Source organism: Coffea arabica, chromosome 2c (assembly GCF_036785885.1).
Source record: "Coffea arabica cultivar ET-39 chromosome 2c, Coffea Arabica ET-39 HiFi, whole genome shotgun sequence".
Classification (NCBI taxonomy): domain Eukaryota; kingdom Viridiplantae; phylum Streptophyta; class Magnoliopsida; order Gentianales; family Rubiaceae; genus Coffea; species Coffea arabica.
In genome coordinates, this window is record NC_092312.1 from 42,940,985 (window position 1) to 43,013,073 (window position 72,089).

The 72,089-nt window shown below is 36.2% G+C and overlaps 1 protein-coding gene and 1 long non-coding RNA gene across 2 annotated transcripts; one reads left to right on the forward strand and one right to left on the reverse strand.

The window, feature by feature from the left end:
* The first annotated feature begins 23,481 nt into the window (after positions 1 to 23,481).
* On the forward strand, positions 23,482 to 52,354 carry LOC113727321 (uncharacterized). Its single transcript, XM_027251420.2, has 18 exons — positions 23,482 to 23,656; positions 23,779 to 23,945; positions 24,407 to 24,646; positions 27,539 to 27,685; positions 30,690 to 30,768; positions 36,273 to 36,456; positions 40,310 to 40,375; positions 42,381 to 42,626; positions 44,049 to 44,255; positions 44,360 to 44,663; positions 45,877 to 46,036; positions 46,131 to 46,239; positions 48,747 to 48,882; positions 48,972 to 49,027; positions 49,099 to 49,398; positions 49,483 to 49,605; positions 49,787 to 50,476; positions 52,045 to 52,354. Exons 2-18 carry the CDS (start codon positions 23,816 to 23,818, stop codon positions 52,210 to 52,212), a joined length of 3,345 nt encoding a protein of 1,114 aa, XP_027107221.1. The 5' UTR covers positions 23,482 to 23,656; positions 23,779 to 23,815; the 3' UTR covers positions 52,213 to 52,354.
* A 4,676-nt stretch (positions 52,355 to 57,030) lies between these two features.
* Positions 57,031 to 57,708, reverse strand: LOC140035950 (uncharacterized). The gene is made up of 2 exons (XR_011839845.1): positions 57,439 to 57,708; positions 57,031 to 57,338 (listed from the first exon to the last, which is right to left on the reverse strand). It is a non-coding gene; the product is annotated as an uncharacterized lncRNA (long non-coding RNA).
* Positions 57,709 to 72,089: the final 14,381 nt, after the last annotated feature.

Below are 72,089 nucleotides of genomic sequence, written 5' to 3' on the forward strand. Positions count from 1 at the left end.
TTCTATTCTTTATTCTAAACATTGGGGATGTAAATGAGTAGTATAGCTATTATAAGGGAATAAATGCCAAATAAAAAGGAATTTTAAGAAAATATGAGGGATTTTACAATTCTATAGATTAAAATTAGGGTTTCGATTCAAAATGAGAGATTTAAGAAAATCGATTAGTCACAAGTAAACTAGGATTTTTTATTAGATTTTAGGGTTTTTAGAATTTAGGATTTCTCATTTTTTTTAAACAAAACAATGTCTTAAATAAAGAAATCGTAATATCCTTTTTGAGACTAAACAACAATAGTATCCTAAAAGTTGGGGTATCACATTCCATGCCGTAGTCCCTCACGACCCTGAAAAATCTTGCCATGTCCCTAATGGTAGTCATTTCTTCTGATGCCACTTGCACTCCGCAGCATGTCGAGCAATCTTCTAGAAAACGGGCGTGTTACGTAATGAAGGCTGAAAGTCTTCGATTTTAGTTACATTTGTGCAACTCTTCTTTTGCCACGTGTTGCGAGTCTCGCCAATCAAATTGGGGACATGTGTCAGCAATCGTGACCAAGGCGAGATAGTTTCCAATTTAAATTTTGAATTTTGAATTTGAATTCAAAATTCAACAGTAGTCGCCTCTACTTGATTCTTTTTCTACCTTGTTCATCCATGAAGGGGCCACCTTTCAAAAGCAGCCTGTGGCCTTCAGCCATGTGGCAAAAGAGTACGGCGGTCCATGGGAGGATGGGAGCTAGCTCCACGGGTCAAGGAAATTTCTTTTAATTTCCAATTTTAATTTTCCCTCCTCATCAGATTCAATTTGGATCGTCTATCTTTCGGATGGACAACACGTGAAGGCCTTCCGACCATCCATATGTCTATCCCGAGCGTCTTTATAATATTATAAGACACTCGGAAAAGGGGTCTTAAAAGGGTTCATTATACAATCACTCCCAATCTACCACGTGTACTCAATCCAATCTACTTAATAGATAGATACTTTGGAATGGGTTGGGTGACGTAATTAGGTTGAGTTGGGTGATGTTATCTAGGTAGAGCTCCTCACTATGTCTCATCGATATCACTTCACTGAATCTTCAAGATTTCACCAAAAAACACAAAACACTTCCTTCCCAATCATCTCATCTTCATCAAGAGTAGGGACATGGGAGTAGTTCAATGAAAATACCAACTTTCTCCACTCCCTACTTCAATTTGCAGGTAAGTTAGGGGAATTATGGTCCGAAAGTCTTCGACCCCGTTCATACTCTCTGTAATGGAGTTTCGATCATAATCTGCAAATGCGAAGTAAATTGTCCATCCTCATAGATCATACCTTATGAGAGGATGATTATCTGAAAAATGGAAGCTTCTAACTATTCGACCGGAGCAGATTCTCATCTCACAGATCAGAGGAGCTGTGTACCGTTGCACTTGTCGGGGAGAATCGAATTAGGGTTATCAATGTGTGGGCCACTTATACTCAGACTTAACATATTCCTAATTTCTTGATTAGATGGGCCAATCAAATGGTAACTAGGTCTCGCAGCAGGTCCAATCCATCCACGACGAAAATGTTCTCAACTTCTTGATCCACTGAGCCAATTAAATTGTAATTGGGTCTCGCACTAGGCCCAATCCATTTCTCGTTGAAAATGTTATCAATTTCTTCATCTAATGGGTCAATTAAATGACAACTGAGCCAATTAGTGCACACTAGACCCAATCCATTCTCGTTAAAAATATTCTCAACTTATTGATCCAATGAACCACTTAAAATGTACATGGGTTTTGCACTGGGTCCATTATCATAATAACAGAAGACCTAACTACATTGGTTCTCAATTCTAAATATCCTTAATTTCCATAATCGTACTCTGCAATCCTTGTGCCAATTGCTCCTACCATGACTACTTAAGCGAATTGGATCGTAATGATCTCCTTACCTGGACCAAGCAGAATGCTACATTCTGCTTCATCGAAGAATCCTCTGTTTGCCCCCAGAATTCAAGATTAGGCGGCACCTGTCCAAGAGGAAGAGGCAAACCAGGAGAATTAGGTTCGCATATGGTTGTTGCCTGCTTCACCGCAATGAATGCAATAAGGGATATCGTGTTCTGAGCATTGATGCAACAAAGAAGTTTTTCTTGGAACTTCCAGAAAGATCCCCTCCATTTTACCACATTCCAGACCACTCCAACTACTTGGTCCGTGTTAATTCGGATAAATTATAACCTCCGCGGGAGGCTCTACCTCACCAGGATATGGGCACGGCTCCTGATCAGGACTCCTTGGTCCTTGAAAGACGTGAATCCCAGTAGGATTAATAATAGAATCAGGGCTCTTGTGTGAGGACTCGCAAATTTCTTATATTTTTTTTTCAAAAATACCCTTTTATTTGGAAATTATTATTAATCAAAGCCCTACTACCCAATTATTCCACACTAAGTGTAAATAAACCTAGAAAGTAGGGTTTCACGCTTCGATTTCAAGTTTGGAGCAAAATTAGGGTTTTCGCGATTTTTCGCCGGATGAATTTTCGGTACAGAGTAAGGATTAAATTTGGAGATTAAAAGTGACTTTTAAGTGAGAAATAATATGTGATTAGGAGCAATGATATAAGGTTGTGAATGGGAAGTAAAAACCCTAGTACGTGTGTTTTTAAGAAAAACGGCGCGAACCGACAGGTCCCACGCACTACCGATTGAACACACCACTTGAGTACCACTTTCTTACCATACAAGCTTATTGAAACTTGAGCAAAATATCCTCTCATGTTCAGCTAGGTTTGACCGAATTCTAAGGCTAGAAATGCAAGGAAAAGAAAGAGAAAAATGAAAGGTGGTGGTGGCGACAAGTGTCGCCACCCTAGAGTTTCTTGACCAAGACAAGAACTTTCTATTTAACTCCAAAATTGTGCACTTTCTGTGGCGACCCCACTTCCCCCTAAGGCGAACCAAAGGGTTGGCGGGCCGTCTGCCCAACTCTCGCCAGGACTCACGCAAGCATTCTAACCCAAAACCTTCCGAAGAATAACCTAATCTACTACAAAACAATTCCTCCGAAGAAGACCGTCACTAAAACCACATTAACTTCAGAGATAGCGGTGATTTAAAATAGCCAAACGACGGCTCCTACACATGTCACGCGTTGTGAACTGCGGAATAGAATCGTACCGTCCCAACTAAGAAGAAAATTCATACAACAAAATATAACAATCAAGCCAAGCATCCAAAATTAAGTTTTACACATTTTCCAGCTTCAAGTGGCAATCCAAAATAAAAGTACATTATCCAACTTTAACACACTACAGCCCACACAAATAGTCATAGTATACAAATACATCCCAAAACGAAACATGGATAAGTTTCAAAACTTTCAATTTCCAGAACCTGTCAAGGAAAACAAATAAACGTGGGGTGAGCCAAAGCTCAGTGGTGCCCCAAAGCATGCAGTCACATAAATCAACAGCGAGTAATAACTTAACCAAATTGAATAGTTAGAAAAGCGTATAACAGCACAAGGTAGGATACAGGGGCTCTCAGGAGCCATTTTCCTCGCTTGATCACCATTCATCGTAGTTGACCCTCCGTCAACTCTCACTACTTATAGTCCATGTAGATCCACTCATTTTAATCCTAACCCGTCACCATTCATACCCCTGTCCCGGGCCCGCTCACCGACTAAGGACGCAGTATACTCGAGATATACCCGTAGATGATTGGTCGAGGGATTCACCCAACGACATTATTGTAATTAGATTTACGCGTCGAGGGATTCACCCAACGACGTAACTACATTTAGATTTATGGTAGTTAGATTCACGCGTCGAGGGATTCACCCAACGACGTAACTACATTTAGATTTATGGTAGTTAGATTCACGCGTCGAGGGATTCACTCAACGACGTAACTACATTTAGATTTATGGATTCACGAGAAAATGATTCACGCAAGTCACCACTCGAATGGCTAGTGCGATAAAGTATACACAGCTCACTTCGATGGATCAAAAACTAGTTTTGCAAATTATCACATATTGAGTCAAGAAAGCACTTTAACGAGGTAAGCATAGAACAGGCAGGGACACTCACCAAGAGTGGAGTTCAGATATCAAGTTGGAAATCGAATTCCGCGTCCTCGCAATATCCTAAAAACCAAATTTTGAAACTATAAGTTTCTATTCAGTTTTTAAGCTTATACACATCGAGATATACCTAATATACTACTAGTTAACTTCCCTTAGAAAATTAAGAATCCACTTAGGTTGAAACTTGACAAAAGTAGAAGAAATGTTTATTATAGTTTTCCTTAAGATACTTTTCCTTATAAAAGGATAACTAATATTATTTTCTTGAAATAAGTCGACAAACCTCTTAAAATCCACGTTAGGAAGTTACTTTGAACATTTCTTTAAAACTATGGTTCTTGCAAAAATTATTACTAAAACTATTTTACCTAAAAATAAGGTTTCTTGCCGAGCAAGTTTCTATGCTTTTAACTAAAATTATTAAAACTCGTATTTTGGAACTTTTCCTATAGTTAACTAGCCAAGAACCATTCTTATAGGAAAGAAAAGGAGTAAAACAAGGCTAGAGTTTTAGAAACTAGGGAAATCATTTTCCAAAGGTAATAAGGCTAGTTTAAACTTAAAGGAAGAAATATCGAGTTGGCAAGGTTGAGAAAATCCCCGCATGACGTTTTTAACTTTAACCTACGGTGCTAGATTTTTATCGTACTCTACTAGAGTGAAAATATATGTAAATAGATTGTTTTAGAGCTTTTCTCAAGTTCACAGGACTAAAACGGATTTCCTACGATTCCGATTTATAAGCACGTAATATTTCAGATCCATCAATATAACAAACCAACATTTCCAATAGAAATCTCACTAGGGTTTCGTCAATCATTAACCCTAGGTTTCAATAGGTTCATATCAAACCAAGAATAAAATAAATGGCCAAGGCTTCATCAATCATTAGCACTTGGTTTTAGCCAGCTCAACTCAACTAAATAAAAATGAAAGTAAGGCCTCCAAGAAATTCCAGCAATTAAATTTCATCACCCAGTAATACTTATAAAATCATTCAAATGGCCAAGGGCTTCATCAATCATTAGCCCTTGACAACATCAATCACTTCCAACCACAATTCAATCAAGAATTTAAACCACAAGTAAGCTAAAAGCTCGATCCAAATCTAAATTCAATTTCACAAGAAACAGGACATTCATACAAAACAGTCTACTTTGAGGATTCACAGACAGCAGTACACATGGAGGAAAAATATGAAATTTCTACAGAACAAAGGCCTATGATTCTAGTTTCAAATGCCACTGACGGCGCCTTAAACGGATTTTCCTACTCCAAGATATAAACATTTCACTGAGACTGGTCAGGGACATCCGAAAATCTGAAATTTCATTTTTCACTTGTGAAAACTCCTTTTTCTCTTTTAACACCAAAATGTTTTTATTCAACCATCCATACATTTCTTATAGAACTCCAAGACAACATATTCTAGGCATTTCCATCCATCATGTTTCAAGGAAAAAAAATTTAAAAACCAAGCTGAGATTCCAACTCAACCTTTGACTATCACATAAGAAATTCCAGCAACTAATATACTTTAGATCAAATTTTCCCTTGGTTTAAACATGGTGTTAGGTACTCAAATTCAGCATTTAAACACTTAGCTAGTTATTAAAGATTTCCACTTCATAACCAGATTCACACAACAACTAAAATCATCCAGAAAAATCCAGAAATTTGTCCATCAGCCACGGATGAACATGCATGAAGAGACGTTCTTTTTTCATTTTATTTTCTGGGTTAAAACATGCTTTTAAACTCTCAACTCCCTCATGCAATTACTTAGCTAGAAAATAAACATTTCCAGTTCAGAAATCGAGTTCAAACAACAACCATTAACATCAAAATTTTCTAAAAATTTTCCTGCTTGGCTCGGATGAACATGCATGGGCAGATTTGCACTTTGATTTTATTTTTCTGGTTTAAACTAACTAATTAGCTGCATGCAGAGCCTAATTAACTTGTTATTAACTATCTAATTATGGTTATAAGCTCAAACTACAACATTAAACCAAATCAGGCTGCAAAAATCAAGCTAAGCTCTCGGCAGTTTCCATACTAGCACATAACAGAAATTCTTTTCTTAAAAATCTCATCCGTATGCCTAACCCCCACATGCAAGTTCTTAGATGACTTAACCTTATTGTTATTAGTTGGTTAAACACTTAATTGAGCTCAGATTATCGCAGGAAGTCAGAAATAAAACTACAATCCCAAGCCAGCTCCTCGGCAGAAACTTTTAACCAAAACAGAAATTTTTCTAATGGTTTGATTTCATCATCCGACTGCACAATCCATACATGCAAACCCTGATATAGCTTCCTCTACTAATAATCCACCTAATAAGTCCAGAATTTACCTCAGATACCAGCTAATCTCACACACGAAATTTCCAGAATTTTCTCTCCTTGCTCTCGGCTTCAAGTGCAGGTCGGTTGTCTTGGTTCCTGAGTTGCGGCTGAGAATTGGTTGCAGCTGGTGGATTTGAGTTCGGTTGGTTGGAGTTGGTGGAGATGGAGGCGCAGAATGGTGAAGCTTCACTGAAAATTTCTCTTTGGTTTTACTCCAGTTCACGGCAGAATCCAGAAAATTTTTACAGCTCACGTTCCCTCCTCCCTTGCTCTCGGATGCAGCTCACCAGGTAACCCTCTCTCTCTCTCGTATACTCTCGGTCTAGGCAGAGGAAGAGGTGAGGTGTGGTTGTAGAGAGGAAGTGCAGTGGTTGCGGTGGAGTTGTGCAGAGGAGATGGACTTGGTGAAGAGGCGGTATCTGGTATTAAGAAGGAAGGAAATGGTTTGCGGTAAGTGATATGAGAAAGGATTGAGTGATATTAAGAGTATTGTGGTGCCGTGGTTTAAGATGTGAAATGGAGGTAATGGTATAAGGTGCCTCGGTTTTAGGAGCAGAGGTTTCGTGTATTAGAATCGATTGCGTATAGAATTGGTGATTGTTGCGGTAATTGAACTTGCGGTCAGAGGATTGGTTTGGTTTGCATGGAATGGTAAGGGCATTTTAGTTTTTTCACTTTGCTCCCTAACCTCAACTTAATTTCTCAATTCTAACTTAATTCTAAAAATTATCCCCAAGCGTGATTTAAACGCCTAATTATACCATAATATACCTAAACCATTTTTATCGAATACTTATCGATTAAACTTTAATATTAAGGTTCCTAGTAGTTCCTACATTATTTAGCGATTAAATTAGCTATTAGAATTTCCAATTATTATTTCTCAAGAATTAGAGTTAGTCTAACTCGAAATTTATCGATTTAGTATAATAAATCAAGTGAAATAATAATTTAATACAAGTGTGTCAGTTTGCACATAAAAATTATTTTTACTCACTTATTGTGAAAACAAAGAAGGATAAGACTATAATTATCGTAACTTCATGCCTTGAGTAAGTTTCGCATATTTGTATAATATTTATCTAAAATTCATTGATTTCGTCTTACCGTGAAAATTTCCTTTTTAACCTATAATGCTAGCAACTAATTGGAATTAATCATTGAGTTTCGAGTAATTTATTTTAAAGTAATAATATTAATCGGCTCAAGTATCATTAATTTTGCATAAAGGAATTTAAGTATTCTAACATTTTATGTTAAGGCGAAAGATTTAATCTAACTCCAAAGATATTAATTTAATCTAGCAAAACCAAGAAATTTCATAACTTAGGAAAATTATATTATTTTTCACATAAACCTATTTTTACGTATTTAATTGCAAACAAGTAAAAGTAATGCTAGAAATTATTAAGGAATAAAAGAAATGCAAATGAAATATGCACTGGCTTATATATCTATTTTCAGGGTTCTCACACTTTCCTCTTCATTTCTGCACTCCTTGGTCGAGAGGAAGAAGGGAAAAACACCAAGGGAAGATCTCTCCATTTCTTCTTGAATCAAACCACAAAGTGAGAAAACAAAAGAAATAAACCGATTAAACTCACCTTTGAGTGTTTAGTTAGTGAATTATTGGTGAGATTTTGGAAAGGGAAAGCTAGGGATACACTTGGTGGACACTAATCAAGGTAAGGAAGATGATCTCTCTAATTCTTACTTTCAATCTTGTTTAAATTAAGCTTAGTAACTCAATTTTGTGGTGAATCATGGATGCTATCATGTTTTGGAGGTTTTCCCCTTTTGATATTATGAACTAGGGTTTGAGGACTTGCTGCCAACTTGATGTATGATGCATATATGTTGTAATTAAGGTTATATAAGGGGTTTTGGTAGTGTTGGAAGTAAGAAATCAAGGAAGGTTACACTGAAAACTGAAAATTCCAGATTTCTGGAAAAGTTTTCTTCCTTTCTGCCTGGTTTTGTTGCTGCATGTTAGAGGCCGAATTGGCCTTAGGTCAAAACATGAAAGTTGTAGAGAATGGTATTTTATAGGTTCCTACAAAATTTTAGCTCAATCGGAGCAACGTAGGTCATGAAAAGACCAAAATACCCTTACTGTTTTAAGATTTTTCCCAGCAGTCCGTTTGGTCAGTTTATCCAATTTATCACATTTATTCACTAGGATCCGTATTGATTTAGCTTTTTTCCAAAACATGAAAGTTTTATTATTCTGACTTAGCTTTTAAACTCCTCCAAGAACACCTTAATCGGATCTTTGTAACCTGAGATATGACCATTCCAGTGCAGTGTGGTTAAATAGCCGACGAGTAGGATTTTGGTTCTGTAATTTGAGGATTTGACTAAGTTGCATTAGAAACTGGACTAAGTGATCTTCATGAACATTGTAGCCCTGTGTCTTAGCTTCGAAACGGCATAAGTTGCGCCTCAATCCGATAAGCGTAGCCTCGGATGTGTTATTTCCGCAACCACACGTCGAATCTGTCTTTTGCTAGATTGTATTTCTGCACTTGTTATTATTGTGATTCTTATTCTTATGATATTATGTGTTTATCTCAATTCATATCTTTTGATGATTACAAAACAATTGGATGTTTCTAATACCTTTTGTAGAGATCCTTTTCAGAAATGAACCAAACAGGTCTGTGGATTTAAAGCAAAAAAAGAAGATCAAAAAGAATGAAATCTGCTGAGGATGATGTCGGACGCACAAAAGGGGAGTATCGGACGTCCGACATTTTTTGAGTTTCTTCGGACGAGTAAAGAACTCAGACTCGGACGTCCGAAGAAGACAAGCCAGGAGTTACTCGATTACTGATCAGGATTCGGACGCTCAACACCTGTGTATCGGACGTCCGACAAGTGTTGCTGCTCTTCGGACGCAACATTCTGGACGCATCGGCCGTCCGAAGGAAGTGAAGAAGAAATTTCCAAGTATTCATCCTACCCTCGGACGCATAAAAACCAAACATCGGATGTCCGACAGTACCAACGGCTAGTTGACTCTTCAGCTGCCTTCTACCCGTTGACAGCATTAATTGAGGAATTCTCTGGTCTCCTATAAAAGGAACAAAGTCAACCACCTCAAAATAACTTTGTACATCAAGCCTACATCAGATTGTGAGTGATTCGTGTGCTAGAATATTCAAAAGAAATATTTGTACTCCTTGCATGTGCAATCTTCGTGAAGTGTTTTCAAGTGTGACATAGCTTCTTCAATAGTGTAGCATAGTGAGGGTTTGCGAGTGTTTGTAAAACTTCCTTGCTTGACCAAGTGTGATTTGGGGCAAGAAGGAAGTGATCCCTTCCTTGTACACATAAGATTGGTTGCAAGTCTATTCAACTTGAAGTATCTTGGTATATAATAGTGGTGTTCAAACCTCAGTTGTGTTTGAAGCTTGGTTTGGTTCTTTACTCTTATTTACTGTTTTTCTATATAAACTGTTCTTCTCTCTATCTAACGAATACCTGTGCTCTTGTATTATCTTGTTCATTGGGAGGTATTTGAGAAAAGAAAGGCTGTCTGTTCAAAAAGGTAGAATATATATTAGCAGGTTTTTTTTTTTTGAAAGCCTAATTCACCCCCCCTCTTAGGTTGTCTTCGATCCTTACAATTGGTATCAGAGCTTGGTCTCCTAGAGATTAAGCTCAAGCGGCTTGGAGTAAGATGACAACCAGTCATGCTATGTTTGTTGAGGGGCAATCTGTTACTAGACCTCCCATGTTTACTGGTTCTAATTATGTTAGATGGAAAGAAAGAATGATTATCTTCTTGCAATCCATTGATATTGAGTTGTGATTTATTGTGAATGAAGGACCGCATGATGCTAACTTTCTTGATGCAGAAACAGGCTTGTTGCGGCAAAAAATGAGAGTTGAGATGAATGCTCAAGATAGAACCAATCTCACATTGAATGCCAAAGCCATGAATGTTCTCTACAGTGCCTTAGACTCAAATGAGTCAATTAGAGTAAAAGGGTGTAAATCTGCCAAAGAAATGTGGGATAAGTTAAGTGAAATTCATGAGGGTAGTGACAACGTAAGAGAACAGAAAAAGTCCATTCTGGTCACCAAGTATGAATCTTTTAAGATGGAGCCTCATGAGAACATCGACAAAATGTATTGTAGATTCAATGATCTGATCAAGGATTTAGAGGTGCTTGAGAAGGAGTACTCTCTAGGTGAAAAGAACAGAAAAATTCTGAATGCTCTATCAAAGGATTGGGAAAGTAAAGTGACTGCTATAGAGGAAGCCAAGGATTTAAATTCCTTATCCATTGAATCTCTGATTAACTCTCTAACCTCTTACGAACTGAAACTTAAATCTAAGTTGCAGGAAGAAGAAGACACAAAAGGAAGGAAGAGTATTGCTCTGAAAGCTTCACAAGATGAAGATGAAACAGCCTCACTGGATGAAAATGACTTGGAAGGTGATGATAGTGATATTGCACTCATCACAAGAGGCTTCAAAAGATTTCTCAATAAGAGAAGATTCAGGAAAGGCGGATCCAGCAATTCCTTCCAGAATCAGACTAATGACTTCAGGAATAGAGGGAAACTAGAATTTAACAAGCAGCAGAACGATAAATGTTTTGAATGTGGCCAACCTGGACACTATGCAAATGAGTGTCCAATGAAGAAAAAGAAGGAAAGTAAGATTGAACGAAAACCAAAGTTCAACAATTTCCAGATTACCTGGAATGATTGCAACTCAGAAGGTGAAGTTGAAGAAGAAGAGAAATCTGCTCAAGTGGCTTTCATGGCTATTGGAGATGAAGAGGTAACACAATGCAATTCTCAATCCAATAGTGATAGTAATCTGATGATGATGTTAATTCTTTTCTAGAAAAAATGCATAACAGCTTGAAAGAATCCTATGTTAAAAACAAAGAACTGAAGCAAAAAATCAGCTTTCTAATACAAGACAATGCAAGTCTTTTTTGACAAAACAAATGTCTAAAGCATGAAAATGATAACCTGAAAAGGACTGAAACTGATATGCTTGCTGAACTTTACAAGAAGAAAAATTACTGTGACCTACTCAAAAGTGACCAATGCAGATTAAGAAAAAGGATGGATGATTTATGTAAAGTGTTACATCATGTGAAACAAAATCAGCTTTAAAAGAATGACACTGTATCTTATGTTAATACTCATCAAATAAGACTGAACCAAATTACAAATGAGTTTGCTATCCACAGAAGAAGGCAAGTCAGATTCATTAAACCTGTTCATTTGATTGATCCAATGTCAATATGCAGCTTTTGTTGTCAATCTGGTCACATGTATAGCAACTGTCATGTTAAGAAAAACATGAGGAACGGCATGAGATGCATGTGGATAGTCAAACATAAGACTAACTCTCAAGGACCCAACATGTAAAGGTTACCAAGTATTATCTTGTGGGTTTGTGTGTAGGTGAACCAGGATTACATTGCTAAAGAATCAAAATGGTTCATTGATAGTGGATGTTCAAGACATATGACTGGTGATGCATCATAATTCATCAAACTCAAGCAGAAAGCAAGTGGAAAGGTAACATTTGGAGATGATAACAAAGCCAAGACTGTTGGTATTGGCGATATTGGTAAGAATGATCAAACTTTTATCCACAATGTTCTTCTTGTTGACAATTTGAGCTACAATCTGTTAAGTGTTAGCCAATTGTGTGATAGGAATTTGTTTGTATTGTTCAAAAAGCTTGAATGTCTCATAGTTGACTCAAAATTTAACATTGTTTTCAAAGGAAAAAGGGTTAATGATGTCTATGTAGTGTTTCTTGAAAAAATTGATTCCTCACATCTCAAATGTCTCAAAGTAGCAAATGAGGATCCATGGTTATGGCATAGAAGGTTGTGTCACTTCAATATGGATTTGCTGAAAGAAATTTCTAAAAAGGAACTTGTGAGAGGTCTTCCAAAAATTAAATTTGAAAAAGACAGAATCTGTGATGCTTGCCAATTTGGAAAACAAGTCAAGGTTTCTTTTAAACCTAAGAAATGTGTTTCTACTTCAAAACCACTTGAACTTCTGCACCTTGATCTGTTTGGTCCTACACAGAATGCAAGCCTTGGTGGTAAGAGATATTGTTTTGTGATTGTTGATGACTACTCTCGATATACTTGGGTAATATTCCTTGCTCATAAAGATGATGCCTTTAAGAATTTTACCTCATTATTTGCTAAAGTACAAAATTTGCTTGGCTTGAAAATTGTTAGAATTAGAAGTGATAATGGGACAGAATTTAAGTTCTGTGGTTTTCCAGAATTTTGTGATCATAATGGTATTACCCATGAATTCTCTATTGCTAGAGTTCCTCAACAAAATGGAGTTGTAGAAAAAAAAATAGAACTCTCCAAGAGGCTGCTGAACCATGCTTAGTGAATGCAATTTACCAAAATATTTTTGGACAGAAGCCATAAACACAGCCTGTTATACCATGAATAGAGTTCTTTTAAAACCAATTTTGAACAAAACTTCCTATGAGCTCATGTATGATAAAAAGCCTGTAGTCAGCTACTTCAAAGTATTTGGTTGTAAATGTTTCATTTTGAATATCAAGGAACATCTTGGAAAGTTTGACAAGAAATCTGATGAAAGAATATTCTTGGGTTATTGTGAAAACAAAAGAAGTTTCAGAGTTTATAATCGTAGAACATTGATTATAGAGGAGGCTATACACATTACTTTTGATGAATCTAATGGTGACATTTCTATGAGTTGTGGTGAAGATGATGACACAGGTGTTCAAGAAGGATTAAAGAAGCTAGTAATTAATGACCATGACTCTGCCTCACCAGAAACTGATTCAAAGGATAATGATGCTCAGGTCAGTCCAGTTGAAGAAGTGAATAATGGAGTTACCACTACTCCTAATGATCTTCCAAGAGCCTGGAAATTTGCTCATAATCATCCCAGGGAGCTTATAATTGGTGATCCTTCTGAAAAGGTCAGAACTCGCTCATCTAGACACTTGATAGATAATCTTGCTTTTGTATCACATATTGAACCTAAAAATGTTGTTGATGCTTTGAATGATGAGCACTGGATTTTAGCTATGAAAGAAGAGTTAATCCAATTTGAAAGAAACAAAGTTTGGACTCTGGTTGCCAGACCACAAGGCCATCCTATCATTGGCACAAAATGGATTTTTAGAAACAAATTGAATGATAAAGGGGAGATTGTTAGAAATAAGGCTAGACTGGTGGCTAAGGGATACACTCAAGAAGAGGGAATAGACTTTGATGAGTCTTTTGCACCAGTAGCCCGGCTGGAATCCATAAGAATGCTTTTAGCATTTGCATGTTTCAAGAACTTTAAATTATTTCAAATGGATGTTAAGAGTGCTTTTTTAAATGGATTTATAGACCAAGAGGTCTATGTTGACCAACCTCCTAGTTTTGAAAATGAATCCTATCCAGATCACATGTTTAAACTCTCAAAAGCTTTATATGGATTAAAGCAGGCTCCTAGAGCATGGTATGAACGTTTGAGTGGATTTCTGATTGAAAATGGTTTTAAAAGAGGCGTTGTAGACACTACACTTTTTACAAAACAAAGCTCACAAGATCTTTTGATTGTGCAAATATATGTCGATGATATCATATTTGGTGCTACTAACGAAAAATTGTGCAAGGACTTTTCCACCATCATGCAAAAAGAATTTGAAATGAGCATGATGGGACAACTGAATTTCTTCCTTGGACTCCAAGTGGTTCAAAACCAAGATGGAACGTTTATAAATCAAACAAAATACACCAAGGAGTTGCTAAAAAAATTCGGAATGGAGGATTCAAAGCCTGTTGGGACACCTATGTGCACCTCTACCAAACTAGACAAAGATGAGGAAGGTACAAAAGTTGAGGAGAAGAAGTACAGAGGTATGATTGGAAGTTTACTTTATTTAACTGCTAGTAGGCCTGACATCATGTTTGCTGTGTGTTTATGTGCTCGATTTCAATCCTGTCCAAAGGAATCACACTTGAATGCAGTAAAAAGAATCTTGAGATATCTTAAAGGAACCTTAAATTTTGGCTTGTGGTATCCAAAATGTTATGAACTTCCTTTGTGTGGATTCTCTGATGCTGATTTTGGAGGTTGTAAGATAGATAGAAAAAATACTACTGGTATATGCAACTTTTTTGGAAATTGCTTGGTCTCTTGGTTTAGTAAAAAACAAAATGCTATCTCACTGTCCACTACTGAAGCTGAATATGTTGCTGCTGGTGCTTGTTGTGCTCAATTGTTATGGATGAAAAACACATTAAATGATTTCGGGTTAGTATATGAATGTGTACCCATGTACTGTGACAACACCAGTGCAATTAATCTAACAAAAAATCCCATTCAACACTCTAGGACTAAGCACATTGATATTAAGCATCATTTCATTCGCGATCTTGTCTCAAAGGGGATAATCCGTGTTGAGTTTATTTGTTCTAAAGAACAGATCGCTGATATACTCACAAAAGCTCTTCCGCTAGATCAATTTGTGTCTTTGAGGACTAAATTGGGTGTTACAGAAAAAATGTTCTGAGTCTTATTTCTAGTCAATCCTTATCGGAAACGGACGTCCGACAGTGTTCTTCATCCAAGGTCCAAAAAATCCCTGGCTCGGACGGTTGTGTCGGACGCATCACTTCGTTCGGACGTCCGACACTCAAAAATGTGTCCTATAAGGCAGTTACTGACTCTTCTCAATTCATTTTCCTTCATCAGTCTCGGACGCGACCTTTCAGTTTCTCTAAAATTTGAAATTCAAATTCCTCTCTCCTCAAACCAAGTTTCGAGAAATTGACTCAACCAACTCTATTACACCTCTATTGCTCATTAACCACTCATAAAAAGCACTCCTAACACCCAACTGCCCCAAAATTCCCAATTTACATACGAAACCCTAACCTCATATAACCCTCTCCTTGCGGCATCATAGTGCACTCTTGTTAACTCTCACTGTTCTTTCCTTCTATACACAACACTCTGCATTAAAAATCACATCCACATTGCATCATGGTTAGGATGAGGGGAGAATCTACTAGTGCCGGACGGTCTTTTAAACTGAGGGATGAAAACATTGAAATTGTTGATCCACCTCCTGTGGCACCAAAAAGAAAGAAAGTGACTCGTAGGGGCATAGTGAAGGAGACTGCCCAAAGAAAATTAGTTACTTCATCTCCTGAATCATCTGATGAACAAATGGAAGGGCAGATCTCTGAAGGGAACATTGCTGGTGGAAATGAGGAACCAGAGCAGGCTACCCAAGGTGATAAAACTGTCACAAGGTCTTCCAGTAAAAGAAAAAGGACTGCAAAGGGGAAGAGAACTCCTCAATCCAAGAAAAAGCAATCTGCTGATCCCTCTGTTGATCAGCAGAATGAAGAAAACATCACTGAGATTCAACCAACACCTGAACCCTCCATCCGGAAGTCTCCAAGGACAAGGACTGAGACTCAAAATGCTGGTGCATCTGTCACTCAAACCTCTAAAGGGACACGTTCTGGGAAGAATCCAGTATCTCAGCCTGCATCTGAACCCATTCCTCTACCAAAGTTCATCGATGATGAAGCCAGAGACAGATTTGAGTTAGTCTCTCAAAAAGGGTTCATCACCCAAAGGCTCATCATTCCTTTTGAATTTCGTAAGCTTGATCTTGAACCTGTCATCAAACTCTTTGAATTCCAGAAATGGAATCATCTCTTGACCATTCCTAATGTTTTCTATCCTGACATGCTGTATCAATTTTTTACTAATCTTAGAAAGGGTACATCACACACTGAACGCATCTCTAGGGTCAACTCTGTAGACATCATATTAACTCCTGACATTGTGAATTCTATTCTAAAAACTAATATTGAACCTGGTTTTAAGGGAAAAATTGCAAATTTCTTTTCATATGAGGAATTCCCTTCTGCCTATCATCACTTTTACAATGCTAAACTCATGACTTATTTTCAAACCAATTTCAACACCCCTGCTGAGGCCAGATTGGATGATCTCAGTCCTCAGAATCTGATCATCTTTACTATCATCTCGAATCTGTTGGTGCCAACTGATGGCCACAGAACAGATGCAAATAAAATGGAACTCTATCTTTTCTACTGCTTTGTTGAAAAAATCCGAATTGACTTTGGATTTGTAATGTGCAAATTTCTGCTCAAAATCAGCACTGATAGTCGTAGGAAGCTTTCCTATGGCAGATTTCTGACCCCCATTTTTACTCATTTTGACATACCCTTTTCTGGCAAATCTTCAAAAGACAGTGCTTCTTCAGTTTTCTCCAAAGCTTATTTTGAAAGAAAGAACCTAAAATTTTTTGAGGGTCATTGGTGCTACAAGGAGACTGTGGCCGAGTCTAGAAGAAAAAATTTGCATGAAACCCCTGTCACTCCTAGAACTCCCCATGATCAGTCAGGGTATATGTCTCCTTTCACCATTCATCCTAGAAAGTCTGCCAGTAAGTCCTTCTCTTCCAACTCTGAGGTCATCTCCCTGCTTGAAGACCTCAAACAGCATGTTATATTTCTTGAAGATGGTCTCATGATGACCATGACCTCTGCCCAACAATCCTCTTTCCTTGAAAAAAGGAATCTTCTTATGCCCCCTATGCCTGAAACAAATGAGACTGCTCATCAGAAAGAACCAAGATCTGAGCCCACAAGGCCAACCACTGGTGATGAGACTACTCCAGCTTCCAGTTCTCAGCCCAAGGATAAAGGCAAGGCTCCAGTAACTGAGGAAGAAGTTGAAGATGATGATGAGGAAACTGAGGAAGAGGAGGACCCTGAACAGTATCGTCTGACCAGGAGGAGGCCTGGATCATCTAAAATCACTATCTAGGCACTACTAGGTCACTGCACCTAAACCTAGGACTATAGTTCATCTTCTGCATTGCACTTTTGTACTAAGTGCTGAACACCTGGATATTTTCTACTATTTATGAATGTTTTAACTAAGTGCTTGTTATGAATGATTTGAATGGATGTTATGATTAGTTTTTGAAATCTGCTCAATGAATGAATGTTTCTGTTTAACATCTGCTATATGATTGAGTTCAAACTGTGCTGTACATTGTAAATGAATACACTGATAATGTTTCTGATGGGACGTACTGCCAGTTCCAAAACTGATACTCAATTTTGTGATGACAAAAAGGGGAAGAATTGGAATTGGATTTGGTTTAACACTGATAGTATAAAGTAACTAGTTAGGGGGAGACAATCTCAGGGGGAGTTGAGATGGATCAGCAATGATGATGTGGATTGCGCCTCTTCTGATATACTACTTATGCACTTCGTTAGGGGGAGCAGTTAAATTCTGTGCTCTATCCAATTGTTTTGTCATCATCAAAAAGGGGGAGATTGTTTATCTCAATTCATATCTTTTGATGATTACAAAACAATTGGATGTTTCTAATACCTTTTGTAGAGATCCTTTTCAGAAATGAACCAAACAGGTCTGTGGATTTAAAGTAGAAAAAGAAGATAAAAAAGAATGAAGTCTGCTGAGGATGATGTCGGACGCACAAAAGGGGAGTATCGGACGTCCGACATTCTTTGAGTTTCTTCGGACGAGTAAAGAACTCAGACTCGGACGTCCGAAGAAGACAAGCCAGGAGTTACTCGATTACTGATCAGGATTCGGACGCTCAACACCTGTGTATCGGACGTCCGACAAGTGTTGCTGCTCTTCGGACACAACATTCTGGACGCATCGGCCGTCCGAAGGAAGTGAAGAAGAAATTTCCAAGTATTCATCCTACCCTCGGACACATAAAAACCAAACATCGGACGTCCGACAGCACCAACGGCTAGTTGACTCTTCAGCTGCCTTCTACCCGTTGACAGCATTAATTGAGGAATTCTCTGGTCTCCTATAAAAGAAACAAAGTCAACCACCTCAAAATAACTTTGTACATCAAGCCTACATCAGATTGTGAGTGATTCGTGTGCTAGAATACTCAAAAGAAATATTTGTACTCCTTGCATGTGCAATCTTCGTGAAGTGTTTTCAAGTGTGACATAGCTTCTTCAATAGTGTAGCATAGTGAGGGTTTGCAAGTGTTTGTAAAACTTCCTTGCTTGACCAAGTGTGATTTGGGGCAAGAAGGAAGTGGTCCCTTCCTTGTACACATAAGATTGGTTGCAAGTCTATTCAACTTAAAGTATCTTGGTATATAATAGTAGTGTTCAAATCTCAGTTGTGTTTGAAGCTTGATTTGGTTCTTTACTCTTATTTACTGTTTTTCTATATAAACTGTTCTTCTCTCTATCTCACGAATACCTGTGCTCTTGTATTATCTTGTTCATTGGGAGGTATTTGAGAAAAGAAAGGCTGTCTGTTCAAAAAGGTAGAATATATATTAGCAGGTTTTTTTTTTTGAAAGCCTAATTCACCCCCCTCTTAGGTTGTCTTCGATCCTTACATTATAAGCCTATGGAATGGCTTTTGACTTGAATTTCTGATGTGTGACTTTGGGATATGGCTGAGGAAAAATAATGAAGCCTAAATGGCTGGAAAACTAGGTAAACACAAAGGGCATGCTGTCCGAATTTACGCTCGAGGACTAGAAAACTATACTTGCAACGTGAGTAAGGGTTAAGTGATTATCACTTGAACTAGCGAGGACCTTTGCTACTTTGTTTATCGAGGGTTATATGTTAGGACTTGACCGAACTTGTACCATTGAGGAAAAGACATAATGGCCAATGTAAACTTGTATTTCCTTGTACTTTCAACTCAAGTGTTATTTCCAAGTATCTATGCTACAAAAACCTTACGATTTGAAAAGCGAGCAAGTGTTTCACGAGTGTCTTTCAAATGAATTTCAATTGGTCGATTCTTAATGAACGAAACGTTTAAGTTTCGAATCCTACTCGTGTTTCAAAGTTCTTAAACAAAATTTTTATCGCAGATCTGGACTCCAAACCTGGAGTATAATTGAACATGAATACTTGAAGCACTATATTTTGGTGAGTGCTTCCAAATATCCGATTGTACTTGATACATGTGTTCCTTACTTGAATTGTATGATTACATGAAAATGAATGATAGGGCAAGGGTATACTTTACCGCACTTGCCCTAATATGACTTGATCTTGCTATTGATTACACTTGACTTGCTCTACATGTACTTGAGATATGTTTTGTCTGGAATTCCAGAAACCCTGTGGCTAGTTAATCGAGTCGAGCCGGCAAGGGCCTGGTCGATTAGATAACGAACCCTGGGTCACTAGTAATGTCGAGTGGAGTGCTATCTCTTCGACTAAACGGTATACTCGAGTATTACCACCCATGTTTCGTGTGGCGTGCGGGCCCGGGAAAGGGGGTTGATTGGTGGACGGAGATTGGCGTGTAGTGGAGTTTTATTTTGGACTTGTGATGACTTGAAAGTTGGCGGAGTGTCAACTACTTCTTGACCAAGCTGGAATAGAGCCGTGATATGGGTTACTGTATCCTTACATGTGAATATGAACCTGATATTACTTGGCTAGCTGAAGTACTATTTTCCTGATTTGACTTGTTTGCTCGCTATTTCACTATTACTTTGTTATCACTTGATTTGTTAACCAATTTGATATTTGGGAACTTCGCTGAGTTTTGACTCACCCCGTTAGTTTGTTTTCCTTACAAGGGTACGAGCGAGGCGTGAGACGAGTAAAGGCTAGCGTAGTCTAGTTGCTCTTGGTTTTGTTTTGAATTTTGACTTGTACTCGCGCTATTTCTCGAATGGATTGTTTTGTACTTGGATTGTATACGCTTTGAACTAGTTTGAGTATATCGAGACTTTGTACCCTGTTTCCTATCCATGTATATTATAAACTTGAATCATGGATATTATTTATGGTTCATGGATGCGTATGTACGTGATTCGCGTGAATTAGTGAGTGAGTCCTGGCGAGAGTTGGGCAGGCGATCCCCCGAACCCTTTGGTACGCCTTAGGGGGAGATGGGGTCGTCACATCTTGTCATGAGCCAATTATGTAATTACGACATCATAAGTTCAATTAATCTAGAATTAAAGTGTAATTCCTTGTCACGTGTTTTGATTAACTGCACGGAAGCAGATTTCAAATTTGTATGCTTTTTATTTCAAGATGAAATAGATTGACGTATTTTTATTTCGATGTTGCATATTAATTACACGTGGCACTGCTGCATTAAATCCTTACCTATGTACAAATGCGTAATAACTATGCCATTGCACTACGTATTTCATATGTGTGTGGGGTCCATTTCTTCCACCGAAGCAAGGCCACATGTCAGCACCAAGTTCAACTGCTCCTAGAAGAGCACGAGTCCTCCGCATCATCCCTGACTCCATCAGGGTCCTCTTCATCTCCTCAACTGTCCTGAACAGCCGGTTCAATTCTGCAATGAATCGAATGCTCCCTATGCGAAGAGCAAAATACATCCCCAGGAACACGACGTGCTTCATGCCACAGTCCTTCACGACTCTGAAGAATCCTGCCATGTCCATAATAATTGCCATTTCTTCTGATGCCATACCCGTACTCCTACGAATTAACTTACAACCCTTCAAAACGAAGCGTATCGATCAATCTTCTAGAAAATAGACATGTTGCAAAAAGGAGGCTGAAAATCTCCGATTTCAGCTGCATTTATGTAATTTTTCTCGTGTTACATGTCGCGATCCTCGCCGATCAAACTGGGGACACGTGTTAGCAATCGCGACCAAGGGTGGATAATTTTCATTTTGAATCATTTTATTAGAAAATACATGAATTCTATAATGATAATATAAATGTTGGACCAGAAATCGAATACATAGGACAACAAAATAAAAATATTTCTTGCCTTTATCTATTTGGTTTAGTTGTTCTTCTAAGTTATCTAATCTATTTTCTAATTTTATATTCTTTTTTCTAAATATAATTTATTTTCATGGTGTTTATCTATTCTATTTATTATTTGTGGTATATTTATATTTTGATTTTGTAAACATATCTTACAAGTTTCTATAGAGCTTATTTTACATTTATATATTAATGCTAAGACTGGGTATTTGTTATAAAATTTACAATGATAATCATCAGATCCACTTCTATTCATCAATTGGTGTTCACAAGTTGTTTCTACAAGATTTTATAATATTTCATTGAATTCTTCTAATTTTTCAAGCTTACTATAATATATTCTCTTTATTTTTTCTACCAGATTCTAAACTATCTTTAGTAAACTCATCATCACTATTTTTATCTTCTTTCTCTAGAAATTCCTTATCACCTATAAAAACTATGGCCCTGTTTGGAATCAAGTTTTTTGGCCAAGTTTTTTAGCTACTAGTTTTTTAACAACTTTAGCTACAGGAACCCAAAAAAACTTATCAAATTTTTTAACCTACACACTTTAAAATATCTAATACACAAAAAACTTTCCATTTTCTTCTTCTTTCTCCCCCACCCCTATCCACCACACCTCCGCTGCCGGCCACCACCACCTCCACCGCTGTTTCCGGCGCCGGCCTACCCCTTTTTTTCCTTCTCCCTCTCCCTCTCCCGGCCTCTCCCCCTCCCCCTCTCTTTCCCTCCCCTCCCCTCCCTGGCCACCCTCCCGCTTCCTCTCTGGTCGCACGCTACCACGAAAGACCGAATTGGGCAAAAGGCTTCCGCTTCCTCTCTGGTCGCACGCTATGCGATCTGGTCGAACGATCGAATTGGGCAAAAAGGGAGGGGGAGAGGGAGATGGAGGAGAGGGGGAGAGAAAAAGCAAAAAAAAAAATTGTATTCTGCCATGGCTGCTGGTTCTCCGCTTCGGGAGGGAGAGGGGGATGGTGAAGGGGAGTAGAGGGGGATAGGGGAGCAGAGAAGGAGAAGAGGGGAAGAAAAAATGAAAAAAAAAAATTGGGGAGAGGGGCTGCTGGTCGTCTGGTACCGCGAGGGAAGAGGGAGGGGGAAGGAAGGAAGAAGAAGAAGAAGAGGAGAGGAGAGAAAAGAAAAAGGAAAGAAAGAAAGAAAAAGAAAAAGAGAGAGAAAAAGAAAGAAAAGAAAAAAAATGGAAGGGCCATGGCTGCTGGGACTGAGAAGGCAGAGGTAACGGGGGAGGGAAGGGGGAGGGAGAAGGAAGAAGAAGAAGAAGAGAAAAAAGAAAAGAAAAAGGAAAGAAAGAAAAAGAAAAAGAAAGAGAAAGAAAAAAAAAGGAAAAAAAGTTTTTCGCTTTAAAAAAATTTCTACAAAAAAGTTTTTCACCTTACAAAAACTTCTACAATTTTTTCAAAAACTTCTACAGTGCACTACAGTAAAATTTTAGACAAACTCCTAAAAAACTTAGGTTCCAAACAGGCCCTATAATATAACTAGATTCAGTGTCATCTATGTATTCATCTACTTCTAAAACATCTTCATTTACACATTCTATTAGAATTGCATTCTTATTATGCATATTTTTTCTACGATTACAATCACGAGATAAATGTTCTGTACTTCCACAAGTAACAAAAAAAATCCATTAGAATTGAATCTTCTGATATGTTTTTCTTTATTTAAATATGGTTTTCGAGCTAATGATCTTCTAAGGAAATATTTTTTCTTTATTTTTTGTTTTTTATCTTTTTGCTTTTTTTGTTCTCCTTTTTGATTCATCATAACGTTGGGGAGTATAAATTTATTTACAAAAACTATATTCACCTTTAAATTGTCCAGTTATTTGTATATTTGTACATTTTTCAACTAATTGACTAACTATAAATTGAATTCTAGTTACTATGTTATCTAATTGAGATTGTATTATTTGTTATTTTTTTAACTTTTTATGAATTTCTGAGCCTAAAGGATCAGTAATTTCATAAATATTTTTTCTTTTATATATGAGTAAATCTTATATACACTAATAATATATACACTATCACCGTTTAATTTATGACATGTGTACAAAAGTTGAATTTCAAATTTAAATTTTTACATTGTTGATTTTTAACATGTGTATACAGTGTCAGTATAGAAAAAATTAATTTTTTATATTTATTTATATACATTTGTATAGATGTATATATGTACGTATATACCTGTGTATGTGTCTACATACGCCTAACCCGCTTTATCCCACTTTATCTTGCTTTAATCTTCGAGGGCTCTTAGCATATTCCTCCTGTGCCATAAACTCTGTGACTGATTCCCAGTCGGTAGTATAATATGACACCGGATTGTTTGTTCCCTGCAATTTCAGATTGAAAAGAGTCGCTCCCACCAAGAATAGAGGTGTTCACAACATTTTCTGCTACATACCACTGATCACTGTTTTGATTTTAATTTGATTCATACGTAAAATATATTTTCACGGATTCATGATATCTTGGTTACTAATAAGAACCCTTTTTTAGTTGCTTGTTCCCTGCAGTTTTGAGCGTTAATTTGGAGATGGCTTCCATGCTTAGTCAAATTGTTTGTACTCCGAATAACAATTGTAAGGTGTGGGAGGATCCCTCATTTTTCAAGTGGAGAAAGAGAGCTGCTCATGTTCCATTTCACTGCCATGAATCAGTTGAAGGTGAGTGTTAATTATTGTCTATTACACTCAATCACTAGCAGCAGTGTGCATCCTAGCTGTAAATGATTATACTGAATTCCTGCAAGTAATGTATTTTTGTACTACTCGGGGTAATTATTCAGAAGGGCGTGATTGTAGAGGGCAAACTTTGCAACTATTTATTGGAACGGGTCTTTGTACTGAATTTTGGAAAATGTACTAGTACTGTACGTGCAAATGTGTATATTTTCGTAGATCGATCAATAAAAATGCCCTTTATAATTAATAGCTTAAAATTCTGCTCTCTCGTTAAGTAACTGCAGCATTTTTATAGAGGCTGTAAGTGCAGCATTTCTAGAAATATTCAGCTGTTACTTTTTATCTGGCAGATTTGATTTCGTTGTGCTTTGTTATTATTATTATTTTTTTGTTTTTACTCCCAAAAGAAGGTGATTGTAAAAATTGTATGCCAATTTGTTTAGGATCTCTTAGATACTGGTATGAGCGCAACAAAGTAGATTTTTTGGTATCAAAATCGGCAGTTTGGGATGATAGGGCGGTAACTGAGGCCCTAGAGTGCGCTGCTTTTTGGGTGAAGGGCTTGCCTTTTGTCAAGTCTTTGTCGGGCTATTGGAAATTTCTACTTGCTCAGAGTCCTGAGACAAGTCCTGTGAACTTTCATGATAGCGCCTTTGAAGACTCTACATGGAGTACTATACCAGGTAGTATAGTCTTCACTTGAACTTTTTTCCAGCAAATTACTCTCTTTAACATCTATCACTGCTTATTACTTATGCAGACTAACTATTCCTTGCTTCTGTTCACTTATTGATGTTTATCTGTGGTGGACTTGTAGTTGTAGCCAACCCAGTTGTAGTGAATTGAGCACATTAACCCCAACTTGAAAGTGATGGCTTCTTCCACTAGAACATGCATGATTGGTTATTTTTATTTTCTACTAGCAGCTTTCCGTGTGACCTCTGCTCAGTTTTTGGTTTGAGCAAGACAGGAGTAATTTTCTTAGAATGAAACCATTCTCTGAGATTTTGCCCATAGTCACATGTTGTCTAGATGGTTAAATCCTCATAATTGAGATTCCTGGCAATCCAGAGTAATATACTTATTGCATGTGACTGGATTTAAAGTAACGGACATGTAAACTCAATTAAGTCCCAGATTGTTTGACTTTTTAATTGGTTGCTTGTTTGGTGTTGCCCAAGTTATCTCTTCAGGATAATTGAGGACATAGGTTTTCAACAGCATTACTGTGGAAGTTAGACTAGAAACTTTTATCTGCTGTTGGTAATTAGAAAGCTGTGTTGTTTTTCTCCCTTAGCCACTAAAAATCTGTAAAATTATTGGTATCTGAGATATCTAATATCTTAGTTATACTGGGTTCCAGAAAAGAGATTGTTTTGTCGTGTGAAGGTGGTGATGGGATATGTTACAGTCCTCACAGGATAGGGTAAATTCTGTTTGCAGTAGTTATCTTTGTAGAGGGTTGATCTCTTGAGTCGGATTAAAAGGCTATAGTTGGCTACATAAGCTAAGCATTTGCTTTGACCTTTGCAAGGATCAGCTAGGTGGTCATTCAATTGTTAATTGGTCAGCTGCAGCTGTCACCTGCAAAATTGGAAGTTTTTAAATTTTGTACTCTGTTGGTCCAAGGGCCCTTGTGTATATCAGTTGCAAGTAAAAGGTAGATCAGCTGGTCCAAATCAAATGATTAACTTGTTTCAAAGATGCATTTACACCTTCTTTTACTCTTATTCAAGATTATAAGTTTTATGTGTTGGGGGTTGTTCTGGAATTTTTCTATGGGTTCCTGGCATAGAGAGGAGTTATTCTGGACTCCTCTCAAAAGTTGAAGAGATGTCATTTCTCTTGTTTGGAAGAGAACATTAAGACTTGGTTAATATTTGAGGAAAGCCCCTTTCAGTTATTTGTATTGTTTCTGGGAACTGGACAAGAGTTAGACTGTAGTTCAGCTTGTACTTTTGTGCATGTTGGTGAATTTTTTTGTTTTTTAATCTCTGTGTCCATGGATGTAGTCCATTCATGATAAAAGTGTGCAAACCTCAAAGCAAATTGCCTGTCACTAACTTGTAATAACTATTTTGTGTTATGCACATGTTTGTAAGTGGCAAAATGGATGAATGGTTGATAAAATGGTTCTTCTTTAATGGATAGGGGATAAAGTTAATGCAATCCAATTACAATCATTTAATAAATGGATATAAATGGATTGGATCTTAGTGCATAATGCAAAACCATATTCCGTCCATTTAACCAGTTAGTAGAGTAGCTGGTATTGTTTGGTGTATTCTTTTGAATTTCAGTGCATAAAAATTCTCGTTGTTTATACTTTGTTCTTTTTGCGGGTTTTTCTGGTTCCTGGATGATGTTTCACAATTTAAAGTTTATTCCTGCAAAGTTCTGATTCATGATGCTTAAAGTTTTTCTTAAGCCACAACCAATAAAAAAAAAGAGTGATTTTTCCCTTCTCCATGATGTGTAAAAGATTTGGCAATAAAAATTTCATTCTACAGTCTGGATAGAAATTTAAGCAAACTATTTCACTAAAAAAATTGACTGAAAAAGAAAAAGATGAGAAAAAGAGAAGCAACTTGAGTTGAAACATTTGACATTGATGAGTTTAGTACTTGGCATAGATTTAGTAGAAGACAGAACATGTGATCATTAAGCAACCTAGGGTAGTGGATTCACTAGAAAAAAGGAAATATATCAAAGAAAGTACAAGACAATAACCAAAAAAAAAAAAGATTCTTCTCAAATTTAAATAGATTGGAGGGGCCAGTTATGAAGACTATTTGTTTCGAGTTCCAGTTCTTTCTTGTGAGTTCAAGAAGTATTCAACGATGACGTACTGTCTTCGAAAGCTAGTTTTGTGGACCCATAAGAACATCTCTTAATACTGGAAAGGTGTGAGTCCTAGGTTCTGTGCATTCGAATTGTAGGAGGAGGAGGTAGGGTTCAAATGAGTTTTTGTTTCTGTTCCCATTGCATTCTATTTTCATAATTGGATTATATGGATCAAATGGATTATCCATGTAAATCCATCAACTTAATTCGGTTTAAATGGTTATCCCTTTAAAGTCATTATCCTTTTTTGGTCATCCAAATCCATTTAAATTTGGTTTCTTTGGATGGACAAATGGAGTCATATAAGTCTATAAAACCTTGGTGAAGTGGTTATCCAAGTCCATTTAAAATTGCCACCTCTATGCATGTCATATGGCCTTATTAGATGCATATAGAGACACAAAAGTCTATAAAAGCTTCTTCTAGGATAGTGCCATTGTGAAACATTTTTGGGCTGATTGATATCACTAGAATTGATGTAGTGGATTCACTTTCTGTTTGATCAAATTCTGATCTGGTTATTCTTAGTTACTGGAATATGCAGCCTCTGGAGACATACAAATCCATAACAGGCTTTTGAGATTTACTGATCTGTTTCTTAGACTTTTCAAATTATTTTCTTTATATTTAAATTTTGGACCTATTGTATTTTGGAATGCATGTCACTGTCTTGCTCCATCAAAGTATTCATCTAATATTTCTGATGTGTCTTTGTTTCCTGATTGAAACAGTTCCTTCCAATTGGCAGATGCATGGTTTTGATAGGCCTATTTATACAAATGTTATGTATCCATTTCCACTTAATCCACCTAAAGTACCTGAGGAGAATCCGTGTGGCTGCTACAGAACTTACTTCTTGCTTCCTAGAGAATGGGAAGGTGAGTTAGCACCAAAGACTTGAAAAGTTAAGGTTGCTGTAGCTATCTCTGCATCCATGTTGCTCATTGTTTTCCATGTCTAATGAATAATATACTTCGAATATTTATTAAATGAGTTCTTTCATTCTCAGTATGTGTAATTTGAAATGTGTGTATAGTTAAACTAAATATAATGTCATTTGACTTTCTTGAGTGCACCACATTAGGATCGCGGCTAAACCACTGAGCATTTGAAGAGATTGATGCCCTGCTTTTTCGTTCAATTAATGATGTTTTAGGTGATACAAATATTAGAATTAATAATGCTGCTTTAGTTGCTTAAAATCATCCGACCTAGAATATTGTCTCGTTTAGAAGGTTTCGCCCTGGTAGTTTTTACAACTGTCTACCAAGAATGCATCAAATCAATTGTTTTGTATAGAAAAAACATGTGGAACCTTCAGTTTCTCGAGTTAACTTGAAGGTATTTTAGTTTACATTTTTCCCTTAATGAATTAGTGTCTAGAAATGTATCCAAGATAGAAATTATATTTAGTTCGTTTCACATTTTTGGTTAGCCAGTTTTGACTTATGATGAGATGTTGTTTAATTTCCCCCATCATCAGAGAGTTACTACCTGGACTGAACTAAAGATAGAAGTATTTGTTATTGATTCTGATATTTGGTTAGCCAAGAGCTAGACATTCATTGGATACTGGCAACCTATATACTCCCTTTGGTACCTCAATATAAGGCCTACTACCTTGGGTGTTGGCATTGGTAATGTGCTTAAAGAGTTGTGTACCCGATGGATTGGCAAAATGACGGTCATGCTTAGGCTTCTCTATATCTGATTCTCACATTTGGTATAATTTTTGAAAATAGAGGACCAAAATATTAACAGAACCAACATGAAAAGTCTGTGTTTTAATTGATGGAAGTTGATTGTATTGACTTTTATAATTTCATACAGTTTTTGTTATTCAAATCTCATATGGAGCTCTTAGTCTATTTAAATTCTGTTTATAGTTGATGTCAAAGCTCTCTTTTGAATCTCATTACAAGCACATGACAACTTACAGAAAATGCTTGGCAGTTGGTTAGACTAAAAAGTATACCAGGGTGATCCTAACATGGCTTTGAGTATAGCCACCAATCTAGCCAGGCCAAATCAGCAAAGTGGGAGAAAATTTCTCTCATTTATTCCAAGGCCACTTCCTTCCACTACTCTTAACACTTAACATCCCTTTATTTCTGAGATCTGTTCTTGCATTGTATGTGAATAACTCAATTACTAGTTTGTCAATTATTTAAGTAATTGCAAATATTCTTGCTATACACAAAACAAGTAAATATTTAATTAATATTAACTGATAAATCAGTAACTTTGTAATATCGAACTATAGAAATCCATCTAAAGTAAAAGGGAAAAAAAGAAGAAAATCTTAGATTTTTTTGTCATTTTAAGAATGTTAAAAGAAAAGAACAAAATTAACAGATTTGAAGGGGAAAAAAAGGAAACAGAGGAGTGGATAATACTGAGGAAAATAAAGGGACGTCAGAGTGTTGGAGTAGTGCAAGGAAATGGGCCTTGGAAGAAATAAATGAGAGATTTTCTCCCACTTTGCTGATGTGGCATGGCCTAGATTGGTGGCTGTACTGAATGCCTTGTTAGGATCATCATGACATACGTTTTACTCAACTTATTGTATCATAGTATATTATGCCTTTGTTCTTGCATGATAAGGATCAATGAACAGAAACGATTAGAATGAACCTGGAAAATGAATTCTGATGCCATGCTCTTTTGCAAAGGAAGATCGTAATTGTAACAAAGACATGAATAGATGGTTTTTGATCTCCTGATAGCAATTTCACTCGAAAATCGAAAAGGAAAACATTGTTCAAGAAGCTTCTGTTATCAGCTAGATCTGGAGACCGTTGCTTGCACAAGGGCCATTTTTGTGTATCTAATCTGAAAGGATCAATGACTGATTGACCGAAAACTACTATGCTTAGCAACGCAGAAAATGCAGTTTTTGTGGCTGGAAGATTCATTTTTTCCTTCTCTCCTTTTGTTTGTTTGATAATTTGCTTTTGCTAACCAGCTTTATAGCTAAACTCCAAAGTATAAGGTATCATGGTTCATATTAGGTGGTTTTAGACAATGGTAGAAACCCTTTCATATGACTTCATATAGCTAGTTATACATTACATGGTAATGCTGACATAGTACAGGCAGTTAGCTTCACAACTTGAATGATAGACACTTTGCATGAAGCACATATTTGGCTTTATCTAAACTTATGTGGAGATTGGTTATATACAAATTATGAAGATCTATTGTTCTGACCATATGCACTGACTAGTAATCCAATGGATCATGGAGATATTAGAGCAATCAAGTTATAGAATCCAATCCTTGAAGTCTACTCAAGATGAACAAGCTAGCAAAATTTTGAGAACAGTTTAACATTTGATATTGAACTCATTGTTCAACATTATATTGAGCATTTATTTGAAAATGTGGCCTTTTGAAACTTGAGAGAGACAGAGATAGACAAGGAGAAAGAGAAGGTAGGAACTTAGTAGGCATTCTTTTCTTCCTTTATTGGTAATTCTTTCTTACTGCTGTTTCTTAATTTGAAAGAGACTCCCCACTTCACAATGACGTTAATGTTTGCATGTCTTGAATATTATTCTACCAATCTAATGATCCTCTTTACCATTCTCTTTCCTGATTCCCACCCCCCCCCCCCCCAACCCAAAAAGAAATATCTAAATATGGAACCTGCATACTTCTGTGCACATTGTGGGAACTTGCATTTTCTCCCATAAGGCTGTAACATACAAGTGTATTCCCACTGGGCTATTATGTGTCTCTAGCCCTTGAACTTTCTGGCCTTGATTAATACTGTTTTGAGTTTTCAAATTCTTTTGTGATTCTTATCATTACATGACATATAACTAAGCATCTGTTCATTCGTTTTCATTGTTATGATGCAATGTCTAAAATGTTGGACAGGTCGGAGGATATTTCTTCATTTTGAAGCTGTTGATTCTGCCTTCTTTGCTTGGGTGAATGGTGTACCTGTTGGATACAGGTCGGTGATGCAAAACTTTTCCCATAAGTTGAGATTATTATTATTATTGACGTTGTATAGAACCTGCTTTAGGCTGTCTTTATCTTATCTTGGTTGGTACTTAACTAGTCCTCTCTATGAGAAATGGTTGAAGCATAAACTTTTGGGAGAATTAGGAATAAGGGAGAAGATTTGATTTTTGTTATTAGGATATAACTGTTGGCAAATTTATTTTTGGAGAAATTGGTTCTGTTTGTCAATTATAAAAAAAGGAGGCATGTAGTTAAATTTCCATAATAATGTCTCAATTACATCTAGAGTTAAAAAATTAATTGCAACTCAGTCCCTAAAATAGATCTCTTTTTCAAAGAAGGTCCTTTATCATGGTCAGTGGGTCAGCCGCCCAAGCTGCCACGCACCACCGGCTGCTGGCACCTCCTGTAGGACTTTTTGTTTGAATATACTTCATCACTTTAATTTCTGCAACGAATACGGATACTAGATTGGATCTATCTGAAGATGGGCGGATGATCACCAATGGAAAGCAAAAAAACGATTGCGGCTCGCCACTTGGCCACCTTCTAAATCATTTCGAAAACAGAGAAAATTCATATTTTAATTTTTCCTCTGAAAGCAGATCACAGATTTACATTTAGTTTTGTAGAAGATAGCCAGAGATCTACCAAGCAGGCAGACTCGAGGTGGGACCAGGGCTTAAGTTTCAAACACCCACAAAATTTTTACCAAATCTTTTCTCAGCAAAAAGAACATAGAAACCAATCAGGCAGACTCGAGGTGGGACTACGACTTAAGTTTACCCTTAAAGTGAGTCCAAACACCCACAAAATTTATTCCAAAATCTTTTCTCAACAACGAGAACATAGATTAAGTATCCATGAAAAAAGCCAGAAAGCCAGCAGTTGGGCAGAGATTCGAGGTAGCTCTCTTTTTGTCTCCGTTTTTTAGTAATTAAGTTACTTTCATCTGTGTGTGTGTGTGTGGAGAGCAACAGTAACTGGTGCACAAGGGGCTGCTCATGAGAGGATATTGCAGGAGTAACAGCATCCTTCCTGTGGCGAACTATCAGGTCCTGTGTAAGAGATTGGCCACTCTTTCCCAGACCTAAGTTTACCACCACTCAAACTCCCACAGAATGCAGAATGCTATCTTGGATGGTCAGGAAAGAAGAAGCCCATAAATTGAAAAACCCTTTTCTGTTATGGGGTGTCAAACCTAGGGTGCAATTAAACTATCCTCATGATATGGTTTTAGCATCTCAAATAAATCAATTGATCCTTAGTCTTTTCACCGAGTTAAACCATTTAGTTAGAGAGAAATATAGATACTTGAGATCCACAAGTGTAATTAAACTTTTTGTGTCAACATTATCAATTGCATCCCTGTGCCACCCCCAGCACCTCAACCCAGAATACCATCATCCGCTTCCCCTTCCAAACGCTCACATCTGCGATCCCTGTCCCACTTGACATGCCCATCAATTTCACAAGAAACAGCCTCACCCCTCACTTCTGTTTTCACCCTGCCAACACAAAGCAACCCAATCTCCATGCTGATCTTACTACCTCCAAAGAAAACATGCCTGTAAACTCTTCCCGCCCCCCTCACTGCTCGCATGACTTTCAGCACCTACCAATGCCTCTGACCAATCTGCGTCCCTGTCCCCCAGCATTTACCTCATCCTAAATATCTCCTTTCTCTCAACACGGCCTCCATGCAGACCCCCTAGCTCTTTTACCACAAACTGTTCTCAACTCTTCTGACTCCCACCTTCCCGCTCATCATCCCAACACCTATTGATGTCTCTGAACCAATCTGCATCTCTCACTGCCACCTCATCCCAATCTATCTCCCTTCCCCTTGGCCTTCCCCTTTGGACAATGGATGGTAGCCTCCCTTCCAATGCCCACAATGAAACTCGTACCCCATTCACCTGCATAATTTGCAGATGTAAAACAAAACTAAAGGACATGTGCACAGGTAAAATAAGGAAGTTGATTTTGGAGGAAGTTGTTTGTGGAGGGAATGAGGTGCGTCCTAACTACTTTTTTGGAAGCATCTAACCTATTAAGCACGTGCCTTTTCCAACTAATGCACAGGTATTTAGTTGGACCAGCTTGAAGATCATGCTTTTAACAGTTTAGATGATTATTTAAGATTCAAACTAGTTGAGTGGCCAAACTTTGAGACTCATAATAGTTTAGTGATGTCCTAGTATTTTGTGCCAAGTTGTTTGGGCTTCTCAAGAGATAAATGAAGACAGAAGCATTTACATTTCTCAAGACAGAACTAAGAAGTTTGTTCACTCTAGAGGCATGATTGCTTTTCTGCTATCACCAAATATGTTTGGGTCCATATTTTAATCTAATGATCTACCATATTTCAAAGTATTTTGAGAGAAAATACTGTCTCCCGATTGTACCAATAAAAATTTGTAATTTGTGACAATTCCCTCAACTAACAGGATATTAATCAGTATTACTTATTAACAGTTAAAACTCATAATAAAATAATTTCAACAGTTTTCAACATTTGGGGCTGGATTTTGGGTTTTGATAGTTGAACTGTTAGAGTTTGAAGTGCTTGCAATGCTTTCTATTGAACGAAAATCTGAACTACAAACAGCCTGAAAAAAGGCTGCACTCAAATTTCAAAACTAAACAAGCCACGGATTAATTGTGAAATATTTTACATAATGACTTGGGTTCCCCTAGATGGTGCTGCAACTAGTTGGGCCAATGGCAATGATGTTTACTTTGTGATGCAGTAGACTAGAAAAGGTTATATCAAGTATTTTGAATACAACACCAGCTGACAGAAACAAATAAATCAGCTGCTGATAGGAAACAAGAAGGCAGCAGTAGCTGTGTTTTTCCGCAAAGAAACTTAGACAGCAAAAGTGAATCTGAGTCCACTCTAATAATGAAAGGTCAATATACTAATTTAAGAGAAATCCAAGTTCTGCAGTAGCCTTGTGACTGGACTATTAAATATTCCTAAGCCCAACACAAGGATAAACTCAACCTGCAAAACTGATGATATCAATTAGAACGGTTCAAAAACAAAATCCTCAACTACAGCAAATTGAACCTTGGAGAGTCGGTGGAGTAACATCATATTTGAACTCTGCAAGACAGATGAGCTTCATACTTCACAAAGCACAAGTAAATGCTGATACATGCAGAGCCACATGTTATAGAGGCTGCACAAGTCAACTTTGCACCTCAAGTTGATGCAGACTCCTCATCTCTATGTGAAAAGCTTAATTATGACTTTCCAGTAGTAACTTTTAGATGTGCATGCCACGAAAATAATTCTGGTGTGTACATAAAATAAATAATATGGCGAAATTTTTATCCTATAAATCTAAACTGGAGTAGCAACTATGGGACATCTCTGCTTGTCATTAAAGAATTGCAAACAGACTTGTTGATCTGGGTGGGAACTTTAACTTGTGAAGCTTCTGTTATACACCACACATGCACATCTATGTACTGAAACATGCATAGCTGTATAGTTATTTATTGCAGTGTATGCAGAGATGAATAGAGTATATATGTTCCTGATTTGCTATTCAGCCTTGACGCATGAAGGCTTTGAATCATCTTTTTCCGGCCTGAAAATTTGAAGGATGAGCGCTCAGCTCTAAACTCTTCGTGATGTATTTTTCTTCTTGATAACATAAGATAAACAATATGATCAAAATTTTATTGTATAAATGTAAACTGGAGACGCAAACATAGGACATTGTTGCATGTCATTAAAGAATGACTGTGAGTCTAGATGAGAATTTTAACTTGTGAAGCTTCTGTTACGAATTACATATGCACATCTATGTATGGAAACATGCATATCTATACAGTTATTTATTATAGTGTATGTGGAGATGAACAGAGTATATATGTTCCTAATTTGCTATTCAGCCTTGATGCATGAAGGCTTTGAATCATCTTTTTCTGGCCAGAAAATATGAAGGATGAGTGCTGAGCTCTATACTCTTTGTAATGTTTTTTGTTCTTGATAACATGGCTACGAGTAATTATTCAATGTTGTGGACGGAAGCGATGAGGGAAAAAAATATGAATGTCAGATAGTTAAAAATTCGAGAATAGGGTGTTGCATAGCAGAGTGCTTAAGCGGTTTTTTATGATAAAGGTTCAATTTGTGACCATCCTCATTTCCCCTTCTTGCTTCGTCTATCATCCGTTCGCCTCAAAAGAAAATCATTAAAGAAATAGTTTTCACTTTTTAACTTATAACCATTCTCAAAGTGATTGATAAGTGTAGTGCTCAATTTCAGGTTTTTGATTTGACCAAAGATTTTGAACAGAAATTAAGATTTTATGCTTCTGAGTTTACCTTTGAGCATTTATGGAGCTGTATTTTAGTTGTTACTTGTATAAAACAGCACCTAAGATGCACAAGCCTGTCTAATAAATAAAAGCTATGTTCGGCCATGGTAGGCATATATGTTATGTTACATTGCTTTTTAGATGTCTATGTCAGTTGTTATGGACCAACTAATCAGATTTAGTGCTATTGTCGTTGAGAATTTTTATAACAGCATGACTATTATGATTTGGCATGTTGTTTACTTCGCGGATGTAAACTGTATACATAATGCTTTTGTTTTTGACGAATATGCGAAAGAATAAGGCAAAAATGTGATGTGTAGAATATTTGCCACCTGCTGAATTTTATGACTTTTCAGAATATGTCATTTTAGAGATAATAATTTCTGATTAAGCTACTGAAACTGCTTAATTACTTAGAAAGTTATCCTTTTGAAGTTGGGCAATTATTACTATGTGATCGATAAAAGTAATTAACTTTCGCTAAGATTACAGTTCTAGCAATGTGGGTGTAATACTTGTCGTCCTTCAAACATGCTTTACTCATAATGTATCCAATGGAATCCAGTGTACTGGCATCTGTGCACGTTAATTGTGTGACACAACAATCTATACCTAATGTGAGTCTATATGAAATAGGAAACTGCATTCTCCGCGTAACATCTAAAATGTACCCACGGCAATCATCCTTGGATGACATCTCTGGTTGAATTTGTACATGCATCGTAATATTGAACGTTGTATTGCACTAGGAGGTAAAGTGAGAACCGTGTTGGATATGTGGATCCTTTCAATCAGTCAATGTTTGATTGTAAATGGAAAGTCATTGAGTCACTTGACTTATTTTTGAACTTGTGCTGAAGTTCCCAATTCCAAGGTTAATGTCAAAGAAGATTTTCTTTTTGTTAATTTCACTTAATTGACAGTTGCTTAAAAATATTCTGGCACCATAGCCTGGTAGATGATGAATTAATTTTTTCCACATTTGTTGGATGACACTGAAATGATGAAAGCTCTCCTAAAGCCTCCTAAAACATTTGGAAAGCCCTAAACCTTCAGGAGCTATTGATGCTGCATATGTATACCGACTATATTTGTGCATTTTCATGTGGTATGAAATGTTAACTTTATTTATTTTGATTTTCCCTGATTCAGTCAGGATAGTAGACTACCTGGTGAATTTGAGATCACAGATTTTTGTCATCCATGTGGATCTGGCAAGAGAAATTCCCTAGCTGCGCAAGTGATGCGATGGAGTGATGGTTCTTACCTTGAGGATCAGGATCACTGGTGGTTATCGGGCATCCATCGTGATGTGCTTCTTCTAGCCAAGCCCAAGGTTTGCAATGAAATGTCATCATACAGAACCTTGTAAATTGGCTTTATTTCCACTGCCTGATTCTAAATAAGCATGTTTACTGTCATCAAGGAATTTTCTTTTTTGTGGGGGGTGGGGAGCATTATTTGGAGATGAATTAAAAATTTTAATAGAGAATTTGTTTGGTTAACATTTGAATGAACTCATAAACTATCTATCTCCTGGTAGATCTGACACTGGTATCTGGCTGAGTCAGTTCGCACTTCTCTGTTGCTTATACCTGATAAGGTTTATGTGAAACTGAAATGCAATTTGTTACTTTAACATTTTCCATTTGTAGTTAACGCTCGTTCATAAAGATCAAAGCCATTTACTACCAAACAAGTAGTGGTTACTAAGAGTGATTAAATGATAATATAAGTACACTTACTGCAGAAATTTCTAAATGATCTTGTTCTCAAAATTGACAGACAAAAATATACAAAGAATAGAACTCAATAAATTGAAACATTCTCTTACCGTCATCTCCTCTTTTGACGGGGATTAATATTTTTAATTTTGGCAATTTTTTGTTTTTTTATCTTTAAATCTTTTTCTTGGCAATGTGCTTCCCTTAACATGCCTACCGCCTTCTGGTTTTAGGCTGAATCTCAACTAGTTTGGTTTTCAAAACTAGAGTCTTCTACATAGATGTTGCCTCATTTGGTTGATTTGATCTTTTTATATTTATATTTCGCAATTGATGGAGGATGTTAAAATCTCTAATGTGGCTGTCAATCCCCTAATATTGTCTTGGTGTACACCATGCATTTTCATTTTTTTAAGGATGTATATTATACAATAACCTTGACAAGACAAATTGAAGTCTTTGCTGCCCCAAGTGAGGGAATCCCTCTTCTGAAGGGCACAACATTCAGTTGTTTCTGCTTTTTTTTTTTTTTTTAATTTACTATTGAAGTGGTCTTTAAAAAGTCAAGACTGCTGTCATGCGACACTGTTTTATGCTGTATGAAATGCAAAAAAGAAGTCATAAAACAGTATTTCAGAAAGCTGGAGAGTTATTTGAGCAAGTAAACCTGAAGGCTAGAACACCCGTGATACCCAAATGAGGATAACAAGGACCTAATTTCTCAGCTGTTGTAGTACCTAATGAACAAGATGGGATGGGTGCTGCTTCAATCTCTTGCTAAATCTTTACATGGAGTGGTTATATCTGCTTGAACTACTAACCACCCGTTTGGTTGGAATTTCACAATGGCAAAGACAATGAGTATCAAAAGTTCCTCAATGGTAATAGGTTTTGCCTATTCCTTTTCACTCGTTTCGTAATTACGTTGCAATGGGAATCTATTAGATATTTTCCATTTTCTTTTTATTACTATAATGGATTTCCTTTTTTTCTTCTTCAATATTTTTTCTTGCTTCATAATGGAATCGGCTGATCTTCCATAAGCACCACCATGTAGCAGCCAACAATCACAGCCTATGACATCATGAAGCATAGTAGTCCCCAAAACTTCACAAATTTATCGCAAATTCTTCAAATGATCTCCATGCATTTTAGTGAAAACAAAATTTCAATTGAAATTCAACAAACTATTTTTTCCTAGTTTGTACAAATCTAAAAACCCGCCACCATCACCACCAATTGCTAATTAAAAAAAAAATTCACCATGAATACCCAACATCTGACCATCTGACCATTACCAGCGAAATCAGGAGAAGAAGAAGATGAAAACTCAACCATCTCTAGCTTGGATCCCATGGTTGACCTATGTTGGAGGAATCTAGAGCTGATGGGTTAAGGGAAAGCTTAGGTAAGGAGATAGAAACAAGGGGTGTTGGGTGGTGAGGATGTGAGTGAGAGAAGCGTTGAGAGAGAGAGAGAGAGAGAGAGAGAGAGAGAGAGTTTTTTGTAAGGTTTTTTTTCTTTTATTTTTGTGGTTTGGTGGGTAACCAAGGCAAAAGGGCCCAATTTACTCTGGAATGGCCATTGAAGAGTTTTTGGCCTTCCATTATCATAGATTGATTACCATTGCAGTGTTCCAAACATTATCAATGACAATCATTGATGGTCACACCCATTGCCTACCCCCTAAACCCTCCAACCAAACAGGTGGTAAGATTTCCAAGTTCTATCACTATCAATAGTTAATACGTGCCTTAAAAGTTAAAAGTTATGCTGGGATACATGGAAAATATTCCTTTTAATAACAATTTATTCCAGGAACTTGTTTTGTCCCCATGCATGCAGTCTCCATCATACCCAGTGCTATAGGTGGAAAGCTACCATTCTTCCCTAGAATGAAGCTTTAACACAGTTGACAAAAAAACCATGCAGAAAACTTCCTTAAACTTACCCAACCTCTTTAGATTGTTGTGAACATTTTTGCTATTCACAATAAATTTGGGAGCAGATAGTGCACTCTCATGCAAGTATCAACCGGCGGATTTTGTACTGATTCCCAACCACTTATCTTTCTTCATCTATTCCCTCCTCCGCCCCCCCCCCCTCTCATGAAATTACTTTTTGTTTTCTTGGTTCCATGTTTCAATTGTCCAAGACTAGGGAGAGGCCTGCGTAACACATGGGAATTGGTACGTGTGTTGTGGAAAAAAGTATTGAAGAGGTGATTAATGAATTTGCAATGTCTAGTTAAGAAGAAAGTGAAAGAAATATGAGATGAAACGTAATGGAAGATAATATAATAGAAACTAACTTATGTAGTAAAGAAGAATTGTAATGCACTCATTTTATGAAAATCACCTAGTAGAAGGAAAATAAGAATAGACAATAACATAAGGATATGAGAAATTATTAACATAATAGCACAATAACACATAATTTAAAACTATCTTTAACCATAGTATTTCACACAAATTTTGACACTTAATGCAACCATTATGTGTAAAATTATCTTGGCATGTGTTGCGAATGAATATAGTTTAGGAGCATCCTTGAAATTTTCTTCAGCTACAAATTTCCCCGGTTAATTCTTCTAGATAGTGTCTAGAACAAAAACATGTAGCATAAAATGGCAGTTCTACAAGAAAGAATGCTCATTCTTTTACACTAGTACTCATGGAATGAAGCAAACTATAGCTGGATGTACAATTTTTGGACTAATTCTTAGAGATTACAACTCACATACCGAAAAGGAGTAGCACGTTTTCTATAAAGTAAATTATTACCTACAAATTTGTAAACAACAACGACAAAATAATCAACCATCAATTACCTAGAGCCTAAAAAAGAAAAGCAGAAGAAGAAATAGTAAAATATTGAACAATTGCTGCCTTCTAAAGCACAGGAGACCGAAGAAGAAGAATTCCAATCACATTGCAGTTATGATTGCCCGATATTAAAGCATAGGAAACTGAAGAAGAAGAATTCGAATCACTTTGTAGTTATGACTGTAATGGACAAGTAACAATTAAGTCTTGTTATGGACATTAAAGTTGTCTTAATTTCACACAGATTCTATCTATTAATGATGCAACATGTAGATTACTCAATGACTAAATAAAGGGTGAAATGGTCATTTTCTTCATGTCCTTGCATTATATTTCTTGTACAATTTTCATAACCAATTTAAGAAGAACATGTGGAATTACTGAAGTACCCATATAGGAGGCAGATGAAACTTATGAACACTGCCATCCAAAGTGCTTTTTATATATGTATAGGATGTCTTGTCGGCATGTCAACCAGAATATAGTTTATCCTGATATCATCCAAAAGTTGCTATCTGGTATTGGACATGATACTTAGAACTGAAACATACCCATTCTGGCCTTTTCTTTTTGAATAAGTAACTAATCAAATTTGTTAACATACAGCAACATTTCCTAATCCAAGCTGGAAAATATACAGGTGTTCATTGCTGATTATTTCTTCAAATCAAGCTTGGCTGAAGGTTTTTCTTATGCAGATATACAGGTAACCATTGTTTAAGCTTCCTGTTTTTTATGGCAAGATGCGCTAGAAAGTGAATCTTTTTCATTGCTTTGGAAGCTTAATTCTTTGTTTCTAGTCTACTTCATATCATTAACCTTTGTGGTGGAGGAGCATTTTTCTATATTGTAAAGACAAGTGTCTTCATACTATGTCGATTTTATTATTGCACGTTTCATGTTTTTAAGGTCAAGGTGCTACTGCATCTTCAGCAATGGTTCATCCTATAACAGTTTTGTTCTTGTAATGCATTAACAGATTTAGAGAGGATATTTTGGATATTTTGCTCCAGGAGACAAATTGCTTTGCTTTTGGCATCTCAGGGAGAAGTTGACTTATCTGAAGTGCTTATATGAAGCTTTACCCTCTTATGAAGTTCTTAAAGTTATTGTTGATTGACTTTTAGAATTTCATGAACTTCACTAATTGTTTTAAGCTTAAGAGAAATAGACTTTTTGTCTCTAGACAGTAGAACAAATATCTTGTGTAACACTGCCATTTCTTTTGAACATCAACAATGGCAACTGTGCCGAGTTATAAGCAGCCAACCGACTGACATATTTTCTATGAAGAGATTGGGTGATTGAAGTATGGTGGAACCACCTTACCAGAGTATTTAAGCTGCGAAGAATGGTGTATCTACAAGGTTGGAAGAAATTTGAAAAGTACTAGCAATTTCGGGTCAAGTGGTTTTCATCAATTCAACAGAAACAAGGCATGGAAGACATTAAGTATCATGAATATTGAGACAAATAGAAAAAAAAGAAAGAAAGAAAAGCCTGGCCTCTTTCCAAATACCATGAATATTGAGATAATTAACTAATCTTTTTGTTGCCTGAGTAGCACTTTTAGAACTTGAGGCACTAAATTGCAATGACCAAAGTCTTCTCACCAGCAGTTTTGCACATGTCCGCATTTCTGCACATGTTACTATCCTTGACATATGTCATGTACCCAGTTTGAGTAGCCACAATGCTGACTCACCATTTCTCCAGATACCTATGAATAGCATGCTGACTGTCATGATCTCTCTGATACAATTTCTCCATATTTAGTGTAATATAAAGACAATATACCTGAGAGGGTGTCTTCTGTATCATTTAGTCTATTATTGGATTGATTTAGTTAATGGTCAGGCAGTTTGCATGCAACTAGCCTTAGTTCTACTTTTATTCTAATTATATAAATACAATCTGATGAAGTCAACCCTTTTTTTCTTTTGATGTGTTTAATTAACAAAAGTGCTATAGCATATGCTCCTACCTCAATATCAGCTTGAATGACACTTGCATACTCAAAACCTCATTGAGTTGCTGAGCTTACACCAGAATGCAATTAATTATTGCAAGACTTGAGTTGCAACTGCAATATGGAGGATGGCTGACACTTCTAGTTGCATATATATAGTGAAAGAGATGTATGTGTGGCTAATTTCTAAAGATTTAAGTATAATACAATTAGATGTGACTGCCTTTGTGGATTTTGATATGGGTTAAAAAATCATCTTTTTATTAGCTTTATTTGTAAATTATATTGCTTGTAGTTGTGAGTGAATCACAGCAAGAGCTAGGCAGTTGCCTGCCAATTGAATTTAGCTGGGGTAAAACTTGATTTGCTTCCTTCATTTTCATTGTCAGGGAGGCCACTAAGTTAACAGAGAGGAGAAATTTGCAAGATTTCCATCAACTCCCCTCTTTTAAAGTACATTGTGAAACAGAACACCTTTACATAGATGCCCAAACTTGCAGTGTCCTTACCTTACGTTCCTCAACTTTAAACCTTGTTATTTATATTAATATGTGGTAGATAATTGAGTAATTGGAAATAGATGTTTCCTTACCTCTTTTAAGTGTTTATTGTTGTCGATCTGAAAGTCATTTGTATGTTAATATCATAAGCTTTCTTTTTGGCTAAAGTTATTCACTACTTTTCAGATTTGTGGATATACAAAAAATAATGTAACTTAAATATATTTCTGTCTAAAATTTAGGTTGAAGTGCAAATTGATTCTTCAAATCAAATACCAAAGGAGGACATTCTAGGTTACTTCACCATTGAAGGTGCTTTATTTGATACAGAGAGTTGGTATTGCGGCAACCATAATGCTCGTGCTGATCTGCTTTCTAGTAGTGTGGCTCATTTACAACTGGATTCATCTCTAAATCATTATATTGGATTCATGGGGTATATGTTAAAGGGAAAATTGCTTTCGCCAAAGCTTTGGTCAGCTGAGCAAGTAAGATTCCATTTTCCAACTTGATCATTTGCTGCATATAGCTTTCTTAAGGCTCTAATGATTTCTACATTGAAATCTAATAGACCTGAAGATCTATGCGTGTAACATTTGAAGATCTATGTCACACATATCAACAGTCCACAGTTTCTGTGATCCTAGGCACATATCCAAATTGTGTAACTACTTGAAGGTCAGCAGTGATGTTAGGCACATGTCCAAAATGTAAGCTGCTGTTTGTTGTGGTTTCTTCGACAGCTTGCATGGAAGTGCCCTGCAACTTCCAGTTAGGGCATTTGTACTGATCAAATTTGACATCTTGCATGGAAGTGCTCTGCAACTTCCAGTTAGAGCATTTGTACTGATGAATCAGTAATTCAATGCTAATAATAGTTTTGTTAGCTAATTTTCTTGTCAGATAGGTATACTCAATTGTGCACTTGTCAATTGAGCAAGTACATGCAAGCTCGAAAAAGTAGTTATAATTTCCTAAGTACATGTATTTCAATGCTACATACTGCATGTTTAGATTTTATTTCTAAGTTTTTGAAAATTTTGAATGTGTATCTTGAAATGCAAATTGAATGGCTGAGATGAGAAGGTTTCCTTGGAGTATGATGAAGATACCGAAATTTGGCAAATCTGACTATGGCAATTCCATTTTATAAATGGTTGAAATCTAGTTCAACTCTCCTAGGACATTCGAGAATTTAGTTCTCTGACTTATTGTACAAATTATAATGTTAATGTAATAAAAAATTGAAAACATATCTCCACTTCTTGATTAACTTTCCCTTAATAAAATAAACTAGAAAGTAGAAGTCCAATAAAGTGTCAAGCTTTTGAATTGTCACCTTTAAAGTCTAAAAATTTATGGTCCTTCTTGTATTCAAACAAATATCAAAATAAGTCTGAGCCAGGATGAGCAACAGCTATACGAAAGAAATGGAAAGCAAATTACATCACATCTGAAGCAACTAAGCAGAAGAATAGCTTTCAATACTGTCTGCTGAATGACCAGTTGGTACAATCACAAAAGGACTACCTCCTTTTGTAGTTCTTTAACCAGAACTCACCTCAACTACATTGCATTGCAATGGGGAACCAGCTCAATTTCCATACCATCCTGAAATGATGGTGAGCTTTCCCAACCATCAGACAAACCTGGTCATGAATGGATCGAATCAGACAAAAGGGGAAAAGACCAGGTTGAAAATGGTTTCAATTTCTTTGCATTTTTCTTGGACAGTCACTGGACCAGTCATACTAGTTGAACAAGCCACATAACCAATTTGATAAGTGGTCCACATGCATCAGGACCTTGATTTTGCAAACTTTGAGTTCAAATGATTTGTCAATAGGCAGTGTTTTGCATTTTCAGTTTCTCATTGATCTCTTACACAGTTAATTTGCCTTTGTTGACAGCCAAATCTCTACACTTTAGTTGTGACCCTCAAAGATGCATCTGGAAATGTAATCGATTGTGAGTCATGCCAAGTAGGTATAAGAGAAATATCAAAAGCCCCAAAACAGCTGCTTGTAAATGGGCACCCAGTGGTAATAAGAGGTGTTAATAGACATGAACACCATCCACGCCTTGGGAAGACAAACTTGGAGTCCTGCATGGTTAAGGTGATGCGTCACGACCTTTCTCCTCAAGCTAAATATCTATCTGCATGCTTTAATTTTGAGTTACTGATAGGATTTTGCTTAATAAATTTGTACTATTTGTTTAGGATTTGGTCTTAATGAAGCAAAACAATATCAATGCTGTTAGAAACAGCCATTATCCCCAACATCAACGATGGTACGAGTTATGTGATCTGTTTGGGATGTACATGATTGATGAAGCCAATATCGAGACACATGGTTTTCATGACTTTACAAACGTAAAGCATCCTACACAGGAACCAAGTTGGGCTTCTTGCATGTTGGATCGTGTCATTGGCATGGTTGAGAGGGACAAAAATCATGCCTGCATCATATCTTGGTCTCTTGGGAATGAGTCAGCCTATGGACCTAATCATGCTGCACTTGCTGGTATGAGAATCCATATTGTTTGGAATGCAAACAACATTTTTCTCACATATTCTCTTGTAGCATTTAAGTATTCCTAGTGAACAAAACTGTCACTTGTTTTTTGCGGCCCGTGTATAGGGAAGGATGACATTTTTTTACTACCTTTATATGTTTATTTTCAAGTGTAAAATTGAGAAAGATCTCCACCTTACTTTGGATATCAAACTAGTTAAAGGTCTCAAGTTTTGAAATCTTGTTTGAAAGTTGTGGCTGGTAGTTGTGGGCACAGCGTCCATTTTGGGAGTGAGTCCAAGACTTTAAAATTTAATTCAGTGAATGCACAAAAATCACATACTTCGGAGAACATCCCTTCATGTTTGGAGAAGTAAAATAGCTATGCATCATAAGAAGCAGGCGTGGTTTATTCTCTGGGGTTGCTCATGGGATGGTGGTTGGACTGTTTGTAGTTTGTCGGCTAGAGTTTCTGGTTTAAACTGACAGGTGCATTCCAAGCATCAAGAGAATATAAAGCCAATATAATGCCTGTCATGAGCATCTGATTTGCACTCTCTACAAGCTAATTCCTTGTATTTTCTGAATATTTTTGTTACGTTTTATGGTGCCAGTTCAGATATTTTTGGATGATAATAGGGACCGGATGCTTGGATAGGTCACTGACCAAAGAATTGGAATTGAATCTTTGCAAGCATCTTTAAGAAGCATGCCTTGCTTGGCTAAAAGTGGACAGCAGATAGTGAATACATGATCGAGTTTCAATGACTTTCTTGCTATAGGACATATTTGATGTGGCTTTCTGGAGAATCAGGAATACCCTAGGTAATAAAATTAACTTCTATGAAAATTGGAGGACACCAAGAGGACTACAAATTTATAAGAGTGATAGGTGGCTAAAATCTGAATCCAAACATGATTGAGTTTTAATAATGACCACCTTGCTATAGCACATATTTGATGGGGCTTTCAGGAGAATCAGTACTACCCTGACTATGTAATAAAATTAACTTCTATGAAAATTGGAGGACAGCAACAGGACTACAAATTTAAAAAGTAATAGGTGGCTAAAATCTGAATCTAATTAAATCTTTTGTCCTCATCCAAACTCTGGGTCTTGATTCATAACCTTCACATTGACCTTGTCATCTATTACGCTGTCAAAAATTTGTGCAACAGTTTTTTCCTTTCTGTATTTACTCGTGAGCTGTGATACATTCAGGTTGGGTACGAGAAAAGGATGCATCAAGGGTTTTACATTATGAAGGTGGTGGTGCTAGGACATCGTCAACAGACATTGTCTGTCCTATGTATATGCGTGTATGGGAGATGGTAAAGATAGCCGAAGATCCAACTGAAACACGGCCACTGATATTGTGCGAGTATGTTGCCTCTTTACTTTCATCTTATAGGAATCATAGCTACTTCCGAGTAGCAAAGCGGTCCACTAATACGTGCTTCATAAAAAACTGGAAGGTACTCTCATGCTATGGGAAACAGCAATGGTAATCTTCATGAGTACTGGGAAGCAATTGATACCACATTTGGTCTTCAAGGAGGTTTCATATGGGATTGGGTTGATCAGGTTTGAACCTTAGAATTCTTCATGTATTGTGCAGGTTACTGATAATTTATGGTCTTCATATCAGACACAATAGCAATATCTATTATTTCGTGGACTTGGTTTCATTAAATTTTGGGGTCCAAGTTTCCAAGATAACGGTCAAAATTCATATGGAAACAACAGTTGTGGATGACTTTGTTGCTTTCAGTCAGGAAGCTTCATTGGTCCTCCTTCCTCCAGCCAACTAAATCTAAAGGCTAAACAAAGATTCTAAAATGTTCTCTTTGGAAATTGCTTCTCTTCCAGAGCAGATTACCTGACAAACGATAGTAATATTGTTTCTGCTGTAACAGATCTAGTTCCAGATTCAGTTTATGCCAAGTAAGCGGACAGAGGCAAACCTAGCTCCAGATTTAGATTTATGCCATGTAACTGGACCTTTAGATGTCCATCTTCCTAGTGATAACTTTGCATTGAGGCTTTGTTATCTCCAAAATCATGTGATAGGGAGCCATCGTATATGATAAAAAAGAATTTATATTTTCTGCTTCTTTGTCATGGTTTAGTCTATTTGATGTGCATTTACCATCTATACCTGTCTATCCTGGAAACAAAGTCCAGTATTTGACAGCTTTCAGGATTAAGGTACTTCTATAATGTATTTGATTCTCCCGTAGATGATAGGACTACCAAAACATGTTTGGTGAGATTATTGTATGAAAGCTATTCCTACCACTGTAATATTAAACTCTCACTTCCTGTTGTTCTGTTGCCATGTTTGGATTGCCCTGTTCATTTTTGTCAACTAGAGTAGTGCAGCAGCTGGGACAAAAATAGAATCTGCTAATGCAGTTTTGCAGTCCAGCAATTTTTGATATCTTCTGAGAAAGACTATCTATTTTTTCTTACATTTCAGTTACTGTAGGCTAGGTTTTGGACGCCCTTGTTTGAGATATTATGGTTTATCATATTGCTTGATACAATTTAACAAGCAAGAAGTTCAATGCTGTTGAGATGCTTTGTCAAAATTGCAGCCTTCATGTAAAGGACAGTAAATTGATAGCAGACATATTTCACTTTTAGAACTTAAATTGAATTTTTAATGTGTATGTTGAAGATATGTGATATGATATTATGGAAAGATTTGATATTGTAAATATTAGGAAAGACTTGATTATAGTATCATATATTAATTAGGTAGTAGATTGATTTAGATTAACATGATTTTAGGATCTAAATTAGGTTACACTTGTGTATATATATTTGTATATTGTGTAGTCCAAAAATATGAAGAAGAGTATTTTCTCTCCCTTTTTCTTAGTTTACATGGTATCAGAGCTTCAGATTCTGTTATCAGTTTATCTTTTGACGTGACCCTATTGAGTCACTTTTAGGTCTTTCTTGTGTGAATTATAATGGCAGATATATAACAGTTTGTCTTTTGACGTGATCCTATTGAGTCACTTTTAGGTCTTTCTTGTGTGAATTATAATGGCAGATATGAAAGGTAGTAGTAGAGAGATGAAAACAGTAATTTCTGATGTTATTCTTACAACATCAAAAATTACTGAACACAAATTGAGTGGAAAAAATTTTTTGGATTGGAGTAAAACTATTCGGATTTATCTGTGCAGCATCGATAGAGATGATCATCTCACTGATGACCCATCCGTTGATAGGGAAGAAAAGAAGGTTTGGCTAAGGGAAGATGCAAAACTATTTTTCAAGTGGAGAGAACAAAGCATATCGAAATTGATTGCCACTTTGTTCGTGAAAAAAAAATCCAGCAAAACTTGATCTCAACCAGTCATGTGAGAACTGGAGAACAGTTAGCTGATATTTTCACTAAACCTCTAAATGGTCCGAGAATTGATTACATTTGTGGCAAGATGGGCATGATTAACATCTATGTTCCATCTTGAGGGGGAGTGTTGAAGATATGTGATATGATATTATGGAAAGATTTGATATTGTAAATATTAGGAAAGATTTGATTATAGTATCATATATTAATTAGGTAGTAAATTGATTTAGATTAGCATGATTTTAGGATCTAAATTAGGTTACACTTGTGTATATATATTTGTATATTGTGTAGTCCAAAAATATGAAGAAGAGTATTTTCTCTCCCTTTTTCTTAGTTTACAATGTAAAAAACAAATGTTTTTTTTTTTTCTGTTTTCCTTAAAGTAGGATGTTAGATGGAAGACTAAGTGTGGGTCTGAGGTTTTATGGGTCTGTTAATGAACCAAATCTCTTGGGATACTTGATGTTTTACCTTTTTAGTTTTTTCTGGGGTATTACTTCTATATACGAATGCCCTAGTACATGTCATGTAAAAATGTCGTAACAGCGCTGCTACTCCTTGGTCATTCTACCATGAACTTCTTTAACCCTTTCTTCCCCTGTCAGAAACTGTTTAATGGTTTAGTTGCTACTGCCTTTACCATTTTTTAAAAATGTTTTTGACTTGCTTCTCCATATTTGTACGAGTTTAAGGTGGTCAGTATTTTGTTATTTTTAAATAGGGATTACTCAAGGATGGTGTGGATGGTACAAAGCATTGGGCTTATGGGGGTGATTTTGGTGATACCCCTAATGACTTGAACTTCTGTCTAAATGGCCTTATGTGGCCAGATCGAAGTCCTCATCCTGCAGTGCATGGTAACTCTCTCTCTCTCTATGAGTTCCAGAATTACGAGTTGTTCAAGATGGTTGTTAAATTCACTTGGTGCTGGTAATGTTGTTTTTAGAGGTTAAATTCTTATACCAGCCAATCAAAGTTTCCTTGACTGAAGGTGTAGTCAAGGTAATATCACTGTCTCATTTCCATTTATTCATGGATTGTCTGGCTATAAAATTCTTGAGTTGGTCTTGTAGATCAGAAATGTCCACTTCTTTGATACAACGGAAGCAGTTGAGTTCAACTGGATGCTTCATGGTGATGGCCATGAACTTGGTTCAGGACTCCTCCCTCTACCAATAATAGAACCACAAAGAAGTCTAGAAATTGATTTTAAGTCTGGCCCATGGTATTCTGTGTGGAGTTCTTCAGATGCTGTTGAATTTTATTTGACAGTAACTTCAAAGCATGTGTGCCCCACGCGCTGGGCTGAACCTGGTCATGTAATTTCATCTACACAAGTTCAGTTACCAGCAAGAGAAGAAACTGTTCCTCGTGTAAGTGGCCCTCCAGATATTTGTGATTTATCTGAAACTTGTTTCTGGTCTGATCAATGAGCTAACAACTTTTGATGACTCCAGACCATTAAATCAGAAAACATTAAATTTGGTTGCGAGGTGGTGGACAACATAATTGTACTTAGCCAGCAGGACCTGCAGGAGATAAACTTCAACAAACAGACTGGTGCAATTGAGAGTTGGAAGGTAATATCCGGCCCATTTCACTACTTTCGTCACAAAATGATATCATATGCAAAGCAATTAATTGCATAAACAAAGAAAAAGTCAAGGTTGTTGAAGCATATGATGCAATGAACTGGTACCCTAAAAGTGGGGCTTTCCCTTTGATTCTCTTTAAGTGTCATGATGTGGATGTGAGTTGTAGGTTCACGGAGTTTCAGTGTTGCAAGAAGGCATTGTCCCATGCTTTTGGCGAGCACCAACAGATAATGACAAAGGAGGAGGATCTGTTAGTTATCTCTCCAAGTGGACAGCTGCAAATATTGATAAACTTATCTTTCTCGCTGAGAGTTGCTCTATTCAAAACAAGACAGATTTTCTTGTTGAAATAGCAGTTGCTTTTCTGGGCCTGCCAAGATGTGTTGACAAGACATCTTCAGAGTTAGACAAGTCAACTGCTCTATTCAAGGTTAATATGCTGTACTCTTTTTATGGGTCTGGTGATGTTGTGCTGGAATGCAATGTAAAACCAAGTTCTCATCTTCCACCTTTGCCACGTGTGGGAGTTGAATTTCACCTGGACACGACTATGGAAGTGATCAGATGGTATGGACGAGGACCATTTGAATGTTATCCGGATAGAAAAGCTGCTGCCCATGTAGGCCTGTATGAGCAGAATGTGAATGATATGCATGTGCCTTACATTGTTCCTGGGGAATGTTCAGGTAGGGCTGATGTTAGATGGGTTACTTTTCAAAACAATGATGGCTATGGCATATATGCTTCGATAAATGGTGGATCTCCACCAATGCAAATTAATGCAAGTTACTACAGCACTGCTGAACTTGAAAGGGCAACACACAATGAGGAGCTTATAAAAGGGGAGAACATTGAGGTAAGTAGTTTATTTAATTTGCCTACCTGAGTGTGACATTTCTTGAAACAAGATAGATCCATTTCTAGAAAAAGGCACAAAGGTTTAATATGATTATATCAAAACTAGAAGCTTTTTCATGATGTTTAATTTGATGCATCATGTACGACAATTGTCTTCTCTTAGAAATGGTTTTGAGTAATCTATCTAAAAACTTCTTTGGTGCATTAAAATATTTCAAGCCAGCTAATTGCCAAAGTAAAAGTTGTAGAGTAATGAGAGAAGATTGTAGAAATGGAAGCCCTATTAGATATATTGAGCCCTAATATTCACATTTAATACAATAAACTGGAGAATTTCAAAAAGTTTGTGTGTCTCAAAATCTTGTTAATTTAGATAGGTGGAGCTTAGGGTGCAACATTTTCACTTGAGCATATACTGGTCGATTCAACATGTAACACTATTTCTTGGCTTTAATTCCAGGTTTTTAAGAGTAACCCAGTTTATAACTTGTCTCAAGTTTGTTAGAATTCGTTAGTAGTCTGAGAGATTCATTGTTGCCCGTTTCCCAAGTTTTATCATGATAATTAGAGCTTGTTCAAACCCTTCTGTTTTCTCCCACTATTGATGTACTCATTGGAGCAGCTGCCTTAAGTTTAACTGTATGGTAGTCTTGGCCACTAACAAATACTGCCATAAACTCTTGGCTTCAAGTTCAGAACTTCACATGCTAATATTAGCCTTTTGAATATGAGATAGAACTAAAGTTTGGCTATTTAACATTTGGCACATAAAGGCAAAAATTGTAACACCTTAAAAAAGAGTGTCTGGACGAATCCTGCATTGGAACTAAAGAAAAATGCGGATAAAACAAGGAGGAAAAGAAGAACTGCAAAAAAAGTTCAAGGGGAATTTGAAACTTAATATAGGAATGCTGATCAGCGATTTCACCGAAATGGGCGATGAAGGGAAATTGAAATTTTCGAAGCTAGAAAGGTCTAAGGTCATATTGTGGATTTTAAAGAAACAAAGAGTTAACATTGAAGGTAGTTCTGCTGGAGTTAGGTGCAATAGTTGAAAATAAAGATGATGTACAAGACTTGTTCCACTTCTATAGTGATGTACAAGACTTGTTCCACTTCTATATTTCGTGTCATCTTGCCCAAAGAGAAAAGTTTGGGAAACCTTCCTCCTTCAAAGTTGTGACAGATGGGCGTAGTCAGTCTTTCTAGTATCACTTTACTGATTTATGTCATAGTCTAAAGTAACTGTTTTTTCCTTTTACAAGCCCTTTCTTAGGTTTTCTGTCATCCTGCGCTGTTGAGCTGTTATATTTTCTAGTTAATTGATGTTCAACAATGATCTAGATTTAGTCAGTTTTTTATGAATTAAAATACTTGTCTTTATGAAGCAGTAGTCACAGCAAGTGTATATAATTCATTTCTCGTTGTAGATGTTTCTTCCTTTTCTGTTTTTTTCTTCTTTTTTTAAATCTCTCTCTCTCTACCTGTCTCTTTCTGCATCATCTTGCAATTACAATGTCTGGTAAAATAAAGTCAGTGATGATCCTTCTGAACCTTTGCTTGCAGGTGCATCTTGACCACAAACACATGGGCTTGGGTGGAGATGATAGCTGGTCTCCTAGTGTCCATAAGAATTATCTCGTACCTGCTGTGCCATACTCTTTCTCGATCAGATTTCGTTCTTTAACTGGCTCCACTTCAGGATATGAAATCTATAGAGGCCAGTTCTCGTAGAAATACATTTTGTTAGTAAAATAACCAGTGTCCTCTTTTTGATTTCTTGTTTCTGAAGTCATCAACGTTTTGGAGTTTCTATTATTGACTTGATCAGATTATTAAAATAATGGTTATGGCAAATGGGGACAATTGGTCGACATACACTAACCATACGTTCTGATTTAAATGCCCCCGCCTTTTTTCCCATCCATTGAAAGTTCTAATTCTCTGAGCTGCAATGATGTGCTTTTCTAATTGACAGATTTTCTAGTTGCGTTCAAGCTTGTTTGTATGCTCATGGGATGGGCAAGTGTCCAAGTAATAATTTAAGGTTGAATGCCATTTTAGGACCTGTTTGGTAAAGGGCCTAGGAATGGGTGTTAGTATTAATGATTCCGATACTTAGTGTTTGAAGACCACTATGATGTGGGTTTCATTCACGTTATCTATATGCAACCTCTTATCTGCTGTTGCATATTCGCTAAAATACCTTCCATTATATTCATTCTTGCATTGCCATAGCCACTGCTTCACCTATCACCCCCTTCGCTCTTGCAGGGTCTATCTCTACAATCCAAACTCTACTTGCATTCTACTCTGGATTATTGTATCACTGATTTCATTCTGTACTCCAAGACTATCCTTTGTTCTAATAAAACCCTAATCAAATTTCCAAATACAATATAATCTAACAAGTTGCAAATTGTGCAGAGTATTCATATGATCTTCCATCTTTAATGGATATTAGCTATAGGGAAACCCATTATAGTTCCAAACCATTTGCTCCGAAGGCTTAATCTGAAGTGAAAGAGGGAGGGTGAATCCTCAGCAGGCAACGTTTTTAACAAAAAACAATTTTTTTAATTCCAAATTGATTAGTTCGCTTGAGCAGGCACCCGCTCTAGCAAAATCAACAAACTACATAAAAGCAGAAAAATCACTTTACCTTGTATTCGATATCTTGACCAAAAAATTTTAGAAGAAAAAGGTCCTCGAAGAATCAATTTCTCAAAATTCGATTTTTTTCACTAAGAAATCGATGCAATGCATCGTCTAAAATAAAAAATATAAACATTTAGATAACAAGTCCCTGTGTCCAATGATGGAGTCTAAGCACTTGACATGGAAGGGAGGCAAACAAAACATGATTATAAAATTTTTTGTAAACATGAATAGAATTAATATAAAGTTAAATTAAACTCCACTTATCACCTGTATGTGCATAGACCATATGCATGTTGGGTGAGTATTTAGGTGTTGTATCCTATAGAGAAGATTTAATTAAATACTGATGTTGCCAAATTCCTCTGTTATTTAGAATACAAAAGAGCATGAAGATTTCAAATAATAATCAAAATTAATTAAAACTAAACTTATCAAAGACGCAATTTCTAAGGTCTACATTTCCTCAATTATCCTTGTTGAAAATCTTAACTTGGTTAATTAATTCATTCTTGTGCAAAAATTACGGTAAATTTTCTTAATTCATAATATCTACTTTCGCAATTCATTAATTACCTCATGAACAAGCCTAAATCCACTTTCATGATGAAAGACACGTTAAAGTGTTATTATTTTTTCGAAACGACTAATATTTGTATTATATACTGATCAAAAGCTATACTGTTTTAGGGTAACAACCTTACATTATCCCTTGCCTTTGATTCAAGCCATGGGGGAAACAATAATCAAGTTTGGATTGGGATGATTTGAGAAAAAATAATTTGTTTCACAAATTTCAATACACCTTTTTTTTCTTTTCAATTACCTTTTTATCTCACATACATCACATCACAAAAAATACCATAGTAATTATTTCAAATAAACTCCTATCCAAACACACTAATTAATGTTTTCACGAGACATCATATTTCAACTTAGAGGCAAATTTTGCCACAGTATGACTGACCTAATTACCTTGTGTTCTAACAAAAGTGAACTTACACTCTTGGAATCCCTCCTTCAACCCAATAATATCTAGTAAGAATACACTGACATAGCTACCATCTATTGTGCCCGAGTTACTCCTATCTATTAGTAGCTTACAATCTGATTGAAAATTACTTTCTGCCACCCTTCTTGATTTGTTTTTTAGACCGCCAGTCTTAGTGCCCATGCTTCCATGTGGTCCGCTTCCATTCTACCATTCAATTGATGCGCCCATATTGCTACTATCTTTCCATAGTGATTCCTTTCTACAATTTCCAAGCCTGTCTTATCCAGATAGATTTGGGTTGCAGCACCAGAGTTGATTTTAATGAAATCTTAGGGTGGTGGTGATCACCTTATCTCCATTTGCTCTCTCTGGTCCTTGATTCCTCTCGTTGGATCTTCTTCTTTCTGTGCATCTTTAAACTCTCTCCATTCTCTGACAGATTTGTCGACCAGTAATTGAAAGGAACAAGTTCTATCATTGAAATTCCTATCGTTCCTGGCTTTCCAAATCTGAAAGAGGAAGTTGGCAGTTACGCTACTCCGTTAGTTCTTTCCTTGGACTACTGCAATTTGTCCCACCATTTCCAGAAATTCCCTCTCTCCTCCTGAAGGCCTTCCCACTGGATTGGAAATACTTTCCATGCAAACTGTACATGATCACAAAAAAAAATAGCATATATTCAATTGTTTCTACTTCACATCCACAACATTTACGTTAACTTCCCCCTTTTCGAATTCTTCTGCTAACTGCTTCATTGGTTGGCAAAATATTTTTTAGGCACTTCCAAATAAAGTGCTTTATCTTGTGCTTTATATTTAATCCCCACATACCTTTCCAAACTTCAGCTTCATTTGCTCCATTTCTACTTTCGTGAGTTACACAATAAAATTCTTACCTTTGCCAATTAATATCAATTAAAAACTTTAGATTGATATCTTAGATACTTCAAAACTAATGAATCTTTAATTATACAGATGAAAAATAAATATATGAAATAGCATGCATAAGATTCACCAATCAATAAAGTAACATCATGAATTAAGATGTAATTGAATCCATCTGACCCTACCTGAAACAAGTAATTAACTACTCATAATTAAATTAAAGACAAAAATAATAAAAGAAAAGAAATATGTGGAATTTATTAAATATTAAGAAAGAGAAAAGAAAATATTATCCAAGATTCCTTTTTCTCTCTCTAATTTTCAGTAAGACCCCTAACTAAGATGGACTAGAAGAAAAACTACTTTAACCTATACTAAGCTAAAAATTGTTTTTAAATGGAGATCTACATTATCAATAGACTCCAAAATATGCCTAAAATTATGTCCCGTCCATCATGAAGAAGTATATATAGGCTATGTTTTCAGAACCGGACCGGACATCAACTCGGTCGAAGTTAGGGGTCAGGAGTCAATGAGTTTAACCGGGTTCGATAGGAGTTGAACCGGATGACGTCATAAATAAAATTTATTTAAAAATTAAAATATTATATATAAAATACTTAATAACATATTAATATTAATAAAGGCATATTCATATATATTTGATGTTTCAAATATATTTAATAAGAAAATACAAATAAATTAGAGCAATCAAGTAGCAATTTATATTATTTAATAAGCATTGACAAGTTTAGAATTAAAATTATGGATTTAATTGAAAAATAACACCAAACTTTAAGACAACATTTATAAAGTATGATATATTTGAGGTATGTAAATAATTTTTAACAACTTAAGGAGAAACATCATATTAAAAATATTCTGACCTTTCAAAAAAAGTAAAAAAAAAAAAAAAAAAAAAAAAAAAAAGAGATTAGGTTCATTTTTCCAGTCAAACCAGGTTTTGACCTGATTTGACCGAATTTTTGATTTTTCGATTTTTAGGATTAACTCGGAGCGGCCAACTGGCCGGTTTCCGATTCGACTGGTCGAACCGACCAATCCGGTCCGAATTTAAAAACAGAGTATATAGCCCCGAACAGATCCACGTCAAAATTAGAATTGGAAATGAAAGTTCACCTAGAAAAAGTTAAAAGGTGGTTCCAATCGATTGGGACTAATTTCCCCTGAGAACTAGTTGGACTAACCGGGTTGGAGCCTTGTTCTCCTTTTCATGCTTCTTCATCTTGCTTTTCACACGCATTCTTATCCCAAACTTCTCCTTGTCGAAAGTTTTTTGTAGGTGTTAAAATATTTTTAAAAATGACATCAAGTAATATAATAGGATAAAATATAGAAAATCCCCTTGTGATTTGGAATTTGGTTATAATACCTCCTTGTTGTTTAAAAATCATCACATAACCTTTTTGTGTTTTGGACTTATTTGGAATTTGGATTGAAATCCATCCAAAATAACGGAGAGTATAGCACACTCGCCTTATGTGCAAGAATATGTGATAAAAATTAAATTTTTAACAATAAGTTGTTTTCATTTTAGAAAAAAGTCAAACTTCTTTCTTTTTTCAAAATCTTCTCTCCTTCTTTTCTTTTCCTTTTTCTTTGAAGCACCCATTTTTTTACGTCAATAACATTTTTATAATCTAATACTCCCTCCGCCGTACTTTGATAGTCTTATATTCCTTTTTCATCTGTCTCAAATTGTAGTCCACTTTCCAACTGAAGAATGTAGTTGTATTTTAATTTTTCTAAAATACCCTTATTCAATGTAAGTAGTTGTTATTATAAACCTACCCCATTTAATGAGAGTTGATTTTTTTTTTTTACCATCAATTTAAGTTCCCATAAAGTTGTATCATATTTAATGTGAGGGTATTTTAGGAAAATAATAATCTAAATTTATTTTTCCAACAAAGTTAATTACTTTTTCTTAAATTGTGTGAAAAAAGAAATAAAACTATCAAAATGAAACGGAGGAAGTATAAAGAAAGGAGAGCAGGAACTAAATAGACGGTATATAAAGGTCTAATCTATTCTAATACAAAAGCAGAGGAATCTACCGCACCAACATGTTTTTGGCAAGCAGGTGGTTCCCGTGATTCGTGGAGTGTCGTCTACCTAATTCACATACACACGAAATGGAAAGACATAAATACAGCCCCTAGGAGTTAGATGATATGTTTACTTAACCCAAAATTTGAATTATCCCTCGTACCCAAATCTGATTCAAAAGAATCCATTTATCCATCCATGGGGTAACTTGATTCTGATCTGAACTTGAAGCATCAACAGATTCTGATCTAAACCTGAAGAATCAGATAAAGATGTATCGGGAGATCTTTTCATTTTTTCAAATCATCTGCCCAAACCACAGATTAAAAAAAAAATCTTTTCTTTTTCTTTCACCTTTTCCTTCTTTTTTCAGCGCACCAAATATCTCCATTTATTTCCTCTGCCCTCCTTTCTGGCTCGGCACCAAATTCATCTGCCTAAAACCGTTGGATGAATTTCAAATCTGGTGGCTGCCTTCATACGAGATCAGAGACTGATTCGTCATCCTCATCCTCGAAGCCACCAACCTTCTTCTGCATTAGAGTGTATGGTAGTGATTGTTGGGTCAATAATAGTTGTGGGTTTTTTTTTTTGGATTGGAGCTCTAAATTTACAGATGGGGAAAATTATAATAGTTGTGGTCAATCGCTTAAAATGTTGTTCTCATGATACAAAATAATTTTTTTGTCACTAACTTTTAAAAATATAATTTTATCCCCCTTATAAATTTATATTGGTCAATTTTGATCCCTATCTAAGTTTTCAATTAATTTTTGACCAAAATTTATCACGTGTCTTGTACATGATTATTTTTTAGAGATAAAATTGTCAAATCAAATTTTATATAATTCGATCTATAGTCCCTCAAATTTCATAAAATAAATTTTTTCGTCTCTTACATTTCACAAAATGAATTTTCTTTACCTCTCATTAATTATATGTATGTATAGCTTCTTTTTTTTTAAACCCACATATATCTATTTGATTTCACTTGAATAGAACGAATAACATGTAATATATCTCTATTTGATTTCACCTATAAACAAGTTAATTGTAATTGTACACATATTATTCAATACATATATACATAGGTTTAAAACTAACAATTTTGTTTTAAACCCATGTATAAATCTATTTGATTTTCCCATGTGAACTTGTTTAATATTTGTGACCTTTTCTCTTTTAATAATAATTCATTTATTGAATTGTATGATAAGACCATCTAATTAATGGGCCATAATTCGAATTCTATAATCATGTTAATAAATTGCAATTTAAATCTAAAATTACTACTCACCACCTTCAAGACCAAAAGTTGAATTATTTGCCTTGTGATTGTTTTAAAATTTGAAAATATCAATTCCTAATTTCTTTTTGTCATATTTTTTCTTTGTTTATTTTTTTGTCCAAATTTAATTCAATATAAACACTCGACAATATTTAGAATTAAATATCTTCTTTGTTTTCATTTTTTGAGTAAAAAAAAATGAACATGAGTGAAAAGCTAACAAATTTTTTTAAATTCATGTATATATTTATTGAATCACCGAAACAGTATGAATAGTATGTAATATATCTTTATCTGATTTCGTCCAAATAGGTTAATTGTAGTTGTAAACATGCTATTCGTATTGTTCAGATAAAATCAAATAAATACATACATAAGTTTAAAAAAAATTATTCATACACATAATATATGAGGGATGAAAAAATTCATTTTGTTAGATGTATGGGACAAAAAAATTTATTTTGCGAAATACAGGGGACTATAGATCTAATTGTGTAAAATTTAATTTGACAATTTTGCCTTTAAAAAATGATCGCATGCAAGGTACGTAATGAATTTCGACCAAACTAGTAAAAAATCTAGATAGGAACCAAATTTAATCAATGTGAATTTGTAAGGGACGCAAAATTATAGTTTTAAAAGTGAGGGACGAAAAAATTTATTTTACAAAATGTGAGGACGTTTTGAACGATTTTCCCTTATAAATATGTAAGATTTTTGTGGTTGTGTGAGAAGGAGATGGTGAAGGGTCAAATTCGATTTGGGTTATTTGACACTTTTTTAATCACTTTTTTGCAAATCTAAAGTCAGAATCGAGTTCCACATGGCGTAAGAGGTGTAAATTTTATAAAATTTTGTTAATTAATGCAAAGTGGTGGCCGTTACTAGGCGACAGCAATCGGTGGGGTTGCTAGCAAATGTGCCATGGTTGCAGAAGATGAATGAAAGGAGAAGACAAAAATAAGAAAATAAAAGAAAATAAAGTTGAAGAAAAGTGCTAAATATGTTTAAAAAATACAAAAATGAAAAGATAAGAGTAATATAGACATTTAAAATTATTCCGTTGGTTTGGATGATTTCCATCCAATTTCCAAATAAGTCCAAAATACAAAGGATTTATGTGGGAGATTTTAATCAATAAGAAGTAGGGGTGTAAGTGAACCAAACTACTTGTGAGTAGTTCAGTGCTCGACTCAAAAATAGCTCGACTCGACTTGATTTTGTTGAGCTCAATCTCCAGTTCGAGTAACTTGAGTAACAAAATTGAGTTGAGCTCAAGTTCTAAAATACTAGACTCAAATACTGATACGAGTCTCGACTATCCAAGAAGAATCAAGATCGCGAACCACAAGCCCGAATTTGGAATTAAGGTTCAACATTTGGGGATGGAAGTCCATAATCAATTTTGGACTGCTCAAGAAAGATAAAGACGGATAGAACGATGCCACAATCAAGGGGATTACTTGATTAATAAGTCAAAGATCACCTTAGAACTACTCTAAAATGCTCAAGGGCGTCTTTCACAAGTTAAAAGAACTCTTTTTCACACGAAAGAAAATTTTGGAAATTCTTTATTAAAATTTAACTTCTCTAAAACGTAACAAGTACTTGAGCCTTTTTATAGGCTTTTGACACGACCTAAACCTACCTACACTAGGACAATTGAATCGGCTAAGGCAATTACCTAATCTGGCCTAGTGAAGTGTCTCCTAATGCAACAAAAATAATGACTTAAACGATGGCTTCCAACTAGAACTAGAATCGGATACAAGTACTTGAGGCTTGGTCTGAATTCTTTATTCAAGCAACTAATAATTACTTAACTAATCATCTAGTAAATAATATAACTAACAACTAAACTTGTGCTCCATAGACTTGAATGATCCCATTACGAACTAGATATCATATCATTCCCTTCCTCCTGAAAGCGATTTATCCACAAATCATTGTATGATAGCAATGTTGGGAAGATGTGAATTATTACAAGGCAAGTTGGATGCCGTCAGGTTACAAGACAAGTTGGATGCCGTCGGGTCAAACTTGTGATGGTCACGAGCAAAGAGACCTTGTGACGACCCCACCTCCCCCTAAGGCGTACCAAAGGGTTCGGCAAACAGCCTGCCCACCTCTCGCCAGGACTCACTCACTCGTATCACGTGCATACATCCATAGGCAATAAATAACATCGCAATTCAAACTTACAATTTACATCGATGCACAATCAAGATACAAAGCCTCTATATACCCAAACTGGTTTAAAGTGTATACAATCCAAGTACAAATCATTCTAATCGAGTGATAGCGCGAGTACAAGTCAAAAGTAAAAAACAACTAGGCTACGCTAGTTTTTACACATCTTACACCTCGCTCGTACCCCTGTAAGGAAAACAAAACTAATGGAGTGAACCAAAATTCAGTGAAGTTCCAAATATCAAATTGGCCATCAAATAAAGTAATAACAGCGTGATAGTGAAATAGCGAGCAACAAGTCAAATCAGAGGGATAACACTTCATATAATCAAGGAATAACTGGTTCACATTTCACATGTAAGGATACAGTGACTCATATCTCGGCTCCATCACAGATTGATCGATAGGTAGTTGACACTCCGTCAACTTTCAAGCAATAAACGAGTTCAGAAAAACCCCACTTCACGCCAGTCTCCATCCACCGATGAGACACGGGTGGTAATACTCGAGTATACCAATTAACCGAGGAGATAACACTCCACTCGACATCACTAATTACCCAGGGTTCATTATCTAATCGACCAGCCTCTTGCCGGTTCGACTCGATTAACTAGCCACAGGGTTTCTGGAATTCTAGGCAAGATACAATTCATACGCATGTAGAGCAAGTCAATTGAAATCGATGAACAAGAACAAATCTCGTTAGGGCAAGTGCGATAAAGTACACTCTTACCCTATCAAATCATTTATATATCATGTAATCACATTGGTCAAAGATAAATCACAAATATCAAGTTCAATCAGATATTTGGAAGCACTTACCAAAAGTAGTACCTTTAGTGATCGCGTCCGGGTTGTACTCTGGGTTTGGAGTCCACATCTACAATAAAACTTGATTTAAGAACTTTGAAAATCAACTAATGTTCAAAACATAAACGTTTCGTTCAATAAGAATCAAGAAATTGAAATTCACTTGGAGAGTAGTTGTGAAACACTTGTTCGCTTTTTAAACTATAAAACTTTGTAACATTTATACTTGGAAATGCCATTTGAGTCGAAAGTACAAGGAAAACATACTCCGAGCAGTCATTATTTTATTTCTCAAGGGTACAAGTTCGGCCAAATCCCGACTTATATACCTTGATAAAAAAGACGCAAATATCCTAGATGATTCAAGTAGTAATCACTCTTAACCTTTACTCAAGTTGCAAGTATGTCTACCTAGCCCTCGAGCGTAAATTTGGGCGGCACGCCCTTTATATTTTCCTATTTCCAGCAATTTATGGCTTCATTCTTTTCCTCAATCAAACCCAAATTTACACACAAAATAATCTCATTTCAATAGCCGTTCAATAGGTTCAAGGTCATACAAGTACAAAATCAAGCTAACGACATGTGCGGAAATGAAGTTTAGCAAAATGACAGATTTGACGTGGTGTTGCGTAACGGACACAACCGAAACTACGCTTATCGAATTGAGGTGCAATTTATACCGTTTCGAAGTTAAGACAAAGGGCTACAATTTTGATGAAGATCACTTAGTCCAAATTCCAATGTAACCCAGTTAAATTCCCAGTTCACAGAACAAAATTCCAACTAACTGGCCAGTTAACCTTACTACATTCAAATGGCCATATCTCAAGCTACCAAGTCCGTTTAAGATGTTCTTGGAGACGTTGGAAAGCTAAGACCTAGTACTAAAACTTTCATGTTTTGACTAAAAGCTAGTTCAGTACGTATGAAGGTGAACAAATGCAACCAACTTAGTGTACTGTCAAAACTGTCCACTGACTTTACTCCTATGGCAGTCAGGGTATTTTCATCTTTTCATAGGCTACGTTGTACCGATTGAGCTGAAATTTTGTAGACAACCATAAAATATCATTATCTACAACTTTCATGTTTTGTGCTAAGCCTAATTCGGCATCTAACATAATGAAATGGAACCGGGCAGAACTGAAGCTACAATTTCCAGAAATCTGGAATTTTGTTACATTCAAGCTATAATTCACATTTTTACCTTAAAACTACCATTACTTTCTCCTTTACAAGATTATATACCATATATATACATCATATAACACCTAACCCACAAGAAACCCTAACTCAAAAGTCATCCCTCTAATCATCAAAACCATTTGAAACAAGCATCACAAGCACAATTCTAACATTAATACCCAACTTAATCATGATTAATGGAGAAAGAAAGGTTGATCAGCCAGTATACCTCAAGACAAGAGCTAGCAAGAAGGATCCTCCACTTCTCCTTGAAATATTTTGGTTCCTCAAGCTTCCCAAGCTTCCAAACCAGTGATCAATCGGTTTAGTTTTTCTTGTTTGCACTCAAAAGGTTGGATTCAAGGTAAAAAATTGAAAACTCTCTTCACTCTCTTGCCTCTCCTTGCTCTCGGCCAAAACAGAAAGAAAATGGTGAAAAATGAACTCAAATGGAAGATAAGAAGGTGAGACTTTGGCTTGGTCAAGGAACCATAGGTGGCCAACACTTGTCACCACTAAAACCAACTAAAATTTTATTTTTTTTTCCTTGCATTTTGGGTCAAATATTTCGGCTATAAGGCTGAGGATGAGGGAGATATTTTACAACAATATCAAGAGTATGTGGTGGTTGGGAAGTGGTGATCAAGTGGTGAGTTCAATTGGTAGTGATCGATACCCGTCGATTTGAGCCGATTTCTTAAATCGCATATACTAGGGTTTTTAACTTCTAATCACTAACTCATTATTATCACTTCTAATCATATAATATTTTCTCATCCAAAAGTCACTCTTACCTATCAAATTTGATCCTCACTCCGTACCGAATAGTCACACTACGGAAAAATGTGAAAACCCTAATTCGCTCTAACTTGAAAACGGACAAAAAAACCCTTATTTCTATATTCATTTACGCTTATTGTGGGGTGATTGGGTAGTAGGACCATAATAAATGAATAATTTCCAAATAAAAGGACATTTTAAAGAAAAATATAAGGAATTTGCAAGTCCTGACAGACCTTCCAACACGAAACCACCACGTGCGAATCTTGATAGGACCTCGTTTTGCACCTTGAATCCTATGATCCAACCACACTTCACAATCAACCAAATCTGGTCCACTTGTTGGAGGAGAGTACACGAACAATTTCTTATCTTCAAAACTAACGACCTTGGAATTGACAGCTACTAAAAAGTTTGGTAGGGCTGAGGCGCGTAGAATGCTCTCTTTAAGACGATATGCGCCCCCACGGTTCTTTTCAAACCGATGTAGCAGGTCTAGCGCGCTGCCTCTGTGACGACCCCACCTCCCCCTAAGGCGTACCAGAGGGTTCAGCGGGCCGCCTGCCCAGCTCTCGCCGGGACTCAGTCGTTCTTTAATCAAATCCAGAACAAATCACAAGAATAAATAGGGCAGCAATCCAAACTTAAAGTGGAACTTATATACATTGCTATCTCAAAAGGAAGTACAACCATCAAATGTACAAAGGTTCTCACTTCACCATACAACCAACCCGTGCCAAGCACTAGGGCGAGAACCATTACAAGGCCAAAGAACTAGATCAACTAGACTATACAGAACGCTCGTCCTTGCTCGCCTTCCCCTGCTAAGGAAAACAATTGACGTGGTATGAGCTAAAAAGCCCAGTGAGGTTCCAAACAGATAATCAAACAATCAAACAATCAATTCAATACATTAAACATGGAGTATCAATAATTCAAGAAACATTTAGAATGAAAAGCAATAGTAACATTCATTAAAAGGATACGGCTCACAAGGAGCAATTCGTTCATTCGTTCATCCGATCTCCTGACATTTCCCCTTATTCCTCCAATCATTTGAAAATGCATTTTTCGTTTATCAATAAACCCTCGTTCGTTCGTTCGTTCGTTCATTCATTCATTCACCCCCGTCCTGGCCGTTGGCCAGTCTCCACCAACCTACAGGGTAATACTCGAGTATACCAAACGTTCACCCAAGTCCCTAATCACCCGACCGAGTCCGCTTCTGGCTCGAGACGACCGGTAACAAGGGGCAATGGCCAGTTCAGCCCAAAAGGCTTACATTCATGCGCAAGTAACATTTCAATCATTAAATCCTTGAAAATTACACAGTTATTTAGGTCGAGTGCGATAAAGTACACACTCGCCTAGAAAATTCGTTTTGGAAATCATTAAAAGCAATTAACACATTAGCAAATGATAACAACAAGCCATAAAGTCAAATAAGGAACACTCACCTAGATATACAAAATAACGTGCAAAATATCCTTCCGGATATTACCCTTAGTCACCAATGAAACCTAAGGTTGAACAAGAAAACATATTACAGTTTATCGAGCAAAACATTTAAGGGAAACAAAGAAACCCGACTAATTAGGAGTAAAACGTGTAAAGATGACTTTCAAGTAAGAAGAGGGTTGTTTGAACCCCAGGATGAAAAATCATGTTTTTAAAATGAAAAACCGGTCATGGTATTGGCCAAACAAAAGTATACAAGTTCCAATAGAAACCTAGCCCTCGAGCGAAAATTTGGGCAGCACGCCCTTTGTGTTTACCTAATTTTCCAGCCATTTTGGCTTCATTATTTTTCCTCAACCACAACCCAACATCACACATAAGAAATTCAAGTCAAGAGCCATTCCATAGGCTCACAATATCATAAGAATAAGAATTACAACAATCACAAGTGCAGAAATTCAACTTAGCACAAGACAGATTTGACGTATGAATGCGGAAATAACATATCCGAAGCTACGCTTATCGGATTGAGACAAAACCTATGCCGTTTCGAAAATAAGACACAGAGCTACAACATTCATGAAGGTCACTTAGTCTAGTTCCTAATGTAACTTAGTCAAATTCTCAAATTACTAAACCAGAAACCAATTCGTCGGCTGTTTAAATGCTGAACACTGTAATGGACATATCTCAGAGTACACAAGTCCGAATCAGGTGTTCTTAGAGGAATTTGAAAGCTAATTCAGAATACTACAACTTTCATGTTTTGGCAAAAAGCTAAATCAGAATGGATCCTAGTCGAAAAACGTGATAAACTGGACTTAACTGATCACACGGACTGCTTGGGAAATACTTAAAATAGTAAGGGTATTTTGGACTTTTCATGTCCTACATTGCTCCGATTGAGCTGAAATTTTGTAGGCACCTATATAATACCATTCTCTACAACTTTACTTCTTTGACCTAAGGCCAATTCGGCCTCTAACATAGGGCTACAAAACCGGACAGAATAGAAGAACAATTTTCCAGAATTCTGAAATTTTCAGTTTCTAGTGGAATTTTCTCAAATTTCTGGTTCTAATCACCACCAAACAACCTTATATAACCTTAATTACAACATTTACAATCATACAACAAGTTTAGGCAGAGAGCTATGAAACCCTAGCTTGCTTATTCATCCCAAAATTCATCACAACCACTTGCATAATCATGAAATTAAGCCAAAACTTAAGCTAAAAATCATCTTAAACCCAAAATTTAAGCAACAAGGATCATGACCAGATTTGTACCTCTAAAGCAAGACTTGGATGAGTGATAGTTCACTCCCTTTGAAATTCCTTGGTTCCTCAAGCTTCCCAACTCATAACCTTCACTTTAATCGGTTTGGAATTGGAATTCCTCACTTAGTTGTAGCAAATCAAGAAGATGGAATGTTTTTTTTCTTGCTCTCACTTTCTCACACTCTTTGGTTCGGCCAGCAGCAGAAATATGGAGAGGAAAGGTGAAAAAATTGGTTAAGTAAGATGCCAAAGTGTCTTGGTCAAGATGCTCTTAGGTCACCACCACCTTTCTTTTTTTTCCTCTTTCTTTTCCTTCTTTTCTAGCCACTAGTTTTGGTCAGCCTTAGCTGTAATATAAGAAGATATTTTGCTCAAGTATCAATGAACTTGTAGGGTAAGAAAGTGGTGGTCAAGTGGTGCGTTCAATCGGTACTGCGCGGGACCCGCCGGTTCGCGCCGTTTTTCTTAAAAACTCACGTACTAGGGTTTTTACTTCCCATTCACTACCCTTATATCATTGCTACCAATCACATATTATTTCTCACTTAAAAGTCACTTTTAATCCTCAAATTTAATCCTTACTCTGTACCGAAAATTCATCCGGCGAAAAATCGTGAAAACCCTAATTTTGCTCCAAACTTGAAACCGAAGCGTAAAACCCTATTTTCTAGGTTTACTTACACTTATTGTGAAATAATTGGGTAGTGGGCTTTGATAAATACTAATTTTCAAATAAAAGGGTATTTTTGAGAAAAATACAAGAAATTTGCGAGTCCTCACAGCCTCCACGGTACAACAGCCTAACTCTATAGTTGTTACTTTCCTTTGATCTGCACAATCAAGAGAATTAGAAACTTCCCAATATCTTTCTTTGCCCAACGAAAACAGAATGAGGGAGAAAGAAATAAGTGTGAGGAGGATAGTATTTTAGAATGATCTTTTGTTGAGAGAAGTGTGTATAAAATTCTAAAGAGAATTTCACTAGTTATAGGCTACAAAACCTTAAAAAAAAAGAGGTTGAAAATCTAATTTGTAACGGTTTTTTCATATTAAATTATAGTTAATTGGTAGAATTTGTAACTTAAAAAAATTAATTCACATTTGAATGAGTTATAAAGACTCAATTTGACCAAATAATTCTTTTGTAACTCTTATTCAAATAATTATACAATAACCCCATTCAAAATGCAATGTAACTCCCACAATTATAATTCCCATAACTCACCAATAAATTCTATTGTAACTCCTTGTAAAGATTTGGCCAAAAACTAATTAAGATTTTATTAAAATACACTAAAACTTGTATCTATGAGATAAGGATCATTAAATCGGTGAGAAGCATATTTCATGAAACCAAACGTCAAAAACTGATTTGGCAAAGTTGGAGCATCACTCGGATACAATAGAAGATAAGTATAGTCATTGTATGGACCATAGAAGAACTCACTTCATAAATAATCTCTTGGCACACAATCTGCCCTAGGGGAGGAATTGAGCATTTGTTGATAGTAAAGAGATACAATACTTAAGACACAAACTCCATGAAAACTCTTTAACTCTCTAATGGATATAGGGACGGAACAATTTAGGATCATGGTAATAACACCTTGCTTAACTTGCACACAAGAAGAAACACTAAACAAAGCAAAGTTAAGATCGTTAGTAAAACAGTAAGCTCTCTTACTAACTCCCTTAGATTTTACAATCATGCCCTCAATCTTATGCTCAGTCAAATTCAACTCTTATTCTTTCTCTTTCTTACTCAGCTCTTTTGAATGCTCACTCTCATTTTCTTTGATGCTCTCCTTGAATTTTACCTCATGGCTTACAATCTCATTTTGCATTTCACAAAGTGTCTCCCTAGTTAGCTCTTGACTAGTAGCTAGTTTAGATGGAACTTCAAGCATAGCTTGTTCATGATCAAAGCTTGGATGCAAAACAACGTTATCCTTCTCAACCAATGGTGTGGCAAGGTCCTTACATGATCCTTGAAAATTATAGACAACTAGCTTCTTCATTTGCTATTGTCGTAGAAGTTTTGATAACTCTCCCATACGCGATCAAATCCTTCTTCAACTACATGCTTAGGCTTGGAAGTTGTCGAATGTACCTCCTCCTTTCTTCGTAAATATGTTGGCCTTCAAGAGGAAGATTGGACATTGGAACTAAATTGCGTAGAACCCTCCTCTTGACATCCTTATTCACCATTCGATCAAGGCGTCTTTGAAGAGGTTCAAAAGCTTCATACAAAATTTGCTTAAAGTCACCCATCATTTATTCCATACTAAGATTAAATTCAACTTGTTGGAAACTCCCTACACCTTTGTTTGACATTGTATTTCCACCTGCAAGAATGGTTAGTGGAACAAAGGAATACCTCTCGTACTCCCTTGATGCTTACTCTCGACACTAGTGTTTTCACTCAACACTCTTACGAGCTCACAATCAGGTTCTTAAGGATGCTACTTGCTTCTCTTGAATAAACTAGAGCGATCCTCTAGATGGAATTCTACATACCAGTGACAATTACTAGATTGTAGTACAGCCAGATGGAAAGCGAGAACAAAAATTAAACACGGACAAGATGGAGCTGAGAATTTTCAGAATTTAGACCACTAAAGATGCTAGAAGTTTGCGCGATGTGAATGCCGGAAAACGGAACACAACAAAAGTTGGAAATTGGTTGGAAGTATACTTAGACAAATGCCATGATGAACTACTATGATACGATAGAACTAATTAGTAAAAACCTGACACAAGAACGGGAAATTTGGACACTAAACCCTGGACTTTAAGGATGAATTTTATGGCTGGAACTACTGGAGAATGAGTTGAAACAAATGACTCAAGAAACTATAAAAGATACGACTCAAGGACGAATGCAAAAGACCTTACTGACACTTGAATGTGTTGCAGTGATTATGAAATAAGTGACCAGCAAAAATTCTTAGAATAATCTGGAATTAAACCCTTTTCCCAACAAAACAAGGACTATATGCCTGGATTCCACGGACTATGTGGCTGGATTCACGGGTTTCCAAAAGAATTAGGCAAACAATGGTCGGTTTCATGAAACTAGGCAATCCGAATAGGATTTGGATTAGTGTATGCGGCTGTTTCCTTTTCTTTTTTGTTTAGTCAACTCAAGATATCCAAGAAGACAAATAAGGCTCCGACACTTTATGAATCAAAATTCATGGCTGTGCTATTTTATTTTTTATACAACATCCAAGAACTTCGATGACTAGATGTTTAGCAGCTGGAATTTTGCAGCTTGGTTTTGAACAAGATTTTGGTTCCCAAAACCCATAAATTCTTCAAGATTCTCCCAAGAATTCAAGAAGGTATTTTCCAGAATTCAAGAGACGAAAAAGGTTTGAAGATTTATCCCAAACAGCCCACGGTTTCTTGGTTTTGAACAAGACAGATTTGGGGTTGAACAAAGCTTCAAGAATTCTCAACTAAAGCTTCAAGAACTTCAGGGTTGTTGCTTTGAACAATAAAGAACTTCAAGAAACCCAAGTTTTTATTTCAGATTCCAAGAAATTTTACAAGGTCAGTCAACTTTTTCCTTTTTTGCAACTCAAACAACAAGAACATAAGAGGACAACATTGGTTTTCTTTGGGAAACTATGACGATGACTCAAAAACCCTAGGTATGAATAGATTTTTTTTTTCATTCAAACTTCAACTAAATCATGAAACAACAATAACACAAGATGCTGGAAATAAGAAATGAAGATAAACAAGAGGGATCAAATTCGAACAGCAACCAAAAAGATGAAACCCTAAGGATTCCACGTGACAAACCCTAGCGACTCAAATTTTTTTTTGAATTTTCTAGAACAATATCACGATGAACAACACGGATTAACACCAAACTCTGGACAGAAACAAAGAAGAAATAAATGACAAATAGGACACGGACAGATTGCAGCAAGAACGATATTGATGAACAAACTAAGACACTATGAACAAACCCTAGAATTTAACAAAAACAAGGATATAACATTGATACCTTTCAACTAGTTCTGATACCAACTGATATAAGTCTCGACCCTCCAAGAAGAATCAAGATCATGAACCACAAGTCTGGATCTAGAATTAAGGTTCAATGTTTGGGGATGGAAGTCCTAAATCAATCTTGGACGGCTCAAAAAAGAATAAAATAGATAGAATGACACCACAATCAAGTGAGGGTGGCTTTCACAAGCCAAAAAAACTCTTTCTCACAAGAAAGAAAAATCTGGAAATTCTTTATTAAAATCTAACTTCTCTAAAAGGTAACAAGTACTTGAGCCTTTTTATAGGCTTTTGACACGACCGAAACCTACCTATACTAGGACACTGAATCGCCTAAGGCAATTACCTAATCTGGCAGAATGAAGTGTCTCCTAATACAACAAAAACAACGATTTAAACAATGGCTACCAACTATAACTAGAATCAGATACAAGTACTTGAGGCTTGGTCTGAATTCTTTATTCAAGCAAATAATAATTACTTAACTAACCATCTAGTAAATAATATAACTAACAACTAAACTTGTGCCCTATAAACTGGAATGATCCCATTATGAACTAGATACCGCATCACTTACTTGCGAGCCTTATTGAGTATTAAGTTATATATATTTTCTATATTTATGAAATTACTTCTAAACCCTTCCACAACATAACTACAACTCTAAATCTCTTATTCTCCAATATGCACCCACCCACCTGACTACCTCTTCTGTTCTTTCGCTTATTTCTTTGATGATTCTTCTAGTAAATAGAAGCTACTTCATCTTCTCTTTCTCGCTGATTGTACTCAACCTTTCTCCCTTCATGTAATCATTCCAGATAATTAGTCCATTAACCAAGGTGAGTAAACTTCTACTGTCACATTAGCGGCAGCAAGCAACGGATATGGAGAGATGGACAATATCACAAAAAGGGAGGTTTCTGGCATATTTTTGGAGAAATCTGAATTGGGGAAGCAAATTAGGAGATAGATTGAAAAGCACTAGATTCAAGGTGATGATGTATTTATTCTAGTAATAATCACTTCTACAGAAATTGTAATTTTATTGCTATTATTATTGAATATAAGGTTCGGTCAATTCTTTGAAAAATTGTATGAGGATGAACTTGTTGATTTTTTACATGACACAAAAATATGAAATTCCTCACAAATATGTTCATATTTGCATCTTCCAGTCTCCTTAGATTTTGTTTTTGAAAGTTTTTAAAAATTTCTTCAGAAAATATTTTATGGATTTCTTTTAGTTTTTGGAGGCTTGAATTGGAGTGCTCGATTGTGCTCCAAATCGAGTTCAAGTAAGGAAATATCCCAATAGTTTGGGGCATTAGATTGTATAGTTTTCTGGAAAATTCAAAGCACATAAATGAGAGGAAAGTTTGAGTTTTGTGGCTGGAGATTGGCAACACTTAAGGAGGGATTGGCAACGTCAAGGTGCTAAAGCAGGAGAGGTGTATCAAGAAAGTAGAGGTACAATTCTGGTTATCTTGATGAAATTTTAGAAGGTTTTGTGTATTGAATTCTGACCTTGTAGTGTGATGATCATGTCCAAGAGTCCTTAATAAGTTGTTAAAAAGAAACAAGGGTGAAAGATATAATATGCGTTCAGTCATTATTGAAAGCCTGGTGAAAACAGGATTCTAGTTGCTGAGCAAATTCTAAAAATTGTATCTGGTTCTTCATTTGTTCTTTTTACATGAAATTTTTTATAATTATATCTGCATATGTTGTGAGCATGTGTATAAAATTTCGGCAAAATTAGTTATGTAACTCAAGTTATGAATTTTTGTTTGCAAACTAGTTTGGGTTTGATTATGTGTAGTACTGAATTTCTTGACTTTACTGGCAGCTGTAGAGTGGTCCAAATTGCATGGAATTTGCATAATTGTGTGGTTCTACGTGTATAACATGTGTATAAAACTTCATGTGAAGATTCAAAATCTAACCCTAGTTTTTATACTTCATTCTGAATCTGGTCTAGTTTGACA

Coding starts and splice junctions, on each gene's coding strand:
- LOC113727321 (XM_027251420.2), top strand. CDS start 23,816: ATGGCTTCCATGCTTAGTCAAATTGTTTGTACTCCGAATAACAATTGT. Junction 27,686..30,689: donor GCTTCCTAGAGAATGGGAAG/GTGAGTTAGCAC, acceptor AATGTTGGACAG/GTCGGAGGATATTTCTTCAT. Junction 48,883..48,971: donor TCCTCATCCTGCAGTGCATG/GTAACTCTCTCT, acceptor TGTTGTTTTTAG/AGGTTAAATTCTTATACCAG.